The following is a 72,089-nucleotide window of genomic DNA, read 5'->3' as shown; positions in this document are numbered from 1 at the left end:
ATTCGAAACTCCATACTTACGAATTCTGAACCGTTACTCGTTTTACTAGCGATCGAGAGAAGAATAAAAAGGCAAAGAGCTCTGAAACATAAGGGAAGATACAAAACTCGACAACAACACAGAAATCACAAACCGTGTACATTAATACGAATAGCAATATAAAGACACGGGAGTATGATAAACACAATAACCCCAAGATCGAAGTAGAGGTAAACAGGTTCCTCCGGTGGTAGATGAAAAAAGGAGATTGATCGATAGGAAGGAAAGGAATATATCCAGAATTAAAACTGGATGAAGCATATTGACTGATGATTTAAAAGTATGAATATAGAAAATGGAAGTGGTGGGAAGTAACGAAACGGAAGAAGTCCATTTATAGTGAAAATACCAGACAAAGTAATCGAGACAGATGATCGCATTTAATTATAGAGATCCTAATATCCATAAATCCCGAAGAATCAAATCTTATAGATTTTCAAGATTTTCTTTTAAATCCTTTGAATTCCGGAATATCAAACGTGACTACGTCAAAAGTAAGACGAATCTTAAATTCCTCATTTCACTCTTTTGTGACAGCTTCACTAGTACGTTACACCTAATCGAATTGTTCTATCTATATTACTCAATAGTGACAAAACTCTATCTATCAACTCATATTCGTCATGAAAACATTTTTATTGTTAGTCATGACAACCTCACTCAAATTTCGGGACGAAATTTCTTTAACGGGTAGGTACTGTGACGACCCGGAATTTCTGACCAAATTTAAACTTAATCTTTATATGATTTCGACACGATAAGCAAAGCCTGTTATGTTGAATTTCAAAATTTCAAAATTTGTTTCATGAAACCATTCGACCTTTGACTATTCCTGACGATTCATGAACAAGTGTGTGTAAATTAATATATATATAGTTGCTAATTGTATGTATATTATAATATAATAAATTGTATAAATATTAGATATTCAAAATATGATATTATATATATACACTATGAAATATTACATAATTAATAATATGTAATAATAATATATTAAATGACATGTTAAACATATAGTACTTTTATTATTAATATCATTCATATTATTATAGATATTAAATAATACAACCTATTGTTTTTATTCATTTATAATACTAGTATTTCTATTATTATTAATATCAGTGTTTTTATATGCATTAGTCTGTATTATTAATAATTATTATTAATCCGTACTATTTTAAATAATATATACTTATTAATTATTAGTAATAACTATGAAAATTATTAAAACTTGTAACACATCCTAGAAGTTGTTATAGGTTGCTATCTTACTGTGTATAATTTGTTTACTTGTCTAAAATTCGTACCAATCTTGGACTTAATGCATAATCTAACAAGAATCTGTTACAGATCATGATCAAGCTTTACACTTTATTTATATTTTTTTAAATTGATTCTCTGATCAAATATTCTCCTGTCTCTAGTTTGTTATACGTCCCTCTCAAAATTTAAATTATGATTAAATTTAGCTGTTAACTCATAACCTCAACCTTATTATATATAATATATAATACCATTTACAAATCAAGAATTTAACAGAAAAATATAAACAAAATTGGAGTCGACCTCGGTTCATATCTCAATTTTTTTTTTACAAAGCTCAATCACTACCCATACCTCTATTCATACCATTAACAATTAGCCTTCTACTTATGTTTTTCTCAAACATCAACCTTCAACACTAAACCTATCATGATTAACTGCAAATAATTACTTCCGTTCCCTCTTGTTAAAAATCAACTCAAACGTCATACAAAGCACATGAACATACAATTATTTCTTGATGTTTTTATTTGGATTCTGTTTTCGATCACCCATCACCATTCTAAGCCACCCCAAAACAGACATGCAACCTCCATTTCTTCTGCTACTGCTGTAATCGTAAACCCATCAAAGTTAATCATCACCTTCGTAAGCTCCTACTCCGATAACGTTTCTTTTTCTGTTTCAAACGATAACACTGAAACAAGCACATAAGATTGCTGCTACACTTGCGTATATATAATTCCCTGGTCTCGTCTATGAATAATGAAGGAATTAATGATCCTTGATTTTTTATTTATTTATTTATCATCCATCAATCGATCTTGAATAATTTATGGCTCAACTTGGAAGGGTATAAATAGAAATGATAGAAGTAACTTTCAAACCTTTTAAAATATGAAATAAGGTGGAGTTTAGGTAGTAGGGAATATGGAAAACAACTGGTAATTGGATTAAGTAATATCAACTTTTCAAAAGTGGGAAACATTTTCTTTTGTGGGAGCCATAATTCGACCAAAGAAGGATTGGTGAATGGCAATTTTGAGGATTTAATATGAGGTTTTGGTGGGGATACATACTAAAGGTGTGATGATGAAAGCATGTTAGTGCATGCGTTTTTTTTTTCTCCACTAATCTTCGGTTACACAGCAAACGAATTTTTTTTTCCTATTTTAATCGAATACTGGATTGTGGGATGGATCATGGACTGCTCGAGCTACTGTTGGGCCGAGAGACTTGAATGTTTGGGCCATATATTATTTTACTTATTGGGTTTCATAAATTACTTCGTGGGTCATTTAAACTGTAAATGATGTTGGGCTGCCATTTCATAGTAGATTGGGCCGAGATGTTGGAATGGAAGAAGATAAGTGACGGGATATAAATTACACTATGGGGTTTAAATCAGAAAAATAGAGGTGGCGAAATGGTTAAGGGTTAGTTGGGTGTTCGAGAGGTCATGGGTTCGAGTCTCGTTTGGAGTGTTCTTTTTATAAAAAGCTTATTTGAAGGGTATACACTCTTATTCTCAATACTATTATTATTATTATCATTATTATTATTATTGTTATTATTAATATTATTATTATGTTTATTGATTATTAATGTTATTATAACTACTAAAGTAGTAATTATTAATTATTATTATTAGTATTATGATGTTAGTTACAATTGTAGTTATATATATTTTTTTTATAAATTATTTATTATTATCACTATCAAAATACAAATTAACATTTTATCATTTATAGTAGTATTAATATCATTATTAAAGCTATTATCTTTAGTAGTAAAATTATAGTTATAATTATTAGTATTATTATTATTAACCATATATTTATTATTAGTAAAAAACCATTATTATCAAAACTATAAAAAAAAAAATTAGATAATTATTATGTACAAAAAAAAGTATACATATTACATATACCATAATTATATTAATATTTCATATAGCTGTATATAAAACAAATATATATATTTTTCCTATAAATAGCTCTGTATAACAAATTACGAATTTTAATTAACACTAAACATATATATAAATATATGGACATATATATAATAATATAACTAAACGAATAGATATCAATCACTTTAAGATATATATATATATACAAATTAAATATATATCACATATAATTTAAGATATAATATAAGTATGTGTTTTAAATGGAAGTTAATATAAATCCTATATAAATACAAAAATATATAAGTAATATATATTAATAAATAAAAATTATGTGATTTCCGTTATATGTTTTAATATATATATACAAATGATATAGGTTCGTGAATCCGAGGCCAACCCTGCATTGTTCAATATCGTCATATGTATTTTTACTACAAAATACAGTATTGTGAGTTTCATTTGCTCCCTTTTACTCTTTACGTTTTTGGGCTGAGAATACATGCAAATGCTTTATTAACTGTTTTACAATATTTATATGTGTGAGTTTCATTTGCCTTTTTACCCTTTATATTTTTGGGCTGAGAATACATGCGCAATTTTTATAAATGTTTTACGAAATAGACACAAGTAATCGAAACTACATTATATGGTTGAATTATCGAAATCGAATATGCCCCTTTTTATTAAGTCTGGTAATCTAAGAATTAGGGAACAGACACCCTAATTGACGCGAATCCTAAAGATAGATCTATCGGGCCCAACAAGCCCCATCCAAAGTACCGGATGCTTTAGTACTTCGAATTTATATCATGTCCGAAGGAGGATCCCGGAATGATGGGGATATTCTTATATATGCATCTTGTTAATGTCGGTTACCAGGTGTTCACCATATGAATGATTTTTATCTCTATGTATGGGATGTGTATTGAAATATGAAATCTTGTGGTCTATTAAAATGATGGAAATGATTATTTATGTTAAACTAATGAACTCACCAACCTTTTGGTTGACACTTTAAAGCATGTTTATTCTCAGGTATGAAAGAAGTCTTCCGCTGTACAATTGCTCATTTTAAAGATATTACTTGGAGTTATTCGTGACATATTTCAAAAGACGTTGCATTCGAGTCGTTGAGTTCATCAAGATTATTATTAAGTCAATTATATTTGGATATATTATGAAATGGTATGCATGTCTGTCAACTGTCAATGTAAATGAAAGTTTGTCTTTTAAAAACGAATGCAATGTTTGTAAAATGTATCATATAGAGGTCAAGTACCTCGCGATGTAATCAACTGTTGAGAATTGTTTATAATCGATATGGACTTTGTCCGGATGGATTAGGATGGGTCTTCACAGTTGGTATCAGAGCGGTGGTCTTAGCGAACCGGGTCTTGCATTAGTGTGTCTAACTGATAGTTGTTAGGATGCATTAGTGAGTCTGGACTTCGACCGTGTCTGCATGTCAAAAGTTTTTCTTATCATTTCGTGTCGAAAATTACCAGATTATCATTCTTAGAGAATCACTTGCTTATCATTCTTAGTCTAGACACGTTTTACTGCATTAACTGCATGAAAAGTGTATAGACAAAATTCATATCTTAGAGTATCTGTTATTGTTATCTTTGCCTGACAGTTTCCGTAGATTCCTCCGTAACTTATGAGATTTTAGTATTATATATGTATATGTAAATTATGTATTGCAGGATACTAATCTACATCCTATAATCTATTTCTTATCGAAAATCCTTCATCTGATCGTATGAGATGAATCCTTCAACTAGATCGAGTCCCTCGGATTCCGACAGCTATTCCGATAGTTATTCCGATAGTTATTCAGAATGGATAGTCATCTAAGCTCTGGAAACAACTACACCAGAATGAATCAACCAATCATCCATCCCCAATTCATCTGATGGATTCATAGTTGACTTAATCAATGGAAACGCACAGAAGGTAATCCCTTCCACCAACCGAATTCACTTCTTGACAATGAACCTGAAGCGTTTACCGGTGAACCTGTTCGAAATACCATTTTCAGTCTCATTTCCAGGGTAACTCGACAAGATTATATTCTATCCACAATTCTGAACCTTATTCATCCGCTCATTCCAATCGACAATCATCCTGGAGTAATAAGTCAACGAACTTCGCGCTCGAATAATCAATTCGGATAATGTGGTGCAAAATGTACCAGCTTCAGCAACATCACCGGCACTAACAGTACCATCAGTAACAGCACCAGTACCATCAACAATCCATGCCTCAACATCTCTTCCTGTACCTCGAGTATAATTATCGTTTCACGAATCGTTCTACATCATTTATCTTCGTTCGGCATGGCGACTATATAATCTCTAATGTTTTAGAGATTAGTTATTCTTATTCTAACGGTAAATCAAATGAGTCTAATATTATATTAACTCATTAAATCTGTATTACATTTGAAGAAAATATATGTGTATATATGTTTTCGTAAAGATTGTGATTAAAAATTCTTTCATACAAACTGTTAATGATGAAAATATTTTAACGGGTAGGTAATACCCGAGGAATATTTAAGATTTCACATTAATAGGTTACATTGTGCATTTTTCAAATCTGATTCAACAGTCATTTCCTATCCTACTTACATCCACAAATATATGAATCCGTTTACCACAGAATAACCATTTCCATTCAAATTTTATACTTGGATTTTGACCTATCAGAATCCAACAAGTGGCATAATGAAGAAAACATTTGACGAAATAAAATTTGTTAGAAACAAACAAATTAACTATGAGAAATTTTGTTAAGAATCCACGCTAACAAAAACCTAGCTAACTGTTCCTAGCTAACTGTGGACTAATCAACTGAGGACTACCAACAGTGGACAATTAAAATGAATTAAAATATTGATTATAACATATGAAACTAAGACAATTCTTCAAGTTTGCCACTTGATTTCATCTTAAACCTCATTTGTATCTTGACGATTACAATCTGCGTTCAAACCTTTCATGATTCTTGGAAACACCTCAATCGAGAGGATGATGTAACGACCCGACCAAATCGTCATTGACGGCGCCGCTACTTAGGTCCCGTTGCGTGGTCATAGTCTCTATATGAGACGCTTTTGACCAAAATTATGTCGCATTCATTTGAAACGTGCATGACTTGCAAAGTTTAGTTCACCAAACGGATCGACAACAAGTTTAAGTTTACAAAAGTAGTAAAGTACAAATGAAATATCTTGCGACATAATTAGTTTAAAATCACAGTTGCTATAAATAGCGTAAGTATGTAAACAATATGTTTGAATCCAAAGGTGCTATCACTAGCGTATGCATGTATGTATGCTTGACTCCAAGCAAGAAATCAGAGTGTATGCATGTATGCTTGACCCCAAGCAAGTATGAATGTACGCGGAAGCATGTATCAAATAGCCATGTATGAACCTGAGAAACATATAGAAAACTGTCAACGAAAAACGTTGGTGAAATCATAGGTGTATTAGTAAATGTTATATTTTGAACCACAAGATTTAGTATTTCCATAAATTGATCATCCAAAAGTTGCATTCCAAAAGTTGGTTCGCGAGCACCCAATTATCAAGACTTAACGTTTCCTTCCATAGAACCCCATCACAATAGTGTTAGAACATACACTGTTTCCCGAAAATATATTTCATCCGTAGACGGTAGCGAACCGTCCGTAATGAGGGTTTGTCAAACCCGTATGGCCACACAATATAAGTTCTCGCTTACACCCTGCAAGTGTAACTAATGATAATCGAATTGAGGATTTTTGTTCTAACTCGCTGTGGAATGTTTGTTTTCCTTGTACTTGTGTTCAAAGTATAAAAGCAAGTAGTACAAAATGTAACAAAGTATATGTTTCTCAGCCCACAATTTAAAAGTATAAAAAGTTGTTGAAAAGGTGGGACTATGATCTCACCTCGAGTGCACGAGTATAAAAGTACTTCAACAAGTAAACGTGTGCATGAAAGTTGCTTAGCCTTGACCTAAACAAGTAAGTTATATCAATTAACCGGTTACGACACAAGGTCGGGTGAAATGTGTTCAATTAGTCCTATGGCTCGTTACGACTCGATTATGTAGCATGTGAATCAAATTGTCAAGTTTCATGCAAGATACAAGTACAGAAACAAGTTAGGAAGGTTGCATAATCATTTGGTTAAGTTTGACAAAAAGTCAAACTTTGGTCGGTCAAAGTCAACGAAATTCAACACGTTCGGGTCGGGTCCCGGACTATTTTTCTATGCTAGTTATTCATATACAAGCATGTTAAAACAAGTTGCATGTAAATTGGAGGTCTAGAACATGTCAAACATTTTTAGTAAAAAGGTCAAGGGAAACAGAATCTGGACGCGGCTTATGTCGCGCCGCGGCCAGACCTGTCGCGCCGCGACAATGGCCGTGGCCTGGTCCCAGGCCTGTTTCACTTGTTCAAGGCTTGGTAAAATTTCAAACAAACGCAAAACTCAAACCGTAAACAATTAGAAAGCGTATCTTATACCGTTGGAAAGCTCTTTTGACAAGGAACACAACTAAACATGTTTCATCAAACAAAAACAACATTTTCCATAACCGATTTCTCGTCAAGTGATCATTTAAAAGTCCATTTTCAAAGTTTCAAGTTCATCAATTGCATTTTAAGTTTCGGGAATCCAATTCACACATATGATATGCCGTTTCGAAGGTAATGAAGCATACATTACTACTAAACACTAACAATTAACATTCCATGGCATTTAAGCATCCAAAAGTTCATGTCAAGAACTATCAAACCCTAGTCAAACATCAAAAGAAATCATTAATCGGGTTTTTGAAGTTTTCTTAATCAACCTACACATCAAAATGTAGCTAATGATACTAGTAACACAATTAAAACATGCACTTTAACAATCTAACAACATTAACTCATCCAAAATCAAGGATTAAGCAAACCCATTTCAAAAACTCAAACTAGTTACTCCAAACCACAAATCGAGCAAACAAAACATATATTCATGTTACACACGAGCCATAGACACTAACTAACACAATTTCAAGTATATAAAACGAATTTAGAGAAATTTAGTGTTTTAGAAATGTTACCCAAAATGGATGAAATTGGTACCAAATCGAAGAGGATGATGAGAGGATCACGAATATGTAATTTGTTTTGAAGTTTGCTTCCCGATCCGAATTTAGATGATGAATTATGTTTGTGTTCTTGAGAGAAAAAAAAAAGAAAGAGAGAGAGATGGAGGGATTGAATGGTGGTGATTGGGGTGGACTAGTTGACCTAGTCAACTAGTTTGCCCCGTGTCAATTTTAGTCCCTCGAGTTTAGAAGCGGGTGCGGGATTTAACCAAACGAATATTTTAAAAAAATGCTCGAGTAGACGAGTGATGTTATAATTAAATAACGAGAATATTATAAACGTTAGTCAACGGAAATTGGGAATTTAAATAGCGAAAGATATTATTTAAAAAAAAGACGGTGTTAAAAATAAATTTAACGGAAAAACGCGGGATGTTACATTATCCACACCTCAAAAGAAATTTCGTCCCGAAATTTAGTTGGAAGTAGTAGTTGTTGAATCTTACTCGAGATCTTGCATTGTAAATTCTATGAATAAGTGAAGGTACGTCCTTGAGTATTTCCACGAATTTTGACGGTCGGGATCATATGTTGTTTTAAGGTTTGGCTTCCATGATTCATGGTTTCAATCGGTCCTCCTAGGAAATGAGGTTTATCGTCGATAGTGAGTTCATCAAAGGAGATAACAAGTTCTCGTTTCGCAAAACACGTCTTTGAGTTGATACATCGAATGTAGGATAAACGGAGACTCAAAATGAGTCGGAAAATCTAAACGGCTAGCGACAGGTCCAAAACACCCCAAGAATTTAAAGGATCAAAATATCGCGGATTTAGCTTCCTACGTTTTCCCGAAACGGATTGCACCTTTCCAAGGTGCGACTCTTAACGTGACGCGGTTTCCCACGTGGAATTTGAAATGTTTACGTCTAACATCGGCGTAGCTCTTGGTGATTACGAGTCGCGTAGGGTTTTGCCTGAATATGAATAAATTTTCTCGGTTGCTCATGAATAACCTCGGCCCCGGTGAATTGATCATCGTTTACTTGGTTCGACAAAGGAGAATGACGTTTCCGGTCACATGTGGTTTCAAAAGGAGTGACGTTAAAACTCGAATGAAAATCATTGTAGTACGAGGATTCGGTTAAAGGAAAATACTTTTCTCAAGTAAATTTGAAGTTGGTAATACAAATTCGTATTATGGTTTCCAAGGTTTAAATCGCATGTTTGTTCGGTCCGTCGGGTTGTGGATGGTACGCGGTACTCATGTCTAAACGCGGTCCCGAGGCTTTTTGTAAGGTACTCCAAAATCTAGAAGTGAAACGAGGATCTCAATCCGAAACGGGGTACATTTCCCTAAGGCATAGTGAACAAGTTTGCTAGGAATTGAAAACGTTAGCTAGGACAAGTTTCTCAAGAAAATTCGCGTCGCGGAAGATTTATCGGTTTCCAAAAACGTTCGTCGGGGCAAGTTCTTATCGGGTTTTGAAAACGATTGTTAGGACTATCCACCCTCGCGGCGAATATTTGTACGACGTGAAGAGTCGCTCTCCATTGCGAATTTAGAATAAGGACCTCCTGAACCGGAAGTACGAGGGTGATGCAAGAGAAGTTTCCGCCCCGATGTGAGCATAACGAGTAAATTGTAGTTAGTCAACAAGACTGCGCGAGGACGAGCTAGTATACCCATGTGACATACGGTTGAAGTCGAATGGAATCGGTAATTCATTCGGAAGCATAAATATAATTTGACAATAATTGAAGGTGTGTCCCCGGTATGGTTGTTATAAATATTCTCGGAGTTTTCGGATGTCCAAACCTGAAAAGATGAAGTCATGTACATGGCACATGGTGGTGTTTAGGTTGATCGAGTCTAACCACCATCACGCGTCACTAGAACTTTGGTATGTCTTACCGTAATATAACCACGTTGATCGAGTGTCGTTATATTACGCTAACTCATACCTCCATTCCCACATCACTCTATGGATTCAAGTTCGTGTAATCGCGAAAATCTAAAATAAACAAAATGTAACGACGTCTCAAACGTGACTCGTATTAAATCGAAAGAATTGGTGCAACTCTGAAGATGCGTTCCCCGAGGGAAGTGTATAGTTGATTGTTCACGTCAATGCGGTTCAAGTCAAGCGATAATGCCCTTAGGTACGAAAAGAGTAACGAATCATGATAACAAAAAGTACGCAACCGTAGTGATATTTAGCGATGACGATACTCACCTAGAGTAGTGATGGTAGTAACACCAAAAAGTAGATAGTAAGAAACACCAGTGGAAAACCGATAGTAAGTTGAAACGGTGGCAAATAACAATCCGGGAGACAGAGTTCCCGAACAAGTGTGACTAATGAAGTCGTTGTCATCCTTACGCGCATGAATCTTGAATTTACGTGTGTTACCAAAAAGTGGCGGAATACGAGTTCGTATGATGAAGGTTGGGTACCATTAAAAAGTTTGCCTAAGAATGATTCAAGTATAATGCACAAGTAGTCAAGTAAGTGCTATCTATAGCAAATGTATGTCAGAATGCAAATGTTAACTATCCGGTTGTAGTCTAGACTCACTAATGCGTCCTAACGACTCTGTTAGACACACTAATGCACATCCTAGTTCCCTACAACCAACGCTCTGATACCATCTGTAACGACCCGACCAAATCGTCATTGACGGCGCCGCTACTTAGGTCCCGTTGCGTGGTCATAGTCTCTATATGAGACGCTTTTGACCAAAATTATGTCGCATTCATTTGAAACGTGCATGACTTGCAAAGTTTAGTTCACCAAACGGATCGACAACAAGTTTAAGTTTACAAAAGTAGTAAAGTACAAATGAAATATCTTGCGACATAATTAGTTTAAAATCACAGTTGCTATAAATAGCGTAAGTATGTAAACAATATGTTTGAATCCAAAGGTGCTATCACTAGCGTATGCATGTATGTATGCTTGACTCCAAGCAAGAAATCAGAGTGTATGCATGTATGCTTGACCCCAAGCAAGTATGAATGTACGCGGAAGCATGTATCAAATAGCCATGTATGAACCTGAGAAACATATAGAAAACTGTCAACGAAAAACGTTGGTGAAATCATAGGTGTATTAGTAAATGTTATATTTTGAACCACAAGATTTAGTATTTCCATAAATTGATCATCCAAAAGTTGCATTCCAAAAGTTGGTTCGCGAGCACCCAATTATCAAGACTTAACGTTTCCTTCCATAGAACCCCATCACAATAGTGTTAGAACATACACTGTTTCCCGAAAATATATTTCATCCGTAGACGGTAGCGAACCGTCCGTAATGAGGGTTTGTCAAACCCGTATGGCCACACAATATAAGTTCTCGCTTACACCCTGCAAGTGTAACTAATGATAATCGAATTGAGGATTTTTGTTCTAACTCGCTGTGGAATGTTTGTTTTCCTTGTACTTGTGTTCAAAGTATAAAAGCAAGTAGTACAAAATGTAACAAAGTATATGTTTCTCAGCCCACAATTTAAAAGTATAAAAAGTTGTTGAAAAGGTGGGACTATGATCTCACCTCGAGTGCACGAGTATAAAAGTACTTCAACAAGTAAACGTGTGCATGAAAGTTGCTTAGCCTTGACCTAAACAAGTAAGTTATATCAATTAACCGGTTACGACACAAGGTCGGGTGAAATGTGTTCAATTAGTCCTATGGCTCGTTACGACTCGATTATGTAGCATGTGAATCAAATTGTCAAGTTTCATGCAAGATACAAGTACAGAAACAAGTTAGGAAGGTTGCATAATCATTTGGTTAAGTTTGACAAAAAGTCAAACTTTGGTCGGTCAAAGTCAACGAAAGTCAACACGTTCGGGTCGGGTCCCGGACTATTTTTCTATGCTAGTTATTCATATACAAGCATGTTAAAACAAGTTGCATGTAAATTGGAGGTCTAGAACATGTCAAACATTTTTAGTAAAAAGGTCAAGGGAAACAGAATCTGGACGCGGCTTATGTCGCGCCGCGGCCAGGCCTGTCGCGCCGCGACAATGGCCGTGGCCTGGTCCCAGGCCTGTTTCACTTGTTCAAGGCTTGGTAAAATTTCAAACAAACGCAAAACTCAAACCGTAAACAATTAGAAAGCGTATCTTATACCATTGGAAAGCTCTTTTGACAAGGAACACAACTAAACATGTTTCATCAAACAAAAACAACATTTTCCATAACCGATTTCTCGTCAAGTGATCATTTAAAAGTCCATTTTCAAAGTTTCAAGTTCATCAATTGCATTTTAAGTTTCGGGAATCCAATTCACACATATGATATGCCGTTTCGAAGGTAATGAAGCATACATTACTACTAAACACTAACAATTAACATTCCATGGCATTTAAGCATCCAAAAGTTCATGTCAAGAACTATCAAACCCTAGTCAAACATCAAAAGAAATCATTAATCGGGTTTTTGAAGTTTTCTTAATCAACCTACACATCAAAATGTAGCTAATGATACTAGTAACACAATTAAAACATGCACTTTAACAATCTAACAACATTAACTCATCCAAAATCAAGGATTAAGCAAACCCATTTCAAAAACTCAAACTAGTTACTCCAAACCACAAATCGAGCAAACAAAACATATATTCATGTTACACACGAGCCATAGACACTAACTAACACAATTTCAAGTATATAAAACGAATTTAGAGAAATTTAGTGTTTTAGAAATGTTACCCAAAATGGATGAAATTGGTACCAAATCGAAGAGGATGATGAGAGGATCACGAATATGTAATTTGTTTTGAAGTTTGCTTCCCGATCCGAATTTAGATGATGAATTATGTTTGTGTTCTTGAGAGAAAAAAAAAAGAAAGAGAGAGAGATGGAGGGATTGAATGGTGGTGATTGGGGTGGACTAGTTGACCTAGTCAACTAGTTTGCCCCGTGTCAATTTTAGTCCCTCGAGTTTAGAAGCGGGTGCGGGATTTAACCAAACGAATATTTTAAAAAAATGCTCGAGTAGACGAGTGATGTTATAATTAAATAACGAGAATATTATAAACGTTAGTCAACGGAAATTGGGAATTTAAATAGCGAAAGATATTATTTAAAAAAAAAGACGGTGTTAAAAATAAATTTAACGGAAAAACGCGGGATGTTACAGATGAAACAACTGCATCTCATCTACGGAAGAAAAGATTGATGCATATAGTTATGCACCTGAAAAACACTCGGAACCTGAGTAAAACGTTTAACCCGTATCTGTGTTAGCTCCTTTAGCATTATTATTACCCAAAATAACTTAGTAATCCCTTTCAAAGTAGCAAATTTTATCACAGCTCCAGCAAGTCAACTTCGACTTTTCGTTCAAAACAACCTTATTATAACCTTGATATATATGTGTACTCTTTTATTGTTACCGGGGGAACCTTTTATATTACACCATATTACCGTCAGCGTTTAATCATCTAAAAACACAATTCTCTTGAAATCACCTCGGATCGATAACCAATGATTCAGATATGGTAGCAGTAAATATAGAGGAATCGGCAATCAGTACTTTGAAAAATCACAGCATATCTACATCAACAGTTATATGTATAACATTTATCTCTTAGAATAATGACCTTCCATTCTAAAATTTTGAAAAGCAACCAGCCTACGAATTAATATATTGAACTTTGAAAAAGCTGAATGAAGCAGCAGAAACTGTAGATAACCGTAAACGACCTTAATTGTCGGAAGTTTGATGATAGAGAATAGTACGTTGGAAAAGCTCAGAAAAATTGGAACTGGAAAACGAATTGAGATAACCACGAATGAGACCAAGGACAAATACAAGGACCAAACCCTATATTCAAAGAATTCAGGTAATTCTGGATCCAATAAAACCTTCAACGAATATCTTGCTCCGTACTCATGTTAAAATCCTGCGGAAAATCTTTATCCATCAACCATCGAACTTAGAAATTCCAAAATATCATCATCAATATCTTCGATATTTCTGAGAATATTTTCATAAATATTCTCGTCCGAAATTATATACCTCTTCGTGCTTCCTGTGTATCATTATATTAGAAACATTCAATAGAAAATTTAGTACCGAAAAGCAGATTATGCGAAACTATGAAGAAAGCCGTGGACAAATCACAAAGAATAAGTTTGACTTCAAAGAATTCAAATGATTCAATGACTGCTAAAGTCTTTAGCGAATATCTTGCTCTTTACTCTAAACCCTTGCGGACAATAGTTCCTATCATCCTTCGATATTAGAAATTCCAAGATATCATCGTATCTTTCATTATAAATATCCTCCATATTTCTGAAGATATTTTCATAACTATTCTTATCTGAAAACAGTAATCTCTTCATGCTATCAGTTTTACATCATATAGAAACTATTAGTTTCTAAATTCTGTAAACTTTCGAGCTTAAAATATGAATGTTATTGAAGTAATGCAGGGAACTGATGAATGAGTTAGTATAATATAATGACACTTGATCAACGCGATTATATTACAGTAAGTCATGCTGAGTTCTAATGGGACATGATGGTTCACAGTAGATCATACCACCATCATGTGTCATGTTACATAACTCTTTCATTCTAATTAAATTCTAAACATATCAAGAGAGTATATTCTTGATAGTTCTATTCTCAGTGACTCTGGTAATTTGACAAATCAAATTGTGCTATTGCGTTCTTTCTTGTTTAGAACATTAAGTTCATTCGAAACTCCATACTTACGAATTCTGAACCGTTACTCGTTTTACTAGTGATCGAGAGAAGAATAAAAAGGCAAAGAGCTCTGAAACATAAGGGAAGATACAAAACTCGACAACAACACAGAAATCACAAACCGTGTACATTAATACGAATAGCAATATAAAGACACGGGAGTATGATAAACACAATAACCCCAAGATCGAAGTAGAGGTAAACAGATTCCTCCGGTGGTAGATGAAAAAAGGAGAATGATCGATAGGAAGGAAAGGAATATATCCAGAATTAAAACTGGATGAAGCATATTGACTGATGATTTAAAAGTATGAATATAGAAAATGGAAGTGGTGGGAAGTAACGAAACGGAAGAAGTCCATTTATAGTGAAAATACCAGACAAAGTAATCGAGACAGATGATCGCATTTAATTATAGAGATCCTAATATCCATAAATCCCGAAGAATCAGATCTTATAGATTTTCAAGATTTTCTTTTAAATCCCTTGAATTCCGGAATATCAAACGTGACTACGTCAAAAGTAAGACGAATCTTAAATTCCTCATTTCACTCTTTTGTGACAGCTTCACTAGTACGTTACACCTAATCGAATTGTTCTATCTATATTACTCAATAGTGACAAAACTCTATCTATCAACTCATATTCGTCATGAAAACATTTTTATTGTTAGTCATGACAACCTCACTCAAATTTCGGGACGAAATTTCTTTAACGGGTAGGTACTGTGACGACCCGGAATTTCTGACCAAATTTAAACTTAATCTTTATATGATTTCGACAAGATAAGCAAAGCCTGTTATGTTGAATTTCAAAATTTCAAAATTTGTTTCATGAAACCATTCGACCTTTGACTATTCCTGACGATTCATGAACAAGTGTGTGTAAATTAATATATATATAGTTGCTAATTATATGTATATTATAATATAATAAATTATATAAATATTAGATATTCAAAATATGATATTATATATATACACTATGAAATATTACATAATTAATAATATGTAATAATAATATATTAAATGACATGTTAAACATATAGTACTTTTATTATTAATATCATTCATATTATTATAGATATTAAATAATACAACCTATTGTTTTTATTCATTTATAATACTAGTATTTCTATTATTATTAATATCAGTGTTTTTATATGCATTAGTCTGTATTATTAATAATTATTATTAATCCGTACTATTATAAATAATATATACTTATTAATTATTAGTAATAACAATGAAAATTATTAAAACTTGTAACAAATCCTAGAAGTTGTTATAGGTTGCTATCTTACTGTGTATAATTTGTTTACTTGTCTAAAATTTGTACCAATCTTGGACTTAATGCATAATCTAACAAGAATCTGTTACAGATCATGATCAAGCTTTACACTTTATTTATATTTTTTTAAATTGATTCTCTGATCAAATATTCTCCTGTCTCTAGTTTGTTATACGTCCCTCTCAAAATTTAAATTATGATTAAATTTAGCTGTTAACTCATAACCTCAACCTTATTATATATAATATATAATACCATTTACAAATCAAGAATTTAACAGAAAAATATAAACAAAATTGGAGTCGACCTCGGTTCATATCTTATTTTTTTTTTACAAAGCTCAATCACTACCCATACCTCTATTCATACCATTAACAATTAGCCTTCTACTTATGTTTTTCTCAAACATCAACCTTCAACACTAAACCTATCATGATTAACTGCAAATAATTACTTCCGTTCCCTCTTGTTAAAAATCAACTCAAACGTCATACAAAGCACATGAACATACAATTATTTCTTGATGTTTTTATTTGGATTCTGTTTTTGATTACCCATCACCATTCTAAGCCACCCCGAAACAGACATGCAACCTCCATTTCTTTTGCTACTGCTGTAATCGTAAACCCATCAAAGTTAATCATCACCTTCGTAAGCTCCTACTCCGATAACGTTTCTTTTTCTGTTTCAAACGATAACACTGAAACAAGCACATAAGATTGCTGCTACACTTGCGTATATATAATTCCCTGGTCTCGTCTATGAATAATGAAGGAATTAATGATCCTTGATTTTTTTTTTTTTATTTATCATCCATCAATCGATCTTGAATAATTTATGGCTCAACTTGGAAGGGTATAAATAGAAATGATAGAAGTAACTTTCAAACCTTTTAAAATATGAAATAAGGTGGAGTTTAGGTAGTAGGGAATATGGAAAACAACTGGTAATTGGATTAAGTAATATCAACTTTTCAAAAGTGGGAAACATTTTCTTTTGTGGGAGCCATAATTCGACCAAAGAAGGATTGGTGAATGGCAATTTTGAGGATTTAATATGAGGTTTTGGTGGGGATACATACTAAAGGTGTGATGATGAAAGCATGTTAGTGCATGCGTTTTTTTTTCTCCACTAATCTTCGGTTACACAGCAAACGAATTTTTTTTTCCTATTTTAATCGAATACTGGATTGTGGGATGGATCATGGACTGCTCGAGCTACTGTTGGGCCGAGAGACTTGAATGTTTGGGCCATATATTATTTTACTTATTGGGTTTCATAAATTACTTCGTGGGTCATTTAAACTGTAAATGATGTTGGGCTGCCATTTCATAGTAGATTGGGCCGAGATGTTGGAATGGAAGAAGATAAGTGACGGGATATAAATTACACTATGGGGTTTAAATCAGAAAAATAGAGGTGGCGAAATGGTTAAGGGTTAGTCGGGTGTTCGAGAGGTCATGGGTTCGAGTCTCGTTTGGAGTGTTCTTTTTATAAAAAGCTTATTTGAAGGGTATACACTCTTATTCTCAATACTATTATTATTATTATTATCATTATTATTATTATTATTGTTATTATTAATATTATTATTATGTTTATTGATTATTAATGTTATTATAACTACTAAATAGTAATTATTAATTATTATTATTAGTATTATGATGTTAGTTACAATTGTAGTTATATATATTTTTTTTATAAATTATTTATTATTATCACTATCAAAATACAAATTAACATTTTATCATTTATAGTAGTATTAATATCATTATTAAAGCTATTATCTTTAGTAGTAAAATTATAGTTATAATTATTAGTATTATTATTATTAACCATATATTTATTATTAGTAAACCATTATTATCAAAACTATAAAAAAAAAATTTAGATAATTATTATGTACAAAAAAAAGTATACATATTACATATACCATAATTATATTAATATTTCATATAGCTGTATATCAAACAAATATATATATTTTTCCTATAAATAGCTCTGTATAACAAATTACTAATTTTAATTAACACTAAACATATATATATATAAATATATGGACATATATATAATAATATAACTAAACGAATAGATATCAATCACTTTAAGATATATATATATATATACAAATTAAATATATATCACATATAATTTAAGATATAATATAAGTATGTGTTTTAAATGGAAGTTAATATAAATCCTATATAAATACAAAAATATATAAGTAATATATATTAATAAATAAAAATTATGTGATTTCCGTTATATGTTTTAATATATATATACAAATGATATAGGTTCGTGAATCCGAGGCCAACCCTGCATTGTTCAATATCGTCATATGTATTTTTACTACAAAATACAGTATTGTGAGTTTCATTTGCTCCCTTTTACTCTTTACGTTTTTGGGCTGAGAATACATGCAAATGCTTTATTAACTGTTTTACAATATTTATATGCGTGAGTTTCATTTGCCTTTTTACCCTTTATATTTTTGGGTTGAGAATACATGCGTAATTTTTATAAATGTTTTACGAAATAGACACAAGTAATCAAAACTACATTATATGGTTGAATTATCGAAATCGAATATGCCCCTTTTTATTAAGTCTGGTAATCTAAGAATTAGGGAACAGACACCCTAATTGACGCGAATCCTAAAGATAGATCTATCGGGACCAACAAGCCCCATCCAAAGTACCGGATGCTTTAGTACTTCGAATTTATATCATGTCCGAAGGAGGATCCCGGAATGATGGGGATATTCTTATATATGCATCTTGTTAATGTCGGTTACCAGGTGTTCACCATATGAATGATTTTTATCTCTATGTATGGGATGTGTATTGAAATATGAAATCTTGTGGTCTATTAAAATGATGGAAATGATTATTTATGTTAAACTAATGAACTCACCAACCTTTTGGTTGACACTTTAAAGCATGTTTATTCTCAGGTATGAAAGAAGTCTTCCGCTGTACAATTGCTCATTTTAAAGATATTACTTGGAGTCATTCATGACATATTTCAAAAGACGTTGCATTCGAGTCGTTGAGTTCATCAAGATTATTATTAAGTCAATTATATTTGGATATATTATGAAATGGTATGCATGTCTGTCAACTGTCAATGTAAATGAAAGTTTGTCTTTTAAAAACGAATGCAATGTTTGTAAAATGTATCATATAGAGGTCAAGTACCTCGCGATGTAATCAACTGTTGAGAATTGTTTATAATCGATATGGACTTTGTCCGGATGGATTAGGATGGGTCTTCACAACTAATGCATCCTAACAAACTCGATAAGACACACTAATGCAAAATTCTGGTTCTCTAAGACCAACGCTCAGATACCAACTGAAATGTCCCGTTCTTATTGATTAAAAACGTTCCATATTAATTGATTTCGTTGCGAGGTTTTGACCTCTATATGAGACGTTTTTCAAAGACTGCATTCATTTTAAAACAAGCCATAACCTTTATTTCATCAATAAAGGTTTCAAAAGCTTTACGTAGATTATCAAATAATGATAATCTAAAATATCCTGTTTACACACGACCATTACATAATGGTTTACAATACAAATATGTTACAACAAAATAAGTTTCTTGAATGCAGTTTTTACACAATATCATACAAGCATGGACTCCAAATCTCGTCCTTATTTAAGTATGCGACAGTGGAAGCTCTTAATAATCACCTGAGAATAAACATGCTTAAAACGTCAACAAAAATATTGGTGAGTTATAGGTTTAACCTATATATATCAAATCATAATAATAGACCACAAGATTTCATATTTCAATACACATCCCATACATAGAGATAAAAATCATTCATATGGTGAACACCTGGTAACCGACATTAACAAGATGCATATATAAGAATATCCCCATCATTCCGGGACACCCTTCGAATATGATATAAATTTCGAAGTACTAAAGCATCCGGTACTTTGGATGGGGTTTGTTAGGCCCAATAGATCTATCTTTAGGATTCGCGTCAATTAGGGTGTCTGTTCCCTAATTCTTAGATTACCAGACTTAATAAAAAGGGGCATATTCGATTTCGATAATTCAACCATAGAATGTAGTTTCACGTACTTGTGTCTATTTTGTAAATCATTTATAAAACCTGCATGTATTCTCATCCCAAAAATATTAGATTTTAAAAGTGGGACTATAACTCACTTTCACAGATTTTTACTTCGTCGGGAAGTAAGACTTGGCCACTGGTTGATTCACGAACCTATAACAATATATACATATATATCAAAGTATGTTCAAAATACATTTACAACACTTTTAATATATTTTGATGTTTTAAGTTTATTAAGTCAGCTGTCCTCGTTAGTAACCTACAACTAGTTGTCCACAGTTAGATGTACAGAAATAAATCGATAAATATTATCTTGAATAAATCCACGACCCAGTGTATACGTATTTCAGTATTGATCAAAACTCAAACTATATATATTTTGGAATCAACCTCAACCCTGTATAGCTAACTCCAACATTCACATATAGAGTGTCTATAGTTGTTCCGAAATATATATAGATGTGTCGACATGATAGGTCGAAACATTGTATACGTGTCTATGGTATCTCAAGATTACATAATATACAATACAAGTTGATTAAGTTATGGTTGGAATAGATTTGTTACCAATTTTCACGTAGCTAAAATGAGAAAAATTATCCAATCTTGTTTTACCCATAACTTCTTCATTTTAAATCCGTTTTGAGTGAATCAAATTGATATGGTTTCATATTGAACTCTATTTTATGAATCTAAATAGAAAAAGTATAGGTTTATAGTCGGAAAAATAAGTTACAAGTCATTTTTGTAAAGGTAGTCATTTCAGTCGAAAGAACGACGTCTAGATGACCATTTTAGAAAACATACTTCCACTTTGAGTTTAACCATAATTTTTGGATATAGTTTCATGTTCATAATAAAAATCATTTTCCCAGAATAACAACTTTTAAATCAAAGTTTATCATAGTTTTTAATTAACTAACCCAAAACAGCCCACGGTGTTACTACGACGGCGTAAATCCGGTTTTACGGTGTTTTTCGTGTTTCCAGGTTTTAAATCATTAAGTTAGCATATCATATAGATATAGAACATGTGTTTAGTTGATTTTAAAAGTCAAGTTAGAAGGATTAACTTTTGTTTGCGAACAAGTTTAGAATTAACTAAACTATGTTCTAGTGATTACAAGTTTAAACCTTCGAATAAGATAGCTTTATATGTATGAATCGAATGATGTTATGAACATCATTACTACCTTAATTTCCTTGGATAAACCTACTGGAAAAGAGAAAAATGGATCTAGCTTCAACGGATCCTTGGATGGCTCGAAGTTTTTGAAGCAGAATCATGACACGAAAATAAGTTTAAGTAAGATCATCACTTGAAATAAGATTGTTATAGTTATAGAAATTGAACCAAAGTTTGAATATGATTATTACCTTGTATTAGAATGATAACCTACTGTAAGAAACAAAGATTTCTTGAGGTTGGATGATCACCTTACAAGATTGGAAGTGAGCTAGCAAACTTGAAAGTATTCTTGATTTTATGTAACTAGAACTTGTAGAATTTATGAAGAACACTTAGAACTTGAAGATAGAACATGAGAGAGATCAATTAGATGAAGAAAATTGAAGAATGAAAGTGTTTGTAGGTGTTTTTGGTCTTTGGTGTATGGATTAGATATAAAGGATATGTAATTTTGTTTTCATGTAAATAAGTCATGAATGATTACTCATATTTTTGTAATTTTATGAGATATTTCATGCTAGTTGACAAATGATGGTTCCCACATTTGTTAGGTGACTCACATGGGCTGCTAAGAGCTGATCATTGGAGTGTATATACCAATAGTACATACATCTAAAAGCTGTGTATTGTACGAGTACGAATACGGGTGCATACGAGTAGAATTGTTGATGAAACTGAACGAGGATGTAATTGTAAGCATTTTTGTTAAGTAGAAGTATTTTGATAAGTGTATTGAAGTCTTTCAAAAGTGTATAAATACATATTAAAACACTACATGTATATACATTTTAACTGAGTCGTTAAGTCATCGTTAGTCGTTACATGTAAATGTTGTTTTGAAACCTTTAGGTTAACGATCTTGTTGAATGTTGTTAACCCATTGTTTATTATAACAAATGAGATGTTAAATTGTTATATTATCATGATATTATGATATATAATATATCTTAGTATTATATATATACAGTTAAATGTCGTTACAACGATAATCGTTACATATATGTCTCGTTTCGAAATCATTAAGTTAGTAGTCTTATTTTTACATATGTATTTCATTGTTAATACACTTATTAATATATTTACTTATCATTTAACATAATTAACCAAGTATATTAATATCTTAATATGATTCATATGTACCTAGTATGACGTTGTTATAACGATAATCGTTATATATATCGTTTCCGAGTTTCTTAAATTAATAGTCTCATTTTTATGTATATAACTCATTGTTAAAATACCTAATGAGATACATACTTATAATAAAATCATGTTAACTATATATATAACCATATATATGTCATCGTATAGTTTTTACAAGTTTTAACGTTCGTGAATCACCGGTCAACTTGGGTGGTCAATTGTCTATATGAAACCTATTTCAATTAATTAAGTCTTAACAAGTTTGATTGCTTAACATGTTGGAAATACTTAATCATGTAAATAACAATTTCATTAAATATATATATAAACATGGAAAAGTTCGGGTCACTACAATATTTTTAAATGGTTTAACGAATTGAATTTCAAGGTTATAATTGTCTTTAGTTAAATTGACTCGGTAAAAGGATAGTAGTTTTGGTTTTTGAGTTAACAGTCCTAATTGTGGAAAAGTAAAAACGGTGGAGAGATATCCGTAGTTTGCTATTCAAGGAAATGTTGACCAAGATATATGCTTAGGCTAGGAAAAGGTAGTTATGTTTAAGATATGTCTTTAATTAAAATAGTGTAGATATGATCAGATGAGCCAATCATGCAAGCCTATTGGTTTTTTACCACTCCGAGCTCTCTTTGAGCAGAGGAAAATATGTCACTTCAGTTACACTATCAGAATGTGTCTAAACCTCGAAGGTTATCCTCAGTAAATCATTAGGTCCTGTTAGAAGTTATGCTCTAATTCTAACCCTTGTTATCTGTCAGTATGCAGAATAACAACATGATGTGTTGAATGAACACAATCACAAATAGGAGGAACCCATCGAGTTAATTTGACAAAACGTTTAAGGAAAATAACAAACCTATCATCATTCTACAAAGATCAAACTATTCTAATCACTATACGACACTGTAGCGTTAAGCTGATAATAAAGCAGATAAGAACTTATATGGTGCATGCAATATATAGAAAGAACAATCCTAAGGCAACAATCAGATAAGAACATGCAGTAGGGTTGAATCCTACAACTGGGTGCAGCAAAATAAGTCATAACAGAGCCTAAGAGGTCTCTTCGGAGTAGTAATCATGCATACTAAGTCATTAATGTCTTAATTCCAAAGTTCTATTTCCTGAAAGCGCGTTAAATGCCTATCGGGAATTCCGGCCGTACCGAGTTCATAGATGCTTCAGGTATAGTATAACCGAGGGTCTTAGACCCTATGAAGTATCTAAGTTCATATAAGTGGACAAGTCGCGATCAATACTTAGGTTGGTAAATCCTCAAGATTCTAGTATACAAACTTATCGGGATTATAACGTCAGCATAACAACAATCATACTATATTTACTGATAACTCCTAAATTATACAGAATTTTGATATCATTTTAAGGAGTTATCTTGCTATTTTAAAGTCATTTTAATCTTAAAATACACTAAAACGGGTAAAATGGGGAAAAATCTATTTCTAATGATTTTATTGAAGTTATGTATCAAACAGGATCAAAAGAGGTAAAAACTGCACAAAACAAGATGAAGCCGCCGGCCTGGCATCCTGAAGCCGCCGGCTTGGGTAAAATATTCCAGAAGGTTCCAGATTTCTTCAGAAAAGGCCAGAATCAATTAAAGCAATCGGCTTGGGATTGAAGCCGCTGGCCTAAAATCGTTTCGTGTACTTAAAGCCCAAGAAAAAGCTAAAAATGGAAACAAAATAAAAAAGATTGCCGAAACTTTAAAGCCGCCGGCTTGGTACTGAAGCCGCTGACCTGACTAGGACGGTTACATGTTTATCTGCTTGCGGCCTACATTAAACTTTCAAAAGGAGTCACCGACCAACTAAAGTCGTCGGCTTCCCAATAAAGCCGCCGGCTTGGCCACCGAATTTGAAAACTATAAATAGAGGCCCGCTATATCAGTTTTCAATATACTTAGTTCGTTTTTCTTTTAGGGTTTTCTCAAAATCACAAAAACTCTTAGATTAGGGTTTTTTTTCAAGTGTAATCAAAATTATCAAAGTTATTAATAAATTTCTTTTCATCTACCATTTTGAGGTACATGACTTTATCCTTCTACTATTGTTTATTTTGTTTTGTTTACTTTTTCTGTTTCTGTTCGTCTACCATTATGAACTAAACGTTCATAGTGGTTACGTGGACGAAAACTAACTTTGTCTGGGAATCAGATGAAGCCGCCGGATTCACCAGTACAAGCCACCGGCTTGACTGAGCCAAAGCCGCCGGCTTCGTGCTATAATTCGTACTGTTTTTAGTTTGTTCCAGATCTACATAAACTGAGTTTCTGTGATGATATTTAAATTGTTTTGAATCTGCTTTGTTTTAATATGCTTGTTTGTCATGCTTAATGATTAAATAGCCCGAATTTAGGATTGATATTACTTAATCCAACAATCTATTATTCGATTCATGCTACTTGTTTAGATCTAGTTAATCAAACTTGTTAAATTGAATTGCATGCAACTAAGTAAAACAACATAGTTAGTGATAAATCTGCTGAATTTAAGTCACGCTTATATAATAAAATTTAATATTTTTAGGCTTTGTCGAAGATCCTCTGTTTGGATGTGTTTGATTAATGATTGCATGAAAACCAAGTAATAATTGACTTTTAGCTAGTAACATGAGTTGACCTACTTGAGGTTTAATAGCTTATATAATTTGTCAATCTATTTGCATGTTGATCCGCATCATAAGGTTGATATGTATCATGTAATTGAATTGAATACTAAGAATTGAGATGTTAGTCATGCACATCACATGTCTTGCATATGCTTTAAGTCCTGCCTATTGAATGATATGCAACACTTGTCTTAACCTGTTTAGGGATAGCAATTGGTCTATGATTGTTATCTTAATTTGTGTTAGTGTAAGTTATGAAACTTACCTAATATGATTCCCGCATTAGTTGTTTGTTAATGTAACTGCTTTTATTTATAATTGTTCATTTTAAATCTTTATTTCTTGCTTTATTATTGTATTGTTTTGTTTATCTTCAATCATGTATTTTCTAAGAGATAAGAATCTTTAATCTTAAAAAGACATAAAAATCTATATTTCGTTCTTTAACAAGAACTAAGTTATATAATAAACCAAGTTATAATGAATCTATGCTTTCTTGGGACGATAACCTAACATATTACATCTGATCGGGTCTTTTTGCTCATTAGGGTGTTAAAAGTAAAATAAAGGTTTTATAAATTTAAAAGTTGAAAGACAAAATAAGCACTACTGCACACACTTTTGACACATCAACTTTTTGGCGCCGCTACCGGGGAGCGCTGGTAAATATGAAAATTGGATATATTTTGGTTATTGAAATTTCTTGAAAACAAGTGATGACGGTCTTCCTTTAGGGGAGGGTTGCTAGGGTTCCGATTTAAAGGCTCCTACTCGAACCTAGACGCTAACGATCACTTAAGTATTGAAAGATTCAATAGGCCGTTATGTTTGATTATTCGTTGTTATGCGATAAAAGTTGTTATTTAATTTTTATATTTACAATTATGGCATTAATATTTATTATTTTGTTTATTAATATAAATTATCTTAATAAATTAATATATCTCCAAAATATCCTCATTAACATAAAATCTATAATAAGAAAAAGGATTATATTAAAATTAAAATTAAATTGTCTACATCCCATTAGGTCTAAACAATTTTCTCCTAAAATATTTCTTTTTATGATTTTAGATCACATGAATACCCGATCCAAGAATCCCGTCTTAAAGACATGTTACCTGATAATGCTAAAAACGAACATATATTTCATAGCATTATCCTTCAAGAAAGACAAGCTTTTAGTTGCTGTTGTCCTATTTACAAGTGATATTCGTTTAAATAATAAAAGGTAAAGACAAAAGAGAGATTCGACGATTTGAAGACGCAAACGACCAAAAAGCTTAAAAGTACAAAGTACAATAAAAGTGGTTCAAATTATTGATGAGAAACGTCTAAAAGTTGCAAGAGTACGAGCCGCAAAACGAAAAGTACAAGATATTAAATCGTACGAAAGGACGTTCGAAAATTCGGAACTGGGACATGAGCCAACTAACAACGGTTGACGCAACGGACCTAAAATTACAAGTCAACAATGCACAAAAATATAATATAATATATAATTAATTAATTATATAAAATTATATATATTATATTATATTATATATTAAATAAATACGCGCAGCCCACTTTTTGGAATCATATGTGACCAGGAAAAGGAGGCCATGCGATCACATGGCTTGGATGCTTTAAATCCATGCGATTACATGGAGGACTGTACGTGGTCACATCTATAAATTGAAGCATTTTTCGGACGAATGATACACATCTTTTTCTATATCTTACTCTCTCAATATATATTATATTTATATTTTAATTATAATTTTAATATTAAAGTTTAATAATAATAAGGTTATGGTAGCGAATGTTGTAAATTTGTAAGTCGAAATTCTGTCCGTGTAATGCTACGCTATTAATACTCATTGTAAGTTATGTTCAACCTTTTTAAATTAATGTCTCGTAGCTAAGTTATTATTATGCTTATTTAAATCGAAGTAATCATGATGTTGGGCTTATTTAAATCGAAGTAATCATGATGTTGGGCTAAATATTAAAGACAGGGTTATTGGGCTTTGTACCATAATTGGAGTTTGGACAAAAGACCGACACTTGTGGAAATTGGACTATGGACTATTAATAGGCTTTATATTTGTTTAACTGAATAATAGTTCGTTAATTTAATATAGAGATTTAAAATTTGACGTATCTATAAATAACCATACACACTCGATCGGACACGATGGGCGGGATATTTATAAATACTAATAATTGTTCATTTTACCGGACAAGGGGATGGATTAATAGTCAATGGACTCATTAAAACAGGGGTGGATTACATACAAGGACACTTGGTGTAATTGATAATAAAGTATTAAAACCTTGGATTGCATACAGTCGATAACCTGGTGTAATCATTAACAATGTATTAAAACCTTATTACAGTTTAAGTCCCCAATTAGTTGGAATATTTGACTTCGGGTATAAGAATAATTTGACGAGGACACTCGCACTTTATATTTATGACTGATGGACTGTTATGGACAAAAACCGTATGGACATATTGAATAATCTAGGACAACGGACAATTAACCTATGGTAATAAATTAAGATCAACACGTCAAACATCATGATTACGGAAGTTTAAATAAGCATAATTTCTTTATTTTATATCTTATCGCACTTTTAATTATCTTACTTTTTAATCATCGCCATTTTATTTATCGCCATTTTATTTAACGCACTTTAATTTATCGCACTTTAATTATCGTCATTTACTTTACGCTTTAAATTAAGTTATATTTATTTTTAATATTTTACATTAGGTTTTAATTACGACTTAAAACATAAAATCGACAAACCGGTTATTAAACGGTAAAACCCCCCTTTTATAATAATAATAATATTACTTATGTGTGTATATATGTATATATATATATATATATATATATATATATATATATATATATATATACAAATATAGTTTTAAAAATATAGCGTTAAACTTGGCTAGCTCCCCGTGGAATGAACCGGACTTACTAAAAACTACACTACTGTACGATTAGGTACACTGCCTATAGTGTTGTAGCAAGGTTTAGGTATATCCACTCTATAAATAAATAAATAACTTGTGTAAAATTGTATCGTATTTAATAGTATTTTGTAGTAAAAATATAACTATTTCGTATATACCTCGCATAACATCAAGTATTTTTGGCGCCGCTGCCGGGGAATCTCATCAACGCCGAAAGCGAAACGCTATTAAAAAAAATTAGTTTTTAAGCTATTTTTGTAAAAATATAATTTTATATTAGTTTTAAAATACAAAAATATAAAAGAAAAATATATTTCTATTTAAATTAAAAAGTTTATATTTTTATTTTTCTTTTGTTAAAAGTTATAAAAACTATTAAGTAATTTTTTTTTTATTTATAAGTTTTATTTAAGTTATTTTATTTTTATTTTATTAAAAACAGAAAAAAATAATTAAAAGAGTAATTGGGCCGAAACCCTCGAAGCCCAACATTCTGGCCTGGTTTTCGGATCCATGCGGTCGCATGGATAGAAGCACTACAACTCATGCGGTCGCATGAGCTACTCTGACAGGCCAAACCCTAGCATTAATTACGGAATTAGGGTAATTTATTTAATTATTATTAAATCAATTAGGTTTAGATTTAATTATTATTATTATTATTAGTTTTAATTAGTTTATTCTTTTAGTTTTTAAGTTTTAATTAAATTTGTTTTATAAAATAATAATATAAAAAATAATATTTTTATAAAAATTGTATTATTATAACTTTAAGCCTATTTTTATATTTTGTATATTTTTAATCGTTTAATCGTAATTTGTATATTTATCGTTCATAACTAGTTTTAAACTTAGTCTTTGCGGTAGTTATTTTTATTTCTAGATTTTAAGGCTTTGCCGTAAAATCCCTTAAGTGCTTTTTCTTTAGACTAAGATTTAGGTGCTTTAGAATTTTGCGACGCCGTTTTAAGATTTTAGTACTTTTTAAGATATTGTCGTTTTGGATATAAAATTCCTTTAAGCTTTAATACCTTTAGACGCAACTTTTAATATTTAGTTTTTAGACTTTTTAAGTTTCGACGCTGCATTTTTTCGAACCATTTTATTATTTTTCGACGCTTATTTTTTCGAACTTTTATTTTTCGACGTTTTTCGACGCACTCTTTTTCTTTCTTATTTCTCGACACTCTAGTTCTTAGGACATAGAATTCTCTTTATTTTCTTTAAACTTCGATGAAAAATTATTTTAAGCGGTTAAATTGATAGACATCCAAAAATTTTTGGTTCGTAGTAATAGTTGGATTTGTTAGTGGCGAGTTCTGGGCTTCCGATTTAAAGGGTCCTGGCTACCTGCTGCATCTATTGGCTATTCAAAATGTGGGCAAAATCAGAAAAGTCTATTAATTTGATAACCTATATAATTTTTATCTTTATAACTAATAGGATATTCTGTTAATGCACCGAGCAAAACGTTCACCACCTTTCATACGTTCACCACCTGTAACTCGATCAAGACATCTAGCCAACATTGTCGCCGTTGATTTTTCTTTAGAATCGTCATCTACTGGACCAAGTACTCCAATACAAATTTCCGATAATCCATTTTTTGAACCCGACCTCACAATTGAGAATCCGGAGGATATTAAGGGACAATTCAGAGATCCTGAACCACTAATCATTCCTCCTGAACCACAAATCACTCATCCAGAAATTGTCGTGGAAGAAACCATTAAGTCAGAATCCTCTAGTGATTCAGATTCAACAATTTCAATCATGGAAAATCTGGAACCTCTAAGTATGGAAGACCGAATAAGAGCTAAATGCACTGGCCAAGGTCACGCAATTACTCAACCAGACATTAATGCGCCAGATTATGAAATCAAAGGACAAATTCTACACATGGTAACTAATCAATGCCAATTTAGTGGTGCCCCGAAGGAAGATCCAAATGAACATCTTCGAACCTTTAATAGGATTTGTACTCTTTTCAAAATAAGAGAAGTAGAGGATGAACAGATCTATCTCATGTTATTTCCCTGGACTTTAAAGGGAGAAGCCAAAGATTGGTTAGAATCGTTACCTGAAGGGGCGATTGATACATGGGATGTCTTAGTTGAAAAATTTCTTAAACAATTCTTTCCGGCATCTAAAGCCGTGAGACTTCAAGGAGAAATTGTTACGTTCACACTAAAGCCAAATGAAACTCTATATGAGGCGTGGACAAGATTTAGAAAGTTGTTGAGAGGATGTCCGCAACATTCTAGACACTTATCAAATAGTACAAATATTCTATCAAGGATGCGACATCACTACAAGAAAAGACATCGATATAGCAGCTGGTGGTTCCATTATGAAGAAAACCGCTACTGAAGCTTACAAAATTATTGATAACACTGCTTCCCACTCACATGAGTGGCATCAAGAAAAAGATATCGTTAGATCATCTAAAGCGGCTAGAGCCGATTCTAGCCATGACTTTGATTCCATGTCCGCAAAGATAGATGATTTCGAGAGACGAATGAAAAAGATGACTAAAGATATTCACGCTATACGAATTAGTTGTGAGCAGTGTGGAGGGCCACATTTGACAAAAGATTGTCTCAGTATTGAACAAATAATGGAACAAAGAGAGAATGTTTCATACATGAACCAAATGCCTGAAAATAATTATCAGAATAATTATCAACCACCAAGACCAAACTACAATCAAAATCAGAATTATAACTGAAATGTTCCATACAATAACCAACAAGGTCCTAGCAATCAATAAGTATCCAACAATACTTACAACCAGCAAAGACCTATTTTTCCAAATAAACCACCACAAACCGATGATAAAAAGCCAAATTTAGAAGATATGATGTCGAAGCTAGTTGAATCTCAAACGCAGTTTTTCACATCTCAGAAACAAACCAATGAACAAAATGCTCAAGCATTTAGAAATCAACAAGCTTCAATTCAAAATCTGGAACAAGATGTAAGTAACCTAGCAAGGTTGATAGGTGAAAGAAAACCGGAAAGTCTACCTAGCGATACAAATGCTAACCCCCGAAATGAAATAGCTAAAGCTATTACCACAAGAATTGGTATTACACTTAAACCACCTAAAATACCTGTAATTTCTAATGACGCTATTCCTACTCCACAAGAACCACAGCCTGAGCAAGATAAAGAATCAGAACCGGTAGTTGAAAAGGTTAATGAAGATAACACAGTTAAGGCTAAACCTTATGTTAAATCATACCAACCACCACTTCCTTACCCAAGTAAAATGAGAAAAGAAAGACTTGAAGCCGAGCAATCCAAATTCTTGGATATGTTTAAACAAATAAATGTCAATCTTCCTTTCATTGATGTGATTTCAGGAATGCCAAGATATGCTAAATTCTTGAAAGATCTAATCACAAATAGAAAGAAAATGGAAGAACTTTCTGCTGTTACTATGAATGCTAATTGTTCTGCAGTGTTTTTGAATAAGATACCAGAAAAACTTTCAGATCCAAGAAGTTTCACAATTCCATGTTTTCTGGGTAGTCTTAGTTCAATAGAAGCATTGGCAGATGATAAGGCTAAAAAGGAACATATATTTCATAGCAATATCCCTCCTAAATAATAGGTTTTCATATGTAATTGTATTATATTTTCATTGTAATTGTTTAAATAAATAAGTGCGAAGACAAAAGGCGAAAATGAAGATTTGAAGACACAAACGTCCAAAAAGTTCAAATGTACAAGATACAATTCAAAAGGTTCAATTTATTGATGAGAAACGTCTAAAAATGACAAGAGTACAAGTTACAAAACGCAAAGTACAAGATATTAAATTGTACGCAAGGACGTTCGAAAATCCGGAACCGGGACATGAGTCAACTATCAACGCCCGACGCAACGGACCAAAAATTACAAGTCAACTATGCACAAGAATATAATATAATATTTAAATAATTATATAAATTATTTATATATTATATATATTTAAAAATTATGTCGACAAGCTATGAGACAAATGATCCTGAGCTGGATTTTCAAACTCCACGACTCGCGGAGTTTGAAGGCCAAAAACTCCACGACTCGCGGAGCTGTCAGAAATCAAAACTCCTATAAAAGGCCATGCATTCTGCCGAGTAAAAATATAAAATCATAAATAATAATAATACCCTGTAATAAATAAATAAATAAATATAATATATATATAGTATAGGGTAGTTTTATATTAGATTAGTTCGGGTTGTAAAGGTTATTTTACGGGTTTTTGAAGTCGAAATTCTGTCCGTGTAACACTACGCGATAAATACTCAATGTAAGTTATGTTCTCCTTTTTAAATTAATGTCTCGTACTTAAGTTATTATTATGCTTATTTGAGCCAAAGTAATCATGATGTTGGACTAAATATTAAAGACGGGGTAATTGGGCTTTGTACCATAATTGGGGTTTGGACAAAAGAACGACACTTGTGGAAATTAGACTATGGGCTATTAATGGGCTTTATATTTGTTTAACTAAATGATAGTTTGTTAATGTTAATATAAAGATTTACAATTGGGCATCCCTATAAATTACCATATACACTCGATCGGACACGATGGGCGGGGTATTTATATGTACGAATAATCGTTCATTTAACCGGACACGGGAATGGATTAATAGCCTATGGAATTATTAAAACAGGGGTGAAATTATGTACAAGGACGCTTGGCATAATTGATAACAAAGTATTAAAACCTTGGGTTACACGCAGTCGATATCCTGGTGTAATTATTAAACAAAGTATTAAAACCTTGTTACAGTTTAAGTCCCCAATTAGTTGGAATATTTGACTTCGGGTATAAGAATAAATTGACGAGGACACTTGCACTTTAAATTTATGACCAATGGACTGTTATGGACAAAAACCAGACGGACATATTAAATAATCCAGGACAAAGGACAATTAACCCATGGGCATAAAACTAAAATCAACACGTCAAACATCATGATTACGGAAGTTTAAATAAGCATAATATATTTTATTTTATTTTTCCTCGTACTTTTATTTATTGTCATTTTAATTATTGTTATTTATTTTATATTGTTATTTAAATATCGTCATTTACTTTACGCTTTGCTTAAAATATAAAATCGACAAACCGGTCATTAAACGGTAAAACCCCCTTTTATATATTATTAATATAATATATTTTGTACGAATATAATTGTTTAAAATATAGTGTGAAATAAGCCAGCTCCCTGTGGAACGAACCGGACTTACTAAAAACTATACTACTCTACGATTAGGTACACTGCCTATAGTGTTGTAGCAAGGTTTAGGTATATCCCATTTGTAAATAAATAATTAAAACTTGTGTAATTTGTAACGTATTTCAAAGTAAAATATAGTACTATCACGTACCCCTTCGCTTTAACATCAAGTTTTTGGCGCCGCTGCCGGGGACTAGGCGAAACGCTATTTTTTTTTAATTTATTTTTGTATAAATATATTTATATATATTTTTAGAAAAACAATATAAAATTAAAAAAAAAAAAACGTTTTTCAATCTCCACGACTCGCGGAGTTTGCAGGCTTAAAACTCCACGACTCGCGGAGCTACCCTGACGCGCCTGCAGAAACCCTAAATTTGCATTTATTACGGAGTTTTAATTATTATTATTAATTATTTAGTATTTAGGGTTAATTAATTTAGTATTTAATTTAAGTTTTAATTAATTTGTAATAATTAATTAGTTTTATTTAAATTGTAAAATTAATAGTTTTATAAAATAAATAATATAAAAATAATATTTTTATAAAAATTGTACTTTTTATAACTTTTAGTATATTTTTATATTTTGTTCCTTTTTAATTGTTTTAGAGTAATTTTTGTATTTTTTTTATTTAGTTTTAAGATATAGTTTTTGCCATAATTATTTTTACTTCTAGATTTTTAGGCTTTGCCGTAAAATCCCTTAAGTGCTTTTTCTTTAGACTAAGATCTAGGTGCTTTAGAATTTTGCGACGCCTTTTTAAGTTTTAGTACCTTTTTAAGTTATTGCCATTTGGGATATAGTTTTACTTGTAAGCTTTAATATTTTTAGACGCAACTTTTAATTTTTTAGTTTTTAGTACCTTTTAAGTTACGACGCGCTACTTTCTTTTTATTTCCAACCTTTTATTTTTCGACAATTTTCGACGCGCAATCTTTTTCTTTCTTATTTCTCGACACGCTAGTTTTTAGGACTTAGAATTTTCTCTATTTCTTCTCTATAATTTCTTTAAAATTTCAACGAAAAATTATTTTAAGCGGTTAAATTGATAGACATCCAAATTTTCTGCTTCGTAGTAATAGTTGGATTTGTTAGTGGCTGAGTTGTGAGCTTCCGATTTAAAGGGTTCTGGCTCCCTACTGCATCTTTTGGCTATTCGAAACGTGGGCAAAAGCAGAAAAGTCTATTAATTGGACAACTTATATAAGTTTTTCTATTTTTATAACTAATAGGATAATTAAGTAAATGCACCACATTGTAGCTAAAATTTGGTAATAAGCGCATTATGGAAAATCTCGAGTATATTTTGGAAACTCTTTATGACATCCGAAATCAATTTAATCAATACTCTCAACCGGGTGTTGATGACAATTCGTTCAGTCAATCTTGGATCACGAATGACGAAACAATAACTGGTTGTGAAATTTGTGGAGATTATCATTCAACATGGGAATGTTATTATTACATTCCTATGGAAAATTACGCACCCATGGAACCTGAATGGAATGATTATGAGGAGTACAATTCTAATTGGGATTATTCCCAAGAATATATCCAAACTCAACAAACAGTAGACGAGGAAAATTATGCGTCTGAAAATTTATTAGATAATATGAAAATCAAACTCGAAGAACTTGATGCTCAAAATGAACAAATGAGAGAGTTTGTAAATAGGCAAGCTGAAACTCTATCAGATTACACACCTGTTGATCTGAGGAGTCGTGTGCAAGAAAATCTCATATCATCGAATTTTGATGAATTCGAGAGCTCCGAAATCACCAACTATCCCGATGATACTTTTTATTCAGCTTTACCAATTTCACAACATATCGACACATTAGCCTCTACCGACGAAATCATCGATCCATCTATGGATGAAGAGGAAGTAAGGAAGACAAATTTGTACTCTTCGGAGAACGATAACGATGAAAATTTTACCCCCGAGACCAAAATGGTGGGACCGATAAGTACCATTAATGAAGAAGAATTTGCTTCGATCCCGAAATTCACCATTCCACAACCTTCCAACCCAATATTCTCAATAGACGAGTCATCTACCGAAGATGAACTACGAGCTGTAATAGATAATGACACCTCGGATTTCACCCAGTTGGGTAATAGAGGTGAAAACTTTGATCTCGAGAATAAAAGGAAGGAAATGTTAGGAATTATCCACCCTATAGAAATATGTATGTCGATGTATATCGATCCATTTGACCAAGAACCAGAAAAGAGACATATCCATTTACTAAAAGCTACACTTAAAAAAGAATTAAGTAGTGACGATCGGGAGAGTCTAAACTTTAAACCCATTGATATATTATACACTACCCGAGATGTAAATAACTGGCTCACTATTCTAATTCGTGGAACTTATTCTACCGACTTCACATGTCGTCAGCTAAGTGTGGGGAAGTCTAACCCCACTTAACGTTAAATTAGGGGTTCGGGTTAGTGCATAACTCGTTAATAAACATGCATAATAAGTTAGGGTAAAAGACGCATTTTCAAAGATTAGCAAACAGTCCAGAAAAGCAACCATTTTTGAAGAAAAACATGTGTGATAAAACAATAAAAGGAATGAACGATGCCATCTAACATTTGACGAGTTTTGTAATTAAAAACTGGGTATTTTTAATTACTTTTCTACACTAATCACCCTCATGAATTTATAATTATAGTCTGATTTCATGCAAATGAGGGCATTGCATGATCTCAAGTGTGGGGAAGGGTTATAAATTCTCTCGGGTTTACACTTGGTTTATTTGCCAAATTTTGTGAAAATTTGAAAATTTTTCAACTAAATGAAGTCAAAATCATGTTTATACATATTTATGAACGATGAAAACTAGGTGTTAATACCGAAATTATCGTTACTCGAAAAGGACATAAATTGAGAAACAACCAAAAACGCTTGAATTCATTTAAAATGGAATAAAGTAGAATAAAAAGGTAAAGAAAGAAACTAAGTGTGGGGAGAATGTACCAAGTTAATTAAAAACTATCTATCACATGTTTGTGTAAAGTTATTGCAGGTGTTTTTGTTTTGGACTAAATTAACTGTTTTACCCGATGAAAGAAAAGAAAAGATGGATCTACACGATGAATCAATTCCATCATTAAAAGGAAGTAAAGTCTTCCGAAAAAGACACGCGCTTCTTGATTTAGGTCAGGAAGTTGTCGTCCAGACCAGCTGTAGGTCGACAAAAAATCTAGAATAGTCATCACTAAAATCAGCAGGAAATCCACGGACCTCAGCATCAAACAGGGTCGCCAAGTGGTCAGACTTATCCTAACCATGAGAGGATCTGTCTCGTAAAATGGGGAGGGCGCCGTGCAAATTAGCTTGATAAGACTAATGAATCAGACCCCCAGAAAGGATAATCTCCTTAAAGAATAAAAATCAGCTTTTAAGCCTGATATTACTCAATCCTTGAGATTGACCTTAAAGATTGAGAATTACAAACTCATGGAATTCGATGATATCTAAACTCGAGCTTGAACGAGAAAATATTTTGATCAAAATTACAAACCGATTTGTTTTCTGAAAAACCATTTTCAATGCGTTCATTACCATTGAACGTAAAATCCTAGGAATTCACCTGGAATTCATTAGGTCACCTGAACCAAATCGGGTGTCAACCGTAAGAACGGTGGTTGCATAGCATGGTCGAAGACAGGACCTTGTGCCAGACCGAAAAATTATAAGGGTGAGCTTTACTATTGCTCCTACAAAGGATAGTAATTGCGTCCGACACGTTATAGACCATAATTAAAAGCATGTCAGGGGACATTGCCTTAACAGTTGCTTGTTCAATGCTTTCCTTTACAACCGAACGGTAGTTTACCGAAAGGTAATATTCAGAGAAAGTATACTGGATGTGTTGCTTTCCTAATACAAGGTTAGCAAGTGGGTAACACAAAACCACAAGTGTTGAGCTAAAATTTTCAAATCTGAAACCCACACAACCCACAAAAATATTTTGCAAACACCGGTAAAGGGTTATTCCAGAAAACTTATCTAGGGTAAAAGCTAGATTGAATTTTCAAAAGATCAAATATTTTCATAAAGATCCAAATTCCTTAAGGATCTACATTTTCATAGTCATGTGGGACTGTAAACCGCCTTTCAAATGTGCACTTTGCTTTGGAAATCGAAAGTAAATCGGCTATTTGATTGCAAGTGTCGTTGACCTAAACCCGAGGCAACTGTGGATGGCACACCCACCTTTAACCATGGTTCTATCGTCACTATCATTGTTTATACCACCGTATCAAAATCACTGATGTATAAAGTGTGAGAATAAAAAAGTGATTCGAGTGAAGTGTGATTTTATTTAAAGTTATGTATTGCTTGAGGACAAGCAACGCTCAAGTGTGGGGATATTTGATAAGGCTAAAAAGGAACATATATTTCATAGCAATATCCCTCCTAAATAATAGGTTTTCATATGTAATTGTATTATATTTTCATTGTAATTGTTTAAATAAATAAGTGCGAAGACAAAAGGCGAAAATGAAGATTTGAAGACACAAACGTCCAAAAAGTTCAAATGTACAAGATACAATTCAAAAGGTTCAATTTATTGATGAGAAACGTCTAAAAATGACAAGAGTACAAGTTACAAAACGCAAAGTACAAGATATTAAATTGTACGCAAGGACGTTCGAAAATCCGGAACCGGGACATGAGTCAACTATCAACGCCCGACGCAACGGACCAAAAATTACAAGTCAACTATGCACAAGAATATAATATAATATTTAAATAATTATATAAATTATTTATATATTATATATATTTAAAAATTATGTCGACAAGCTATGAGACAAATGATCCTGAGCTGGATTTTCAAACTCCACGACTCGCGGAGTTTGAAGGCCAAAAACTCCACGACTCGCGGAGCTGTCAGAAATCAAAACTCCTATAAAAGGCCATGCATTCTGCCGAGTAAAAATATAAAATCATAAATAATAATAATACTCTGTAATAAATAAATAAATATAATATAATATATATATATAGTATAGGGTAGTTTTATATTAGATTAGTTCGGGTTGTAAAGGTTATTTTACGGGTTTTTGAAGTCGAAATTCTGTCCGTGTAACACTACGCGATAAATACTCAATGTAAGTTATGTTCTCCTTTTTAAATTAATGTCTCGTACTTAAGTTATTATTATGCTTATTTGAGCCAAAGTAATCATGATGTTGGACTAAATATTAAAGACGGGGTAATTGGGCTTTGTACCATAATTGGGGTTTGGACAAAAGAACGACACTTGTGGAAATTAGACTATGGGCTATTAATGGGCTTTATATTTGTTTAACTAAATGATAGTTTGTTAATGTTAATATAAAGATTTACAATTGGGCGTCCCTATAAATTACCATATACACTCGATCGGACACGATGGGCGGGGTATTTATATGTACGAATAATCGTTCATTTAACCGGACACGGGAATGGATTAATAGTCTATGGAATTATTAAAACAGGGGTGAAATTATGTACAAGGACGCTTGGCATAATTGATAACAAAGTATTAAAACCTTGGGTTACACGGAGTCGATATCCTGGTGTAATTATTAAACAAAGTATTAAAACCTTGTTACAGTTTAAGTCCCCAATTAGTTGGAATATTTGACTTCGGGTATAAGAATAAATTGACGAGGACACTCGCACTTTAAATTTATGACCAATGGACTGTTATGGACAAAAACCAGACGGACATATTAAATAATCCAGGACAAAGGACAATTAACCCATGGGCATAAAACTAAAATCAACACGTCAAACATCATGATTACGGAAGTTTAAATAAGCATAATATATTTTATTTCATTTTTCCTCGTACTTTTATTTATTGTCATTTTAATTATTGTTATTTATTTTATATTGTTATTTAAATATCGTCATTTACTTTACGCTTCGCTTAAAATATAAAATCGACAAACCGGTCATTAAACGGTAAAACCCCCTTTTATATATTATTAATATAATATATTTTGTACGAATATAATTGTTTAAAATATAGTGTGAAATAAGCCAGCTCCCTGTGGAACGAACCGGACTTACTAAAAACTATACTACTCTACGATTAGGTACACTGCCTATAGTGTTGTAGCAAGGTTTAGGTATATCCCATTTGTAAATAAATAATTAAAACTTGTGTAATTTGTAACGTATTTCAAAGTAAAATATAGTACTATCACGTACCCCTTCGCTTTAACATCAGCAGACTTAGGTGCTAGTATAAATTTAATGCCATATTCACTATACGCTAAACTAGACTTTGGAGAATTAAAACCAACACGAATAAGCATACAACTAGCCGACCGATCAGTAAAATATCCTAGAGGGATAATGGAAAACATGCTAGTTAAAGTTGGTACTTTAGTATTTCCAGTAGATTTTGTTATTCTAGACATGGAAGAAGATTCTCGAGTTCCTATCATATTAGAAAGACCATTCTTAAACACGGCTAAAGCAATAATAGACGTGTTCGGTAAGAAACTGACCGTAAGTATAGAGGACGAGAGTGTTACCTTTTCAGTTGATAGAGCCATGCAACAACCGCAATCTGCAGATGATACATGTTATTATATTCAAACTATAGATTCACATGCAGAATTGTTAGAAGAATTTCCAGAATTACAAGGAACGGGAGAATTTTCTTTAGGAGAAGGAACTGAACCAATTGATGAAGCTAAAATGTTAGCTGCACTCATGGCTAATGATTATGAACCAACAATAGAAGAACTTCAAATGTTAAAAGAGGAAGACAGATATCGATACAAATCATCGATAGAAGAGCCACCGACATTAGAATTAAAGCAACTTCCAAACCATTTAGAATACGCTTATTTACATGGTGAATCTGAATTGCCTGTAATAATATCGTCTTCTCTCACGGAAAATAAAAAATCTCAACTCATTTCTGTGCTAAAAGCTCATAAACCAGCTATTGCATGGAAGATTCATGACATTAAAGGCATAAGTCCTTCTAATTTCACACATAAAATCCTTATGGAAGAAGGCCATAAAACGTATGTGCAACGCCAACAAAGACTAAATCCTAATATGCAAGATGTTATTAAGAAAGAAATTATTAAACTGTTAGATGCAGGTTTAATTTATCCAATCTCTGATAGTCCACGGGTAAGCCCAGTTCAATGCGTACATAAGAAGGTGGCATGCCTGTCATCACAAATGAAAAAAAATGAGCTTATTCCTACTAGGACTGTAACAGGATGGCGTGTCTGGATTGATTATAGAAAATTAAATGACGCCACCAGAAAAGATCACTTTCCTTTACCTTTCATTGATCAAATGTTGGAAAGGTTAGCTGGAAATAGTTACTATTGTTTTCTTGACGGTTTTTCTGGATATTTTCAAATTCCAATAGCACCCGAGGACCAAGAGAAAACCACGTTCATGTGCCCTTATGGTACTTTTGCTTACAAACGCATGCCATTTGGACTTTGCAACGCCCCTACAACCTTTCAAAGGTGCATGATGGCGATTTTTCACGACACGATAGAAGAATGCATGGAAGTTTTCATGGATGACTTTTCAGTCTTCGGTGATACTTTTGAAACATGTCTAGTTAATCTTGAACGAATGCTTATTAGATGCGAACAATCAAATCTAGTTCTTAATTGGGAGAAATGCCATTTCATGGTTAGAGAGGGCATCGTTCTTGGACATAAAATTTCAAAGGAAGAAATTGAAGTGGATAGAGCTAAAGTAGATGTAATTGCTAAACTTCCACATCCCACCAATGTTAGAGGAGTTAGGAGTTTTCTAGGGCATGCCGGTTTTTACCGACGTTTCATAAAATATTTTTCTAAAATTGCCACTCCTATGAATAAACTCCTAGAAAAGGATGCTCCATTCATCTTTTCAGATGAATGCATCAAATCTTTTAATATTCTTAAAGAAAAACTCACTAATGCGCCGATCATGATAACTCCAAATTGAAATCTACCATTTGAACTTATGTGCGATACAAGTGATTTTGCAATGAGAGCCGTTTTAGGACAAAGGATTGAAAAATGATTTCAACCTATTTATTACGTTATTAAGACATTACAAGGAGCATAAACGAATTATACAACTACTGAAAAAGAACTCCTTGCTAATGTCTTTGCTTTTGACAAATTTTGTTCATATCTCGTTCTAGCTAAAACGGTGGTTTATACCGACCATTCTGCTGTTAGATACCTATTTTCAAAACAAGATGCTAAACCACGATTAATCCGTTGGATCTTACTCTTAGAAGAATTCGATATTGAAATCCGAGACAAAAAGGGAGCAGAAAATCTCGCCGCTGATCATCTTTCTCGTCTTGAAAATCCCGAATTAGAAGTTCTAAATGAATCGGCTATACAAGACAACTTTCCTGATGAATATCTTTTGAAGATCGATTATAATGAAATTCCATGGTTTGCAGACTATGCAAACTACTTAGTATGTGGATTCCTTGAAAAAGGTTGTCGTACCAAAAACGAAAGAAATTCTTTAGTGATATAAAACACTATTTTTGGGAAGATCCACATTTGTTTAAAAGTTGTCCTGATGGAATAATCCGCCGATACGTATTCGGAGATGAAGCTAGTCAAATTTTAAACCATTGTCATACAGGACCAACAGGAGGGCATTATGGGCCTCAACTTACAGCAAGAAAAGTCTATGACGCTGGATTCTATTGGCCTACAATTTTCAAAGACGCACACCTTCTTTGTAAATCTTGTGATACTTGTCAAAGGGCCGGAAAAATAAGTCAACGTGATGAAATCCCCCAAAATATCATTCAAGTATGTGAAGTATTTGACGTTTGGGGTATTGACTTTATGGGTCCATTTCCAAAATCTCATAATAATCTCTACATTCTCGTTGCCATTGATTATGTATCTAAATGGGCGGAATCACAAGCTCTCCCAACTAACGATGCACGAGTTATAGTCAACTTCTTAAAACGTCTTTTTGCTAGGTTCGAAACATCGAAAGCTTTAATAAGTGATCGGGGTACTCATTTTTGTAATAATCAACTTGAGAAAGTTCTCAAAAGATATGGAGTAACTCATAAAATCTCAACCTCTTATCATCCACAAACAAGTAGACAAGTTGAAAATACCAACCGAGCATTAAAACGTATTCTAGAGAAAACTGTAGGATTAAATCCGAAGGAATGGTCCATGAAATTGGAGGATGCACTTTGGGCTTTTAGAACAGCCTACAAAACTCCAATTGGAACCACACTTTTTAAACTTGTTTACGGAAAGGCATGTCATCTTCCAATAGAAATTGAGCACAAAGCATTTTGGGCTTTGAAGACATGTAATCTTGATTTGCATGAAGCTGGACGTCTACGGTTAAGTCAACTAAACGAATTAGAAGAATTAAGACATGAAGCATATGAAAGTTCGTTAATCTATAAAGAAAGGAGACCAAAGTTTAAAAGAACTTAAGGAAGGAGACCGAGTTCTTCTTTTTAATTCACGATTCAAGTTATTTCCTGAAAAATTGAAATCAAGATGGTCTGGACCTTTCATAGTCAAAAGAGTTTTCCCATACGGAACAGTAGAATTAATAAATTCAAATGGGGTTAAATTTAAGGTTAATGGTCACAGAGTTAAACATTACATAGATAATTTAATGGAAGTTGAAGATGAAGTTAATCACAATTTTGACACCACATCTAACTAAGTGTGGGAAGAATTAAGTCTTTTTAAGGATAATAAGTATTTCTGTTAGAGTTAGATATTCTATTTTCGTGTAGTTTCCGAAAATGAATTCCGAATGGTCTTTCCCTCGCAGACCCTAAAGAACTAGTCTTCTCCCTCCATTCTGAATTTTTATTTCTTTTAGGTTTTACAAGATGAAGAATTCCTTTGATCTGAACCATGGTCTAATGATACACGCTATGATTACTAAACGTAATAATGACACACTTCCGAGTGAACTGGTATCCTTCATAAGAGGCAAAATGGACGAAGTAAGGAAAGAACTCAGGAAAGATCATCATAAGACACATTTTGGTAAAGGAAAATCAAAATCCGCAACAAAAAGAAGAGCACGACACCTTGAAAGATGTCATAAATGCGGAAAATGGTCACACGAAGGTAAATGTTCAAACAATCAAATATATTCAAATACCGAATTTGTTACTCTATGCAGAGAAGGACCGTTCATATGTTTAGAAGAAAAGTTATTGAAGAATTAAGGTTACGCTTATGTAGCTATGGAAAACCAAATCACACGACTCTCCTATGAGTCGGCTAAAGCAGGTCTCTGAGAATTCTTTCTCACGGGTAAGTATGTACCGTTTTTATTTATTTCTTTTAACCTTTTGATAATAAACGCTGAATCGTTCGCTATAAAGTATTAAATTGATATTCAATAAAATTAGGTATGCGAAATCGAAATTATTAATATCATACAAAAATTTATTACATCACTGCGAAATTTACCATTTATTCATAAGGTATAAATATCTTTAATCAATCAACCCAAAATATTTCAGAAATTTGTCAGGAGTAAAACTAGGTAAAATAGTCGAAATTACTTTATCCAAAAGAAGGGCGTATATTTTTGATAATATTTGATTGATTAAAGTGGGATAAAAGACCAAAAAGATTTTTAATTTTAATTTTTACCTTGATTTTAAATTAATATTAAATTATTATTGTAAATCTTTTTAAATCAATATATTTAAGTTTTTAAATATTTTAAAAATTAATATTTTCAATATAAGTTTGTAAAATTAATGTATAAAAAAATTAATAATATGAATTTTTAATTTTATGCATTTTAAATTTAAGTTTGGTGTGAATTTAAAAACAAAAATGTACTTTATTTCATTAAGTTAAAATTTTGATATTTAAGATTCGTCGTGAGTTGAAGACTAGGTCGTTGAACCGAAATTGCTTTACCCGAGGGCGGGACGAGAAATTTTATTATCATTATTTTTAATCTTATTGATTTAAAGTATGCCAAAAACATTTAAAAACCCAAAAATCTTTGATTTTATAACAACTCTTTAAAGTGAAAAATTTTAAAATTTAGTCGAGGGACGAACTAGGACAACGATCCGAAACACCCTCATTCTAAAAGAAAACAAAATTTTAAAATTAATTAATTGTTTTAAAGTAAAAGGTTTTTATATAAAAAAAATACCAGACTCCATGCGATCGCATGGGGTTTCCTCTTAAAATTCATGCGGTCGCATGACCCTAAAAAACTGGACAAGATCAAAAAGGCAGCGAGTTGGTCTCTCTGCTCCTCACAAACACACGCATACACAAACGAAAACTCTCCAAAACACACTCAATTTTCACCAATTTTTCACCAAAATCAACGAAATTTGTCACAATAATCCGCTATAATCATGTCTTTTCTCAGATGGGGAAGCAAAAAGGTAAAGATTTCACCCCTAAAACTCTTTAAATTTATATTTAGTGTTCTTGAGCTAAATTTTACCTAATTTAATTTTGTTAATTTCTAGTGTAATTAGAGTTAAATTGTTAGTATATTATGCATGTATAACCTAGATTGATGCTATATAACATGATTTGAAGCCAAAAACTTCAAAAATTTTAGAAATCTAGGGTTTGTGTTCTTGAGCAATTTGGGGCTTTTAGATATAAACAGGTTATGGCTGATTTTTATCATGAATTATTGCTAAATTAAGTAGTGTAACATGCTTAGGTAGCTAAATGATCCAAACATTAATTCTAAACATGATTTTTGAGAATTAAAGTGGACTTTTTAAGTCTAAAATTCATGAACTTGATTAATTTGATATAAATGCCATTTGTAACTTGTTTAATTACTAGTAATGGTTATTTTAACATGTTATTTGAGTTGAATGCTTATGAACTTTGTGACCATTTTCATATATGCTTATTTGAAAAAGTGTAGAATTGATAAAAATATGAAAATGAGTATAAGTTTAATATGGATTAAACATGTTATTGTAATTATTTTAATTTATTTTTTTGCTAACACTAATGCATATTTGAATGCACAAATTTTGTGTTTAATGTGTTTTGCAGAGAAATACCGATACTGATGGTGCATCATCATCATCTAGGCAACCTGCTCCGGAACCACAGCCAGAGATGCAATATCACGAACCGGAGCAACAACCGGAACAACAACAACAACCTGATCAACACGTACCATACTATGAACCAGACCCACAATTTTTTATTGCATAGGTTGTATTTCCCGCTCACCATATAATAGAACACCCAACAATTCATGAAGAACAGTTGCATCCCAGTTTAAGAATTGATAGAAGTTGGAGAGATTACTCGACGTACCAAAGTAACAAATTTAAGCTTTGGACAAAAAATGTAGAAGTTCCAAGGGTAATAGATTGGGAGCCTTTGGAAAGGGTCCACCTAGCTAACCCAGTTAGACAGTATCTAATCCAAAGGTATGGCAGCTCTTCTTTTCCCAATTGGGAACGTTTATTTACCACTCGTAGGCCTGTATATAAAGAGTGGTGTGTTGAGCTTATGAGTTCTATAGCTTTTAATAAGGATGTAGATAGGTTAGATGATAAGAGTTTTCTTAGATTTTTACTTGGCCGTAGGATGTACAGGATGTCCATGCTGGACATGGCCAGGGCTTTACAGATTTATACTCCCGCTGAATTACTATTACCTGATTGTACAAATTTGATTTATCATGGTGAGAGGGTAAATAGGAATTTTGACGCGAACGCCATCTAGAGGCATATGTCAAATTATAATGTTTTTTCGCGGAGTGGAAGACACTCCTATTTAGATATTAACAAAGCCGAGCTTCGTATAATACATAGATTCTTAGCAAAATCGATTACACAAAGAGGTAACAACAAGGTAAAAATGACCTTACATGATTTATTTTACCTTAAGTGTATTCGAAACACTAGAAGCTTTGTTAATATCCCCTACTGTGTTGGTTTTTATCTGTCCAAAATGTGGAAGGAATACATGAAGGGGGAATAATAGGAGGAAGTATTTTTGTTACTCTCATTGGAGAGTATTTGGGTGTAGATAGGGATCAAGGGGGTCCGATGATAGTATGTAGGGAACAGGACGAGACTTTAGGTTTGCAAGTCTATCAAGGTGCAAAGGTATTGACTAGGAGATGCAATCAGGCATTCCCATATCAGGGCCGTCATCCACAAGAAGAGAGGGGTTCGGATAAAGAGATGGAGGAAGCGGATGACATCAGGGATGTCATTAGGGATAGTTTTACTGACGTTTTCCAGCGTATAGATGAGGTAGAAATGACTAATGAGGAAAGGCATCGTCGGTATGAGCAGTGGCAAGCCGCGAATGAGTATGAGACTTCTAGGCGACGCCAACACGATAGCTGGAAAGTTTATCAGCACCAAATCATAAGCCAGCTATCATATCAGGTACCAAATAACTACATCCCAACTCAACCTGCTTACTATCCACCACATCAGCCTGACATGCGACCACCCTTTGACCTATACGACCCAAACCAAGCCTAACAAAACACCTATCACCAACCATGGAACCCGAACGGCGATATGAATTGGAATCCCTATCTAAATCAATAGTATTCCATTGGTGATGTCTTATCTTTTATTATTTTTATCTATTTATGTTAAACACTTAACATTTTGATACTTTTATGTAATGTTTAATATTTTTTATTACTGTATACTAATATTTCATTTTTGTAATTTGAAAGTGGGATATCAAATCCCATTTCAAATTACCATGCATGTTTATATTTGTATTGTATGTATTTTATCTCATGTACACAACAGGGTAAAACAGCGCATTTTCAAAGACTGGCATTAAGTTCAGCAAAAGCAACTAATTTTGACGACAAAATGAAAAACAAGTATGATGTAACAACAGACGGAATGTACAAATGATGTGCACCATTTATCATTCAACACAAACAACAATATGTTTGGAAACTTTGATAAAATTTAATCATTTTTCTACGCTAATCACCCTCAATAATTTAAATTGTTACTGATTTTTTGCAAATGAGGGCATTGCAAGATCTTAAGTGTGGGAAGGGGTTAAATTCTTTCGGATTTTTAAAATTTTAATTTAAACACTTGGTTACCATTAAAAATACTAGTAACGCGTAGTTGTATTAGAATCTAGTGCTCTCTGATAATAAAGAACATTCCTAGTCTTATATACCGACTACCCAATTCTAGTAAAATTTTTAAAAATTTTCAAATAAATGAATTCAAAATCATGTTTATACATATTTATGAACGATAAAACTAGGTGTTAACATCGAAATTATTGTTACCTCGAAAAGGACATAAATTGAGAAATGACCCAAAATGCTAGAATTCATTTAAAATGAAATAGAGGAAAATAAAAAGGCAAATAAATGAAAATAAAAGCCAAGTGTGGGAAAAATTTACCAAGTTATTTAGAACATATATAACATATTTTTGTACAAATAATTGAAGGTACTTTTGTTTTGAACGATATTAATCAGTTTTACCCAGTTATTGTAATATAAATGGAATTTAAAAGGAAGTAAAGTCTTCCGAGAAAAAAGATACTAGCTTCTTGATTTAGGTCAGGAAATGGTCGTTCAAACCAGTTGTAGAGTCTACGAAAAACCTTGAAAAGTTTTCTCAAAAATCAATTGGAAATCCACGGACCTCAGCATCAAACAGGGTCGCCAAGTGGTCAGACTTATCCTAACCATAAGAGGATCTGTCTCGTACAATGGGGGGCACTGTGCAAATTAGCTTATAAGACTAATGAATCTGATCCCCAGAAAGGATAATCTCCTTAAAGATCAAAAATTAGTTTTTAAGCCTGATATTACTCAATCCTTGAGATTGACCTTAAAGATTGAGAATTCCAACTCATGGAATTCAATGATATCTAAACTCGAGCTTGAACGAGAAAATATTTTGATCAAATTAAAAACTAATTTGTTTTCTGAAAGCCCATTTTTAATGCGTTCATTACCATTGAACGTAAAATCCTAAGAATTCACCGGAATTCATTAGGTCACCTGAACCAAATCGGGTGTCAACCGTAAGAACGGTGGTTGCATAGCATGGTCGAAGACAGGACCTTGAGCCAGACCAAAAAACTATAGGGTGATCTTTACTATTGCTCCTACAAAGGATAGTAATTGCATCCGAAACGATATAGACCATAATCAAAAGCATGTCACGGGACATTGCCTTAACAGTTGCTTGTTCAACGCTTTCCTTTACAACCAGACGGTAGTTTACCGAAAGGTAATATACGGAGCAAGTAAACTGGACGTGTTGCTTTCCCAATACAAGGTTAGCAAGTGGGTGACACAAAACCATAAGTTTTAAGCTAAAATTTTCAAATCTGAAACCCACAAAACCCACAAACATTTTGCAAACACCGGTGAAGGGTTATTCCGGAAAACTTATCTAGGGTAAAAGCTAGATTGAATTTTCAAAAGATCAAATGTTTTCATAAAGATCCAATTTCCTAAAGGATCTAAATTTTCATAGTCATGTGGGACTGTAAACCACATCGTTACTATCATTGTTCATACTGCCGTATAAAAATCACCGATGTACAAAGTGTGAAGAATAAAGAAGTGATTCTAGTAAAGTTATATTCAAGTTCTATATTGCTTGAGGACAAGCAATGCTCAAGTGTGGGAATATTTGATAATGCTAAAAACGAACATATATTTCATAGCATTATCCTTTAAGAAAGACAAGCTTTTAGTTGCTATTGTCCTATTTACAAGTGATATTCGTTTAAATAATAAAAGGTGAAGACAAAAGACAGATTCGACGATTTGAAGACGCAAACGACCAAAAAGCTTAAAAGTACAAAGTACAATCAAAGTGGTTCAAATTATTGATGAGAAACGTCTAAAAGTTACAAGAGTACGAGCCACAAAACGCAAAGTACAAGATATTAAATAGTACGAAAGGACGTTCGAAAATCCGGAATCGGGACATGAGCCAACTAACAACGCGCGACGCAACGGACCTAAAATTACAAGTCAACAATGCACAAGAATATAATATAATATATAATTAATTATATAAAATTATATATATTGTATTATATATTAAATAAATACGCGCAGCCCACGTTTTGGAATCATATGTGACCAGGAAAAGGAGGCCATGCGATCGCATGGCCTGGATGCTTTAAATCCATGCGATCGCATGGAGAACTGTGCATGGCCACATCTATAAATTGAAGCATTTTTCGGACGAATGATACACATCTTTTTCTATATCTTACTCTCTCAATATATATTATATTTATATTTTAATTATAATTTTAATATTAAAGTTTAATAATAATAAGGTTATGGTAGCGAATGTTGTAAGTTTGTAAGTCGAAATTCTGTCCGTGTAATGCTACGCTATTAATACTCATTGTAAGTTATGTTCAACCTTTTTAAATTAATGTCTCGTAGCTAAGTAATTATTATGCTTATTTAAATCGAAGTAATCATGATGTTGGGCTAAATATTAAAGACAGGGTTATTGGGCTTTGTACCATAATTGGAGTTTGGACAAAAGACCGACACTTGTGGAAATTGGACTATGGACTATTAATAGGATTTATATTTGTTTAACTGAATAATAGTTCGTTAATTTAATATAGAGATTTAAAATTTGACGTATATATAAATAACCATACACACTCGATCGGACACGATGGGCGGGATATTTATAAATACTAATAATTGTTCATTTTACCGGACAAGGGGATGGATTAATAGTCAATGGACTCATTAAAACAGGGGTGGATTACATACAAGGACACTTGGTGTAATTGATAATAAAGTATTAAAACCTTGGATTGCATACAGTCGATAACCTGGTGTAATCATTAACAATGTATTAAAACCTTATTACAGTTTAAGTCCCCAATTAGTTGGAATATTTGACTTCGGGTATAAGAATAATTTGACGAGGACACTCGCACTTTATATTTGTGACTGATGGACTGTTATGGACAAAAACCGTATGGACATATTGAATAATCCAGGACAAAGGACAATTAATCCATGGTAATAAATTAAAATCAACACGTCAAACATCATGATTACGGAAGTTTAAATAAGCATAATTTCTTTATTTTATATCTTATCGTACTTTTTAATCATCGCAATTTTATTTATCGTCATTTTATTTAACGCACTTTAATTTATCGCACTTTAATTATCGTCATTTACTTTACCCTTTAAATTAAGTTATATTTAATTTTAATATTTTACATTAGGTTTTAATTACGACTTAAAACATAAAATCGACAAACCGGTCATTAAACGGTAAAACCCCCCTTTTATAATAATAATCATATTACTTATGTGTGTATATATATATATATATATATATATATATATATATATATATATATATATATATACAAATATAGTTTTAAAAATATAGCGTTAAACTTGGCTAGCTCCCTGTGGAACGAACCCGACTTACTAAAAACTACACTACTGTATGATTAGGTACACTGCCTATAGTGTTGTAGCAAGGTTTAGGTATATCCACTCTATAAATAAATAAATAACTTGTGTAAAATTGTATCGTATTTAATAGTATTTCGTAGTATAAATATAACTATTTCGTATACACCTCGCATAACATCATTACCCAATCCCGATATACTATTTAAACATTCTAAAGAGTCGAACATTGTTAGGAAATTAAACTTCGATGAAGGAACTACTTCTCAAATTAATGATAGTCCACTGTCTAGTACACCGTTTAGTCCTGATTCTAATTTGGGAACTCTTTTTGATTCAGAATTGAAATGACTACTGAAAATTCAATGGAAGCACTAATAAAAGCTGGTCGAGAGGGATTAGGTCACGCCATTACTCAGCCAGTTATAAAAGAAAATTTTGATATTAAGAGTCATACCATTCACTTGATTAAGGATAACCAATTTAGGAGTACTGAAAAAGAAGATGCTAACGCTCACATTCGAAACTTCAAGGATATCTGCAATATGTTTAATATCACTATTGTTGAAAGTAATACAATTTATCTTCGTTTGTTTCCGTGGTCATTAAAAGATGAAGCTAAGGAATGCTTAAATTCTTTGCTCGAAGGAGATATCACTAGCTGGGATACTATGGTTGAAAAAATTTTAACTCGTTTCCTGCATCCAAAACTGTCACCCTTCTAACTGAAATTGCTAATTTTTTTCATAAATCTAATGAGACATTTTATTATGCTTGAGTTAGATTTGGTCAATTGCTTAGGGGTTGTCCACAACATGGGTTGGATACGTTTAAAAAGGTAACTACTTTCTACAAAGGTTGTGATATAGCTACAAGGAGAGAGATTGATACATCTGCTAGAGGAAATATCATGAATAAAACTACTGAAGAAGCTGAATCGTTAATTAATAAGTTAGCTGCTCATTCCCATGAATGGCATCAAGACTTAGACATTTCTCGTTCGGTAAAATATGTTACTTATGATTCTGAAGATATGATTAAATCTATGAACGCACAATTGGGTAACCTAGGAAGGCAAATAGAAAAGCTTAGAAAAGAAATGCATATAATTAAGAAGTTGTCAGAGAAGGTGTGTTTGCCCAACATCTTACGATAGACGAGTTAGATCGGAGTGAGGACGGCGCTCGTCGCATTCATGAGCACTGTGTGATGTTTGAGAATGACAACCGGCGTATGGTAGAGTTGTCGAGCGATAACACCCTACTTGAAAGGGAACTCGAGTCAACCAAGGGGGCCTTGGCTTTGTCTTTGTCCTGGGAGGAGTTGCAAGCCTGCTGGGAAGCATTGGAGGCTTCGAAGACGGAATTGGCCTGAGAGAAGGAGATGGTTGCCTTTCTCTCGGATGATAATAAGAAGTTGTCAGAGAAGGTGTCGGTAATACTTGGTGAGCTTCCCCGTCTGCAGTTTGGTATTCCCATAGTTTTTGCCTGCCTATTGAAGTCTTCTCTTGTACATCGGCCGTTCAATTTTTATATAGAGGCCATCAAGAAATTAACCACCTTTGAGGTGCTAAGATGAGTGCAGTGTTTTTTGCCGGCTGGTAGTGCAGCCGAAAGAATGAAGAGCAGGTTAAGTTCTTCTTGTGTTGAAGAATGCCGGCAAGCGCATGAGGCTCTTGCCCAGATTAGCTTCGAAGAATTAGATAGGATTTGTAGGGATGAGAATTCATCAGTGGAAGATATTGTAACCTATCAACCGTAAAGATATGCACTCGGTTGTGTTTTTCTTTTGTCGTGAATGTAATGTTTTTACATTTGTTATGTCTCGTGTGTAAACTAGTTTATTTGTATTTTGAGTTGTTTGCTATGTCATGACAATAACGTAGATATCTAGACTACACATGAGCATGGTCGAGATGTTTATACGGTAAAACTGTACCATCAATGATTTGGTCAGATGCTCTCATTATCCGAGAAGGTTCTTCGAGAGGTATCCTCCTACCAACGAAAGCTATAAGGCATTTCTTCTGGTGGTAGGTCTGAAATATGCCAAAATACTTTTGATTGTGTTTGTGTCATATTCAGAGTTTCTACAGAGTACAAGTATGTAAAATGCAATTTTATTGTGAACTTATACTTAGAAATACTTTTGATACATAAATGTGTGATACTTCTGTTACCCGGGTGGGTGATCAGCCCTCCCGGTTACAGGTAGATTACACATGATATTTTTTTAAATGAAAGGCGTGCCAAGGGCGTTGCAACGGGATTCCGTCTGGTGTTTCCAGATGGTATGCGCCATAGTCGGTTATGCCGACAACTTTGTAAGGTCCTTCCCATCATGGGCCCAGTTTCCCGACATCTTGCTGTCGGCTGGCTTCGTTGCTTCATTGCTTCGTAACCCTAACTCGTGTAGCTGAAAGTCTAGTGGTTTGACCTTTTTGTCGTAGTGGTTTGCGATTTTTTGCTTCTTCTCTGCCTGCCGGATATGTGCTATTGTCCGTCGTTCTTCAAGAGTGTCTAGGTTTCTGTTCATCAAACATTGTTATTCTTTTGGTCGGGACACGCACTTCAACCAGGATAATCGCTTCAGTGCCGTATACCAGACTGAATGGAGTTTTGTTTGTACTATCTTTTGGTGTTGTCCGGTGTGCCCATAGTACGTGTTGGAGTTCATCCACCCATCCTTGTCGGTGTTTACCTAGTCTAGCCTTTATTCCGGCAACGATGTCACTGTTAGTTACCTCGACCTGTCCGTTGGCCAGTGGATATGCCACGAAAGTGAACGATTGTTGAATATCCGTGTCTATGCACCAATATTTAAATGGATTGTGTGCGAATTGTGTTCCTTTATCACTGACTATTTCGCGTGGTAAGCCGAAATGACAAACGATATCCTCCCATACGAAGGTTAGGATTTTTCTTCCGATAATCGTGCTTACCGGTTTTGCTTCGACCCACTTTTTAAAATAATCAATTGCGATGACTGGGAACTTAACGTTCCCAACACCCCCTGGGAATGGACCGGCAATGTTGATCCCCCATTTGCAGAATGGCCAAGCAGCGTGTATTGGGACCATGTTACGTCGAGGGGATCTGTTGACGGGGGTATGTATTTGGCATGCCTCGCAGTTCACGATCAAATTGTATGTGTCCCGGTACATGTGTGGCCAGAAATAACCCATTATTTTGATCAAGCTGACTATTGTTCCATAGCCAGAGTGTGTCGAGCAGGCTCCTTCGTGGATTTCTTGTATGATTTCTTTTGCCTGCATTGCTCCAATGCATCTCAAATATGGCTCAGTAAATGACTTTCTATACAGGATGCCATCTTTGAAGTGATACATTGGTACACGCATCCGGATCCTACGAGCTTGTAGTTTATCTTCCGGGAGGGTACCATCGGTGAGGTATCGTGTGAAAGGTGTCATCCAACAATCTTCTTCTGTGATTATTGTAATGAGGGTATCTTCGTCGATTGACTTTCTTTCCAGTACCTCCCCCATGACCTTTATGGTGAAGTGATCGTATATCAGGGAGGCATGTTTGCTTAAAGCATCTGCTTTCTTGTTGCGATTACGGTGTATTTGTTTGATTTCAAATGCTACGATGTTTTTGACTAGCGATTTTGCGAGCTCTAGGTACTTTTGAATTGATGTGTCTCTTACTTTGAAACTATCATTCATCTGGCTTGCTACTAGTTGTGAGTCAACATAAGTCATGAGTTCTTGTACATCGATACTTTTTATTAGGCGTAAACAGGCTAATAGTGCTTCGTACACGGATTCATTATTTGAGGCGGCAAACTTTAGCTGGATGGCGTAAGTTATTTCCTCTCAGTTCGGGGATACCAGAAGCAGGCCTATGTCGGCTCGTTCCTTGAAAGATGCCCCATATGTGTATAGTTCCCAGAATTCATCCTCGTCCCTTCTTGTAAAGGGGGTTTCACCATGTTTGATCATATCGGAAGGGAGCTCTACCAGGAAGTCGGCTTTAACTTGGCCCTTGACTGAATTCCTTGGGAGAAAGCTGATTTCATGCTCGCCAATTTCAATTGCCCATTTTTCCATCCTTCCAGATATCTTAGGCCTTGTTAGGACGTGTTTGATAGGTTGAACTGTGAGGACCTGTATCGGATGTGCTTGGAAATATCGCCGTAACCGTCTTGCCGTGTGCACCAGGGCATAGATTAGCTTCTCCATTGCCGGGTAGTTTACTTCCCCGTTTTGTAATACTTTGCTTACGAAGTATACCAACATTTGAGTTTTACCCCTATCGGAGATTAGCATCGAGCTTATTGCCTCGGAGGAAGTAGCAAGGTACACCGTGAGGGTTTTGAAGCGACCCGTCCTAATCCACCTGGACGAAGTCTTCAACATTTGTTCCCATTGCGAGGTACTATCTTAAATATGCCATGAACGACTCCAAGTACTATCTTTAAAATGAGAAAATGCACATCGGAAGATTTCTTCCATACCTGAGAATAAACATGCTTTAAAGTGTCAACCAAAAGGTTGTTGAGTTCATAGGTTTATCTTAAACAATCATTTCAATAATTTCAATAGACCACAAGATTTTCATTTTTCATAATCAATCTGTGCAGGTCTGCTCACTGCTATAAAATCATTCATATGGATTGAACACCTGGTAACCGACATTAACAAGATGCATATAGAATATCCCCATCATTCTGGGACTCCCTTCGGACATGATAAATTTCGAAGTACTAAAGCATCCGGTACTTTGGATGGGGCTTGTTGGGCCCGATAGATCTATCTTTAGGATTCGCATCAATTAGGGGCCAGTTCCCTAATTCTTAGGCTACCAAGCTAAAAGGGGCATATTCAATTTCGATCATTCAACCATAGAATGTAGTTTCGATTACTTGTGTCTATTTCATCAAACATTTATAAAAGCGCATGTATTCTCAGTCCCAAAAATATATATTGCAAAAGTATTTAAAAAGGGAGCAAATGAAACTCACAATACGATATTTTGTAGTAAAAATATGGATACGACGATACTGAACAATGCAGGATTGGCCTCGGATTCACGAACTTATATCATTTGTATATATATTAACACATATAATCATAATCGAACAGATTTATATATTATATATTAAATTATGTATTATATATATTTAATTTGTGTATATATTTAAAATGATTAATATTTATATAGTTATATCAATATATATATTAAAAATATCTAATTTGTTAAAAAATGTTAATATGATTAGTACATACTTATATGTAATATTATTAAGTATATTTTTATATCAATAATAGTAACAAAGGTTGTATTGGATTATAATGATAATATTAATAATAATACTGATAATAATATTAATTATAGTAATAATAATAATAATATTAGTGATAAAAATAATAGTAATGCCTCTAAAAATAATACTAATACTAATAATGATAATAATAATAATAATAATAATAATAATAATAATCCTAAATAGTAATAAAAATGGTAATTTTACAAAAAATATTATTTTAATAATATTGATAATAATAATTTTTAATAAAAATAATACTTTTACTAAAATGATACTTTTCATAATAATGCAAATAATGATAGTTTTATAAATAATGATGTTTATAATAATAATGATAATAATAATAACAATATTGGTTTTAATCATAATGATACTACTAATAATAGTAATACTAATAATTATGATAATAATAATAATAAAAATTATATTTATGTTAATAATAATCATAATAATAATGTTAATAATAACAATACTTAGCATAACAATAATAATAATAATAATAATAATAATAATAATAATAATAATAATAATAATAATAATAATAATAATAATAATAATAATAATAATAATAATAATAATAATAATAATAATAATAATAATAATAAAAGAGCTACCTTAATGAAACAAGCCTTAAAAAGAAAAACGCCCCGGCCCGGGCTCGAACCCACGACCTCCCGCTAACCCTTCACAACCTTAACCATTCACGCTATCTTGTTTTTCAGATATTATCCGCATCATAAATATATTTAACCCGTTTTCATCTTACAACTTGGCCCAATCCTTCGGCCCAACAACAATAACCCAAGCCCAACCAAAAATAGTTTCCCACTCTCGGCCCAACAGACATTATCATATTTCTGATCAAGTTGAAACAGAGAAAGAAATATAACAGCCCAAGTTCCATTAAATAAGGATTCGGTGATGGGTGCTGTAGCGAATAAAAAAAATATAACCGAGTAGGGTTCTTCTCCAAAAAGCTCGACAGTAACAAAAGGGAGTGGGGTCTTCGATGATTTAAATAAAACATATCTTTATTAAATCGTCATTATCGTTGCTGTCCCCGTAATATTAAACAGAAAGAAAAAAATAAAAATAAAGAACACAGCTGCAGCAGTCGTTAGTTGATAGGTTTGATCGTTTATGGTTTCTAGAATCAGAAAAACAGAAATAGAAGTAACAACAGTAGATGCTTTTGATGAGTTTGTTTGTGTTCGTGGAGAGTTCAATTGAGCAATAGTAGTAGCGAGTAATATGTGATTAGAAAGTAATGGTGGTTATATTCGACCAATTCCATAAACAGAAGAGAATAACAGAAACATCTGAAATCATGAGGTGTTTGGCCATCTTGAATTACAGAGAAATAAGAGAGAGAGAGAGAGAGAGAGAGAGAGAGAGAGAGAAGGAAAGAGATTGTGGCTGGTGGTTGTGGTGTTTTTAAACCGAAACAAATCCGTTTAATAGATGTTGAGAGTGGTGGCGACAGTTGTTAATGACAAAACAGAAAAAAATAGTTTGTAAGCATAAACAACTAGCGGTTGATTGTTGTCCTGTTATTCACCGATAAAGAAACGAACGACAAATAGAATGGAAATTGGTTATGGTTGTGGTTTCGTTGTGGCTTTAGGTTGAATGTGGAGAACAAGGTGAGTTCACGATGGGATGGTTGAAGATGGTTTGTTCTTGATATTGATTGAACCGAAACAGTAAACAAGTAGATATACCAGTTTGAAGGTTATGGTGGTTTCAAATTAAAAATGGAAACAGAGAATCACAGCTGCAAGATTAGGAATCAAAGCATGTAATAATGGTTGTTCTCGATTAATTGTAGCAGGTGGGTTTGATGATCGTGAATCGCTTAATTATCAATTTCATGGTGTTTTAGTTGTTTTGTAACCGAAAGCTAAACGCAGCAGCAATAGCAAAATAAAAAGAGGTGTGTTGGTTCATAACCTTTCTTGAACAGAAATATAACGTGAGCAGAGTTTCAGTGATGTTGGTGTTTGGTTGTATGAATGAATTAAACAGGTAGAACCGGTGGTTATGATGATTCGTGGTGTTTGAGTTGCAAACAGAAATCGAGTAGTAGCAATAGAAACAAAAAAATAAAAAAATAAAAAACGTTGGTGTTTAATGTCCGGTGAATGATGGTCGAGTGGTGGTAAGAGAAACAGGATAGCAAAACGGGTGATGGTTGTTTTTGGTTGACAAAAAAATATAGAAGAGGATGGTTTCCCGGCTACAAGAGAAAGAGTGATGAGAGTTTTATGGTGATCGATTGTTTTGCATCTACATAAACAAAAAGAAACATGAAATGGGTTTAAGAGAGTGATGTTGGTGGTGGTAAGGTGGTTATGGATGATGATAGTTCTTGTTGTTGATGGTGATGGTTTAATTGAAGAAGATGGAAAGTGACCGATGAGGTGGTGGAAAGCTTGATGATGGTGGTTGGTGATGGTTCTCTGGTGGCGGCAGTGTGGTGGCCGTAGCTTGAGCATGATATGCAAGAATACCCATGGTTGGTGAAGTTTGTCAAAAGATATTTGAGTTTGTTAAATGGGTGTGTCAAAAGGTGATGGTAGGGTTAATCATATAATGCTCCGTATTATGTATATATATTAGAATGGGGATAGACAAAATGGTGGGGAAAGGAATCAAATAAGAGAAACAGTAAACATATCTGTGATTGAATAGAAAAGCCAGTGGAATAAAGAGAAAACAAACACAATATCTGAATTTAAATCATAATTCAATCATTAATAGTACATGAATAGGTAGCAGCAATATATTTGGCTTTTAACTACCGACGATTTTTAACGCGAATATAATATCGTGCTCCATCGTTAATCAGCAACGAATAAAAGTCTTCGGAAAAATCCCAAATTTCATATTAAGTATTCTGATCATTATTTTATAAAAGTGGTCATTAATTGTTTAAAATTATTAAATAAAAATTAAATCCATTGTCCGCGCTCGATTCAGGGTAAAATATAAAAAGTGTTAAAATATAATAATTAGATCCTAAATACATTTCTAATATGCCTATAAATTATATCACTCATTTTTGGATCACCGTTAATTCTTAAAATCATATAAGTTGGAATTCAACTTGTTCAAATAACCATCGAGTGCTACAATCGTTTATTAAATGAATTCGAAATCACATATATATATTTAATATACTTCAATTATATATATTGATATATTTTAAATAATAATTATTATAATATTCTATTTTTATTTTATTTTACATTATTAATTTTAATAACAACAACATATAATACTTCAAATTATATTTCAAATTATTATCTATTTTTATATGCACACATATCTATTTACAATTAATTTTTCGTGAATCGTCGAGAATGGTTGAAGGTCAATTGAATATATATGCAACAGTTCAAAAATTTTGAGACTCAATCTAACAGACTTTTCTTATCGTGTCAAAAATATTACATTGTATCGAGAGTTTGGTTTAAAAATAGTCGAAATTTTCCGGGTCGTCACAGTACCTACCCGTTAAAGAAATTTCATCCCGAAATTTGATCGAGGTCGTCATGGCTAACAATAAAAATGTTTTCATGACGGTTATGAGTTGATAAATAGAATTTTATCAACATTGAGTAATATTGATAAAATAATTCAATTTCTTGAAGCGTACGAGTGAAGCTATCACAAAAGATTGAGATAGAGATTTAACTTTTGACGTAGATACGGTGAATTTTCGAAATTTAAGGAAATTGGAGAAAATCCTCATAATCTATATAAGATTTAATTCTTCGAAATTCAAGGATATTATGATCTCTTTAATTAAATGTGGTAATCTGCCTTGATTGCTTTGTCTGGTATTTCACTGTAAATTCACATTCTTTGTTTCCTTATTATCACTACTCTTATATTTTCTTTCTCACTTCATACTTCCAAAATATTCGTTAATATGCTCAATCATGTTCTGATCCTTGCTATTTTTCTGACTATCGCATCTGTCGTTCTTCTTTTTCATTTACCACAGGAGGAATCTGTTTACTTTTACTACTGCCTTGGGGTTATAGTGTTTCTGATTTTCCCGTGTCTTTATCTTGTTATTCGCATAGATATACACGGTTTGTAATTTCTTGTTTGATGTTGCTCATATTCTTAATTATTTTCCGAAGCTCCATGCTTTTATTTATCTTCCAGAGTCTAAGTAGAGCGATCGAGACATCTCGGATTTTTAGATTAAATTTTGAATTTCGAATGAACATGACTAATGTTCTAAGAAAGAAGTTGTATTAGCACGATTTGATTTGTTAAATTACCAGAAATCACAGAAAGATAGAAATATCAAGAAAATATTTTCTTGATATAATTAGAGGTTAAGTAGAATGAAAGAGTTATGTAACATGGCACATGATGAGGGTGTGATCTGTGAACCATCATCATGTTCCATTAGAAATTTCAGCATTACTTACTGTAATATAATTACATTGGACGGGCGTCATTATATTATACTAAATAATGCTTCAATCCCCAACACTTCTCTAGAAATTAATTATAATTTAAACTCGAAGGTTATAGAATTTAGGAACTAAAACAGTTTCTTTTCTGATGTAATATAGATAGCATGAAGAGATAAATAATTTTGGACAAGTATAGTTATGAAAATCTCCTCAAAAATATCAAAGATATTTATGATGATATTTTCAGAATTTCTAAGATCGAATGTTGATGAAGAAAGATTTTCCACAAGATTTAACATGAGTACGGATCAAGATATTTTCTAAAGATTTCATCGGATACAGAATTATCTGGATTCTTTGAATATAGGGTTTGGTCCTTGTATTTGTCCTCGGTCTCCTTCAGGGTTAGCTCAATCCATTTTTCAGTACCAAATTTTCTATCGAGCATTCCCAACCTCCCATTCTTTATTATCAAACTTTTGGCTGTTTAGACCATCTACAATTTTACTGTTTCCTCTGCATTTAATGCTACCATATATGAATCATCAGTTATCAATCCAAGGTGGTTTCAAGAGAATTGTATTTTTAGATGATTAAACGCTGATGGTAATCTTCAAAATACAAAAGATGTTTAAGATAAAATCAAGTGGCAAACTTGAAGAAATGTTTAGTTTCATATGTTATAGTCAATATTTTAATTCATTTTAATTGTCCAATGTTAGTAGTCCACAGTTAGTAGTCCACAGTTAGTGGTTCAATAATTTATATATAGTTTAATATATTATATTCGAATTAATTAATACGTGTCATTACCCATTGTATACATGTCTCAGACTCGATCACAACTCAAAGTATATATATTATTTTAGAATCAACCTCGATCCTTTATATGCTAACTCGATCATTACCACAATATAGAGTGACTTACGGTTATTCCAAATAATATATATAGATGACGTCGATATGATATGTCAAAACATTGTATATGTGTCCCGATTTATCCGACGATATTAAAAGTGCGTAAAATAGATAACAGAAATTAAATGATGATAAATAAAATTGCGAGAATTTAAATTGCGATAAATAAATTGCGATAATTAAATTGCGATAATTAAATTGCGATGATTAAAATGTAATAGGGAATTAGGAACAGTTAGCTAGGAACAGTTAACTAGGCATAGTTAGCGTGGATTCTTAACAGAATTTCTCATAGTTAATTTGTTTGTTTCTAAAAAATATTATTTTGTCCAATGTTTTCTTCATTATGCCACTTGTTGGATTCTGATAGGTTAAAATCCAAATATGAAATTGAATGAAAATGGTTATTCTGAGGTGAATGGATACGTATATCTGTGGATGTAAGTAGGATAGTAAATGACTGTTGAATCAGATTCGAAGAATGTACAGTGTAACTTATTAATGTGAAATCTAAATATTTCTCGCGTATTACCTAGCCGTTAAAATATTTTCACGATTAACAGTTTGTACAAAAGGATTTTTAATTACAATCTTTATGAAAATATACTTACATATATATTTTCTTCAGATGTAATCATGGATTTAATGTGTTAATATGATATTAAACTCATCTGATTTACGGTTAGAACTAGAGTACATAATCTCTAAAACATTAAAAATTACATAACTGCCATGTCGAACGAAGATAAATGAGGTAGAACGATACGTAGAATGAAGATTATCGATGTAGAACGAGATGTAGAATTAAGATTATGCTCGAGGTATAGTTTGTGATGTTGAGGCTTGTGTTGTCGGCGGTACTGGTGCTGTCGGTGCTGATGTTGGTGGTACTGTTTGAAAGGACCCGTTCATATACATTATAAACGATTCACAATAGTTGATTACATTGCGAGGTATTTGACCTCTATATGATACATTTTACAAACATTGCATTCGTTTTTAAAAGACAAACTTTCTTTACATCGAAAATTGACAGGCATGCATACCATTTCATAATATCCACTATCCAACTATAAATTGATTTAATAATAATCTTTGATGAACTCAATGACTCGAATGCAACGTTCTTCAAAATATGCTATGAAAGACTCCAAGTAATATTTTTAAAATGAGCAAATGCACAGCGGAAGATTTCTTTAACACCTGAGAATAAACATGCTTTAAAGTGTCAACCAAAAGGTTGGTGAGTTCATTAGTTTATCATAATCATTTATTTCCATCATTTTAATAGACCACAAGAATTTCATTTTCAGTTCTCATAAATATACGTCCCATGCATAGAGACAAAAATAATCATTCATATGGTGAACACCTGGTAACCGACATTAACTAGATACATATAAGAATATCCCCTATCATTCTGGGATCCTCCTTCGGACATGATATAAATTTCGAAGTACTAAAGCATCCGGTACTTTGGATGGGGTTTGTTAGGCCCAATAGATCTATCTTTAGGATTCGCGTCAATTAGGGTGTCTGTTCCCTAATTCTTAGATTACCAGACTTAATAAAAAGGGGCATATTCGATTTCGATAATTCAACCATAGAATGTAGTTTCACGTACTTGTGTCTATTTCGTAAAACATTTATAAAAGTTGCGCATGTATTCTCAGCCCAAAAATATAAAGGGTAAAAAGGCAAATGAAACTCACCATACTGTATTTCGTAGTAAAAATACATATAACGTCATTGAACAAGTGCAAGGTTGGCCTTAGATTCACGAACCTAAATTAATTATATATATTTATATGTTGGTCAATATTTGTCTAACAAATTAGGTCAAGTCATAGTGTACCACAATCCTAATGCTCGAGACTAATATGCAAAAGTCAACAAAAGTAAATTTGACTCAAAATAATTTCTAAAAATCTATACATGATTAATATATAGTTTAAATATCGTCGTTTTATATTTTTAAATATTTTAAAAAGATTTATTAGAGTAAATAATATAATTTATTTATTAATAAATAAAATTTTATATTAAATTTATATAATCAAATATACTTTTATATATATTAAGTAATAAAATTTATAGGGTTCATTTAATATCATAAAGATAATATGATAGGTATTATTAAAGTAAGTTATTACACGTAGTAAAATATGTTTGTATCACATATTTATTTGATAAAATAATATCTATAATGATAGTAAGTAAAAGTTGTATTATTTTGTAATAATAATTATTATTATAAAAATATCAATATTTATAATTACTAAGATGACATTATGATAAAACGATAATTCTAATTATGATAACTTTAATATTTACGATAATTTTTAATATTATCTTTAAAATAATAATTCTATTTAAAATAATAATAATAATGATATTTTATAGTAACAATGACATTTCTATTAAAATGATAATTTTTGTTAAAATGATAGTTTTAATACTAACGATACTTTTAATAATAATAGTAATGATAAAAATAATAAGAACGATAATTTTATCTAAATTAATATCTTATAATATTTTAATTTCATCATGATACTCTTACTCATTATTTCCTAATCGTTTCGTTTAATAGCTTTTAATCGTCTTTTATATCGTGTTCATAATAATGATAATAATAATAATCAAAATATTTAGGTGTTACAATTATTTGTTTTAATTACACTAATATTAATAATGATAGTTACTATAATATTATTAACGATAATACTAATAATTATCTTAATGATAATATAGTAATAATAATAATAACAATAACAATAACCATTTTTAAATAATGATATATATATATATATATATATATATATATATATTAATAATGATAATAATAATAATAATACTAATAATAATAATAATAATAATAATGATAATTGGATAATAATAATAATAATACTAATTATAACTTTAACGATAATAACGATAGTAATAAAAAAAACAATTTTTAATGATAAATCCCTTTTATTGATAAAGATAATAATAATGATAATAATAAGATAAAACTAGAACGACGATAAAAACGACGATAATAATAATCATTTTTAATAAAAATATCGAAAATTCAATTGATTATAACTTCTAATCCGTTCATCGAAACCATTCGATATCTAAAGGAAAAGTTCTTAATTTTTCGCTAGCTTTCCAAGGACATGCATATCTTATACCTTATCTCAACCGCAAGTGTAACTAATTTAAGATTCAACCTAACCTGTCTAAGGGCAATATCAAAAGTACAAGCATGCATAATCCTAAATACTCGAGCACTAGTCAGGCATACACTATTAGTATGTAAAAGTTAAATTATGAGTACTCACGTATCAATATTGAGATTCAATATTGCAGGAAAGGTACGTAGACGCAACGGAAATGATAAACACTATATTGACCTCACGAGCATACCCATGAACCATACTCAATCACCTCCATAGCTATAACCCATAATTTCCTTAATCCTATCCTACTCGAAAAACAATTTCGAAATCACTCGGACAACACTCCGTCGTAATATTTTATGTATACTAATAATATCTTGAAATAATACGGAGTAAATATATATATGTAAATCGATTGAGAGAGTTTAGAGAAAAATATTTTCAAGTTTCTATGAAATAATGAAACCTATTGAATTCTATTTATAATAGATTTTTGAATTATTAAAATGAATTATTAAAGTATGAATTATTAAAGAGAATTATTAAAGTATGAATTATTAAAGTGAATTATTAAAGTATGAATTATTAAAGTGAATTATTAAAGTATAAATTATTAAAGTGAATTATTAAAGTTAAAGTAAAGTAAAAATAAAGTAAAGGTAAAGTTTAAGTATAGTAAAAGTATAAAACTATGTACGTATTATACGCGTATAAATATATATAATATTAATTTAAATCGTTATATATATTTAATAAAATAAAATATAAATATCGTTATCTTTATCATACTAGTTAAGTAATGAGTTGTCAAAAGTGGCTCTAGATATTTATAAAAGTTATATACGTTTTAATAATAAAGTTCTTTTTAAACTGAAAACGTTTTTGTACGTTTGAAACTAAATAGATCAATCGAGTCTTTATGAGATTCAATCTTCCACTATCCTTTAACTAGTTCTCAATGATTGACAATTTGTTCTTATTTATAAATTACTTTACCATTTTCCGAATATTGTTAAAATGGAAAGATTTCTCAAATCAACATGGGCCTTTCAACAGAGACTTGTAATCATAATTTAATATATCTGATAATTCAATCAGTTGATCTTATCTTCTAATTCCATTGATAAACATTTTGAAACAGATACAATCATATAAAGTATTTAATCTAATATTTCGTTTACGTTTCAAGTTATAATATATATACACATATACATATATAATCATATTCGTTTAATGGTTCGTGAATCGTTGGAACTTGGTCGAGGTTGAATGAATGTATGAACATAGTTTAAAATTCTTGAATTTTAACTTAACAAATATTGCTTATTGTGTCGGAAACATATAAAGATTAAAGTTTAAATTTGGTTGGAAATTTCTGGGTTGTCACAGTACCTACCCGTTAAAGAAATTTCGTCTCGAAATTTAAGTGGAAAGGTCGTGAATGATAATAAGTATGTTTTCATGATACATACGGGCTGAAAATTAGATTTTTATCATCAGCGAATAATTTGGATAAACAATCCATTTATATGAAGAGTACGAATGAAGCTAACATAGAAGAGTGAAATGAGTAAGTGTAGATTCATCTTATCATTTGACGTAGATATGATTGATTCCCAGATTTCAAGGGATTTGAAGAAAATCTTCTTAATAAGATTTGACTCTCTGGTAATCAAGGAAATTAGGATCCGCTTTAAATGCGATCGTCCATTTTAATTATTCTGTCGGAGATTTTCTTATAAATTCACCTCCTTCGTTTCCTTACAACTCACACCTTCTGTTGATGCATTTTATGCAAGTCCCTAGACATCTACCCACATCCATTGCAGGTACAACAGTTTACAGGCCACCATGATTGCTCATTATTATCCTGTGTTTGTATGTGATTACAGGAACTGCAGGAACGAGATTTAGATGTTTGACTATGTTAGACTTAGTCAGGCGTACGAGTGAAGCCTCACTAGTACGACTGACAGACTCATACGCACGGTTGATGCTGAGCTAAGTCACAATTACAACCTAAATGAGAAGACACGAGTGAGTGATCACCCGTACGGCTGATGAAGCCAACTCGTACGTGTGATGAATGAATCGTATGGGTGAGTCAACAACAGGGGTATATAAAGTCTTATGTTCTTCATTTTAGGTTAAGCCTCTTATTTGTTACACACACTCAGATCTAGTGAGCTCCTCCGATTCTCTCTCAGTCCAAATCACCCATGTGGTGAATAATAGCTCTACGTGTTGATCTAATCACACTTGATTTAGTTGTGGTTTGACTAAATTAATCAAAAAAAAACTTAACCTATTCACTAGAGGGTTTGATTCACTTATTCTGCCATTGTGTGAGTTAAATCTGTTGATTTCTAAGTTCCTAGTCATGTTTCATCACCTTCTATTCTTTCCCCCTCAACTCATATTTTAAAGTATTCATCAATATGCTTCATTCAGCTCTGATTCTCGATATACTTCTAACTTTCATATCGGTCATTCTTCTTTTTCATCTACTGCCGGAAGAATCTATTTACTTCTACTATACTCTTGGGTTTATAGTGTTTCTAGTTCTCCCGTGTCTTTATATTGCTATATGCATCGATATATGGTTTATAATTTCTGGTTTGTCGTTGAGCTTTATATGTTCCCTTATATTTCAAAGTCTCTGCTTCTGTCTTCTATAATCATTATCATTCACAGTTAATGCTCTCTTTTATTTTCTGCAATTTATACCCCAATTTCTATTTCGGAGTTTTGTCCTTTCGTTTCTTCTTCTTGCGATTAAGCACCGCTTGTAATGGTCCAGAATTCACAGATATGAATTTCGGAATGAACATTGTTAATGTTCTAGGAAGGAAATTGTGATGGCACGATCTTGACTTGTCAAATTACTAGAATACCTTGGAAAAGGCCGAATCATCAAGAAATATTTTCTTGATATTTTAGAGGTTAAATAGAATACAAGAGTCGTATAACATGGCACATGATGATGTTATGTAATGACCCGGACTTTTTCGATCAATTTATACTTATAAGATTAATATTTACATAAATTAAACCTTACCAACATGATAAGCAATCTAAATTGTTGAGATTTATGTTTTTGAAAAGAGTTTTACACAACGTTTGACCGTCCAATTTGACCGATGATATCACGAACTATATATAACATACGATAATTATACGTTTATGTATATATATGTATTTATATATATTTAACATGATCTAAGGATGTTTAACATCTCATTGGGTACTAATAACAATGAGTTATAAGTATATTTTGAAACTACTAACTTAAGTTTTCAAAACGATAACTATACGTAACGTTCTTCGACATAAATACTTATAACCTATAATACTTATACATGCATCGTATAGATATGTATTTTATCACTTTTAAAGGGCTAACATACATAAAACAATATAAGTATATTTACAAAAGATAGCTATATTTGAATCCTCGTTCCGTTTTCTCAAAGATTTCTACACGTATATCTAGGGTATATGTACCCGTATCATACGCAGCTTCTAGATGTATTTACTATTGGTATATACCAATAAAAATCTGCTCCTTAGCAGCCTTAAATGATTAAGAAACATGTGGAACCAACCATTTGTCAAGTAGCATGAATTATTTAGCAAGAAAACAAAGTTAGGTATATTTTTTTTTCCTTTATAACCTAAAAACGTTTTTATGCATGCACACCATTTCTTCACCCCATTTTCTCATACTTACACTCCCATTTCTCTCTCAAAATACTCTTAACTTCATACTTGATCATCTCCAAGCATTTTCCCCATCATTTAGCTTCAAAAACAACCCTTAATCATCATAAGAAAAACCATACAAGAACACTTCAATAATCCTTTCAAGAATACAAGTTTACTTCCAACCTTTCAATCCCACTCCACCAATCTTTTATCCCAAGATTATTTATTATATTTTCCAGTAGCCTTGTCCAAGTAACTTGAGGTAGTAACCTTGTTCATAATTTTATTCGATTCATATTTATATAGCTATCTTATTTTGTGGTATAAAATTTTAACAACAAGAACATAGTTTGAATGTTTTCAAACTTGTTTGCAAACTAAATAGATCCTTCTAACTTAACTTTTAAAATACTTCAAGACCTGTAATATATCATAAATATATGCTAATTTAACAAGGTATAACTTGGTTTTTCAAAGAACACCTTAAAAACTGAATTTACGACGTCGGAGTGTAACCGGGGGCTGTTTTGGGTTGGATAATTAAAAACCATCTTGAACTTTGAATTGGAGGTTTATATTCTGGAAAAATGATATTTCTTATGAATATGTTAACACATAAAAATTTCATGATTTAATTCAAAGTATAAGTATTTTTAGAAAAATGGTCATTAAATGATATTTTTGTAACAAAAATGATTAACTTCATAAGTTTCACTAAAGTTTGACCTATGACCTGTGATTTTGAATACAAACTAAGGTATTTACAGTTCATAGTCTTAAAGAGGGACTCAATCCAAGGAAGTGGCAAGTTGAATCAACGAAAACGGAGTTGTAACGAAGAAACTATGACCAAAACGAGATTGGATATCTAAGACTAGTTTAGCTACGAAAATAATTGGAGAAAATTAAATAAATCACATCTTTTTAAAATAACATGATATTTTATATATATGTACTCATAATTTAATTTTATATGGTTCAGGATCACCCGTAAACAATACGAGAAGATTAATCATAAGATCCCATGATTGTACGCAACACGTCATTTGACAACACCGGTACTTTATGTACGCAACACGTCATTTGACAACACCGGTACCGTGGGTCAAGATTAATCTCGACCAATACATATACGATGGGGGTTTTTATTTATTTCATTGGGGGTTTATTAAACACCTAAAAATGAACCATTAAAATTGAATTACTAACATCGGACTGCTAACTACGGACTAAGAAATTATTAAAACTATTAAAAGTATAAAAAGTATATATATGTGACGATTGTTTAAAATAGAAATATATTGATAAATTATATATGGATAGGTTCGTGATATCAATCGGAGACCAAGTCGAAATTACATATCTTCAAGACGAAAGTGAGTATATAGTCCCACTTTTAAACTCTAAGTATTTCGGGATGAGAATACATGTATTTTATGTTTTACGTTATGGACACAAGTAACTGAAAAATATATTCTACGTTGAGTTGTACCACTGGCAGACTTCCCTGTAGCTTGGTAACTGTCATTTACAGCGGTATTGTAAACGCGAATCCTGTTGATAGATCTATCGGGCCTGACAACCCCAACCGGACTGGACGACCAGTATTCAACGGTTGCACAGTACTTCGTTTTGTGACTACACTTGGTACGGTGTAGTAAGATTTCATAATAAAGGGAATATGCGACGTGATTAAATGTTAAGTATGGTTACCAAGTGCTCAACCACTTAGAATATTTTTATTAAAATGTTTATATATGAAATCTTGTGGTCTATATTTATATCGCTGCCGGCATTAAACCTATATCTCACCAACTTTATGTTGACGTTTTAAACATGTCTATTCTCAGGTGATAATTAGAAGCTTCCGCTGCAACATGTTGAATTTAAACAAGATCTTGTGTATGCATATTTGTGTCAAAAATAAAACTGCATATCGGAGGATTTGAAATGTAAAATATGCTAGAAATCGTATTGTTATCATCACATGTAAAGTTTGTAAGTCTAAGATTATCGCTAAACGATAATCATCTTTATTTTGTCTAAAGCTTGTATCAAAATAAGAATTATGGTTTGTAATGTAAAATATATGCATTTGTTCTTTTAAAAATGTCGCATATAGAGGTCAATACCTCGCAATGAAATCATACGTTATCTAACACGTTCTTATGGTTAAGGACGGGTTATGACATGTGGTATCAGAGCGGTGGTCTTAGCGAACCAGGTTTGCATTAGTGTGTCTAACTGATAAGTCGTTAGGATACATTAGTAAGTCTGGACTTTGACCGGGTCTGATTTAAAAACCATTGCTTATCATTGTTGGTTAAAATTTATATGTAAATATTATGTAGTACTAATGGGTTAGTTGTTGTGTGATAGATGTCGGGCTCAAAACTTGTCATCACGTTCAGCGACTCCGAACCAGAATCTTCAGATGGTGTTCCAGTCATTAACCTATCCGATGACGAAAATGATATCTTTGGGGAAGACTCACAAATTCCGGATGAACCAACTATAGAGAACCCGGAAAGTGAACCCGAGGAGGAAAGTGAACCCGAGGAAGAAATACAGGAAATTACAAAAGACGAGTTCGAACTAGGAAAGAAACGAAAGGCTAATGAATTAGAAAATTCAAATCCCGAGTTTAGTGAGAATGATGTGGCACCAACTCCACTAGACACTACCACCCCTATTCCCGCTATTCCTATTCGTTCTATCCCGGCATCCAGTTCTTCAGTCCCACAGCCAAAATATAGGCAGACAGCCAGGATTAGCGTTAAGCGATTCTTTGAACCTAAACGTCCTAGAAAATAGACCAAACGATGCGCTGCCGTATTAAACCATGGGATCATATAATGTTTTGTATAATATTATTAGTGTGGTTTGTTTAATGTTCGATGTAAGATAAGCATATGTAAAATAGTGAAGTGTGAAATGCAATAATTTTCCATGGTTAAGTATTATTTAGATGGTAGTAATTGATTCTGTACTAAGCTATTAAGTATGTACATTAACGGGTAGGTACTACCCTAGATATAATTATAAAACGCTAATAAGAAGAAAAGGCTTTTATAATAATACCTGGTTCATATTATTAATAAGCTATAATGTACTGTAAATATACACTACATCTATAATATTCCATGTGAATAATTATTTTCTTTTCATTCTTATAGAAGAATATGCCGCGATTGAACCGAATGACGGAACAAGAAATCCAGGAACTCATCAATCAGCGAGTGAATGACAGAATGTTATGGGTCGAGGCTGCAAGAGGTGCTGCAGTTAACCCAAATCCTCGTGTGGGGTGCACTTACAAAACTTTTCAAGCTTGCAAGCCCTCATCATTCAGTGGAACAGAAGGACCGATTGGTTTAACCCGGTGGATAGAAAAGATGGAGACTGTGTTTAAAATCAGTGGTTGTGTTGAAAAGGACATGACCAAGTATGCATCGTGCACTTTACAAGATAGTGCACTCACGTGGTGGAAAAATTATGTGAAGGCTGTAGGA

The 72,089-nt window shown here is 32.5% G+C and overlaps 1 protein-coding gene and 1 non-coding gene across 2 annotated transcripts; both read right to left on the bottom strand.

The window, feature by feature from the left end:
* Positions 1-51,777: 51,777 nt before the first annotated feature.
* On the bottom strand, positions 51,778-51,884 carry LOC139894877 (small nucleolar RNA R71). The gene has a single exon (XR_011775356.1). It is a non-coding gene; the product is annotated as a small nucleolar RNA R71 (small nucleolar RNA).
* A 1,687-nt stretch (positions 51,885-53,571) lies between these two features.
* LOC139888392 (uncharacterized) lies at positions 53,572-54,783 on the bottom strand. The gene has a single exon (XM_071871401.1). The coding sequence runs from the start codon at positions 54,781-54,783 to the stop codon at positions 53,572-53,574; it is 1,212 nt and encodes a 403-aa protein (XP_071727502.1).
* Positions 54,784-72,089: the final 17,306 nt, after the last annotated feature.

The sequence above is a fragment of the Rutidosis leptorrhynchoides genome, chromosome 2 (assembly GCF_046630445.1).
Source record: "Rutidosis leptorrhynchoides isolate AG116_Rl617_1_P2 chromosome 2, CSIRO_AGI_Rlap_v1, whole genome shotgun sequence".
In the NCBI taxonomy this organism is placed as follows: Eukaryota; Viridiplantae; Streptophyta; class Magnoliopsida; order Asterales; family Asteraceae; genus Rutidosis; species Rutidosis leptorrhynchoides.
The sequence above is the reverse complement of the archived record's forward strand: the minus strand, read 5'-3'. Positions and strand labels throughout refer to the sequence as shown.

Excerpts from the sequence above, each read along its gene's own strand:
- LOC139888392 (XM_071871401.1), bottom strand. The coding sequence starts at position 54,783 with ATGACTTATGTTGACTCACAACTAGTAGCAAGCCAGATGAATGATAGT.